At 33.2% G+C, this 65,481-nt stretch overlaps 6 protein-coding genes, 1 long non-coding RNA gene and 2 pseudogenes across 8 annotated transcripts in view; 4 read left to right on the top strand and 5 right to left on the bottom strand.

Annotated features, from left to right (window-relative positions):
* Positions 1-10,524: 10,524 nt before the first annotated feature.
* On the top strand, positions 10,525-21,751 carry LOC146904918 (uncharacterized; annotated as a pseudogene). Its single transcript, XR_015018035.1, has 12 exons — positions 10,525-10,745; positions 12,117-12,169; positions 12,260-12,889; positions 12,981-13,103; positions 13,202-13,811; positions 13,919-14,000; positions 14,094-14,183; positions 14,273-14,398; positions 14,968-15,099; positions 21,014-21,123; positions 21,232-21,370; positions 21,456-21,751. The product of XR_015018035.1 is annotated as an uncharacterized LOC146904918 (transcript).
* On the top strand, positions 18,910-20,987 carry LOC146904919 (protein FAR-RED IMPAIRED RESPONSE 1-like). Its single transcript, XM_085724782.1, has 2 exons — positions 18,910-20,929; positions 20,980-20,987. Exons 1-2 carry the CDS (start codon positions 18,910-18,912, stop codon positions 20,985-20,987), a joined length of 2,028 nt encoding a protein of 675 aa, XP_085580908.1.
* A 6,254-nt stretch (positions 21,752-28,005) lies between the features above and the next one.
* On the bottom strand, positions 28,006-29,221 carry LOC146904917 (uncharacterized). Its single transcript, XM_085728392.1, has 3 exons — positions 29,192-29,221; positions 28,750-28,884; positions 28,006-28,633 (listed from the first exon to the last, which is right to left on the bottom strand). The coding sequence occupies exons 1-3, from the start codon at positions 29,219-29,221 to the stop codon at positions 28,139-28,141; spliced, it is 660 nt and encodes a 219-aa protein (XP_085584518.1). The 3' UTR covers positions 28,006-28,138.
* A 152-nt stretch (positions 29,222-29,373) lies between these two features.
* LOC146904916 (uncharacterized) lies at positions 29,374-32,030 on the bottom strand. The gene is made up of 5 exons (XM_085728391.1): positions 31,778-32,030; positions 30,637-30,753; positions 30,354-30,449; positions 30,123-30,274; positions 29,374-30,012 (listed from the first exon to the last, which is right to left on the bottom strand). The coding sequence occupies exons 4-5, from the start codon at positions 30,135-30,137 to the stop codon at positions 29,374-29,376; spliced, it is 654 nt and encodes a 217-aa protein (XP_085584517.1). The 5' UTR covers positions 30,138-30,274; positions 30,354-30,449; positions 30,637-30,753; positions 31,778-32,030.
* Positions 32,031-35,591: 3,561 nt separating this feature from the next.
* Positions 35,592-36,309, top strand: LOC146904915 (putative glutaredoxin-C14). Its single transcript, XM_085725015.1, has one exon. It carries the CDS (start codon positions 35,636-35,638, stop codon positions 36,032-36,034), a length of 399 nt encoding a protein of 132 aa, XP_085581141.1. The 5' UTR covers positions 35,592-35,635; the 3' UTR covers positions 36,035-36,309.
* A 9,277-nt stretch (positions 36,310-45,586) lies between these two features.
* Positions 45,587-46,533, top strand: LOC146904914 (putative glutaredoxin-C14). The gene has a single exon (XM_085724613.1). The coding sequence runs from the start codon at positions 45,712-45,714 to the stop codon at positions 46,108-46,110; it is 399 nt and encodes a 132-aa protein (XP_085580739.1). The 5' UTR covers positions 45,587-45,711; the 3' UTR covers positions 46,111-46,533.
* A 2,555-nt stretch (positions 46,534-49,088) lies between these two features.
* On the bottom strand, positions 49,089-50,996 carry LOC146904913 (uncharacterized). Its single transcript, XR_015018473.1, has 2 exons — positions 50,488-50,996; positions 49,089-49,556 (listed from the first exon to the last, which is right to left on the bottom strand). It is a non-coding gene; the product is annotated as an uncharacterized LOC146904913 (long non-coding RNA).
* Positions 50,997-51,623: 627 nt separating this feature from the next.
* Positions 51,624-57,740, bottom strand: LOC146904912 (F-box/kelch-repeat protein At3g23880-like; annotated as a pseudogene).
* Positions 57,741-63,143: 5,403 nt separating this feature from the next.
* The window catches only part of LOC146904911 (uncharacterized), a 7,643-nt gene continuing 5,305 nt past the window's right edge, over positions 63,144-65,481 (bottom strand). The window contains exons 3-4 of the mRNA XM_085728390.1: positions 63,992-65,481; positions 63,144-63,589 (exon numbers count right to left, since the gene is read on the bottom strand). The exon at positions 63,992-65,481 is cut by the window's right edge and continues 23 nt beyond it. Coding sequence (XP_085584516.1) covers positions 63,144-63,589; positions 63,992-65,481 — 1,936 coding nt within the window. The remainder of the gene's footprint in view (positions 63,590-63,991) is intronic.

The following is a 65,481-nucleotide window of genomic DNA, read 5'->3' as shown; positions in this document are numbered from 1 at the left end:
TTTTTCTAATATTTTGTGGGCTACAATCAATTGTTGGTTTTGGTTTTAATAAAAACGGATTGATGTTGTGATCCATTTGATGATGCTTAGGCCCTAATAAAAGTGATCAATAAATATTGGGTTTTTGGGCACTTAATCTGATTTGTGTAGAAACATAGTGTAGGCCCAAACACTAGGCCCATGATGGGTGGTGCCTAGGGTTGCACGGTTATAAATAGAGAGGCTAGGTCCCCTATGCCATAACTCTGACTATTATGCTCATTTGTGGTTTGCCCCATCAAAAACCCTAAGTACAGAGTATGTGAAAGGCAAAGGAAGACTCTTGTCTCCCAATCTCGACTAATCTGTTCACCATGGTTTCCAAGTAAGTGTATTCTAATTTCATATAATATGTCGATCTTGATAATTAAATTGTTTATATGTGGTATGAGCCAACTATTATATGATTTGGAACCCTATTTTCACTTGTTTTGAATTCTTATTTGATTTTATTCGTCTTCATAAAATCTGTGTATAATTCGATTAATGTTGTTGATTGTAGGGTTAATTATGTTTCTAGTCCCTATAAAATAGCGACCTTGTAAATTTAGTCCTTACTTAATTTTAATAGCATTTTTAGTCCCTATAAAAAAAATTTACTTATAATTTTAGTCCCTGCTAAAACAAAGTTTGATTAATTATCATTAAACTCTTAAATTTTTGAACGATTTTTTTAAGACAAGATTAGAACACTATGAAAGGTTCGTTTACTAAAATTTAGAATTTTCTGACATGAAATGAATTAAATATGAATTTTTTAAAACGACAAAAGTTAAAGATAAAAAGTAATAAAATCTGGATGTAGAAATCAAATTTTGCGATAATTTTTTGCGGAAGAACTTTTAGTAATGTTCTAAACATGTCTGCAAAAAATTGTTCAAAAATTTAAGAGTTTAAGCATAAATTAAACAAATTTGAATTGAGTAGGGACTAATACTTAGTGCAGAAAAACAAAATTAGGGACTAAAAATGCTATTAAAATTAAGTAAGGACTAAACTCACAAGGTCGCTATTTTATAGGGACTAGAAACATAATTAACCCTTGATTGTAACGATCTGGTCATTTAATTTAAGAAATAGGCTAAAATATGGTATTGGTCCCTGCAAAATAGGTCAGTTTTGGTTTTAGTCCCTGTAAATTTTTTTTATAGTTTTTGGTCCCTGCAAAAATAGGTCAGTTTTGGTTTTAGTCCCTGCAATTTTTTTTAATAGTTTTTGGTCCTTGCAAAAATTTTTGTTTTTGGAAATAGTCCCTGACCTCAGTTATGTGATGATTTGTCACTTCTATAAATTAAAAAATAATTATTGTATCTGTTTTATTATTATTTTTTAATTAAAAAATAATAATTGTTATATAAATTATAAAAAATAATATTCTTTTTATTAAGTAAACACATATGCCACATACGCACAAAAGTGACAAATCATCACATAATTGGGGTCAGAGACTATTTCCAAAAACAAAAATTTTTGCAGGGACCAAAAACTATAAAAAAAATTGCAGGGACTAAAACCAAAACTGACTTATTTTTGCAGGGACCAAAAACTATAAAAAAAATTGCAGGTACTAAAACCAAAACTGGCCCATTTTGCAGAGACCAATACCATATTTTAGCCTAAGAAATAATATAGTTTAAGGCCTAATTTGGTTTTATCGATTCTAGTATGTCGTCGTTCCGGCCATGTTACAATCATATTGTTCAGTTAATTTTGAAATTTTGAACATGTATTTTCGGCAAGGCTAAAATATGGTTTTGATCCCTGCAAAATAGACCAGTTTTGGTTTTAGTCCCCCCAAAATTTTTTTATAGCTTTTGGTCCCTGCAAAAATAGGTCAGTTTTGGTTTTAGTCCCTGCAAAAATAGGCCAGTTTTGGTTTTAGTCCCTGCAATTTTTTTTTATAGTTTTTGGTCCCTGCAAAAATATGCCAGTTTTGCTTTTAGTCCCTGCAAATCTTTTATAATTTTTTTTATACATTAAAAAATTCTGGAAAATTGAAAAATTAATAAAAAAATTTAAAAAATTCTGGAAAAATTAAAAATTAATAAAAAATTGAAAAAAATATTAAAATATTCTGGAAAATTGAAAAATTAATTAAAAAATAAAAAAATTCTGGAAAAATTAATAAAAAATTGAAAAAAATATTAAAAAATTATGGAAAATGGAAAAATTAATAAAAAAATTAAAAAAATCTGGAAAAATTAAAAATTAATAAAAAAATTGAAAAAAATATTAAAAAATTCTGGAAAAATGAAAAATCAATAAAAAAATATTAAAAAATTCTGGAAAATTGAAAAATTAATAAAAATGAAAAAATTGAAAGAAACGGAAAAAATTAAAAAAATCTGGAAAAATTAATAAAAATAAAAAATGATTAAAAAAATAAAATAATCTAATAAAATGAAAAATAATGAAAAAATTCTGGAAAATAAAAATATTCTGATTAGTATATATGTCGAAATTTCGAAATTCTGGAAAAAATGTATTTTTCGAAATTTCTAAATTTTGATTAGTATATATGTCGAGCTTAAGTTTTTTCAGTGTATTTTTTCCCTTATTCTCGGTTTATAAATACCCAAAAGTTCCCGCTTTATAAATACACAAAAATTCCCGGAAAAAATACTGATGAAAATTTCGAAAAATACATAAAAAACCTAAGCTCGGTTTATAAATACACATATTTTTTTCCCTTATTCTCGGTTTATAAATACCCAAAAATTCCCGGAATTTTTTTGAGAAATACTAATGAAAATTTCAAAAATTTTTCATTAAAATTTCATTTTTCCAGAATTTCATTTTTACTTTCGAAAATTTAAAATTTCATTAAAATTTAAAATTTCGAAAATTTCATTTTTCCAGAATTTTAATTTTTTTAGAAAATTTTCGAAATTTTATTTTTTCCAGAATTTTTTAATCATTTTTATTTTTTCCAGATTTTTTAAATTTTTTCCTTTTTTTTCATTTTTATTAATTTTTCAATTTTCCATAATTTTTTAATATTTTTTATTATTTTTTCAGATTTTTTTATTTATTTTTCATTTTTCCAGAATTTTTTAATATTTTTTTCAATTTTTTATTAATTTTTAATTTTTCCAGAATTTTTAAAATTTTTTTATTAATTTTTGAATTTTCCAGAATTTTTTAATTTTAAAAAAAACTATAAAAAAAATTATAAAAGATTTGCAGGGACTAAAAGCAAATTTGGCATATTTTTGCAGGGACCAAAAACTATAAAAAAAAATTGCAGGGATTAAAACCAAAACTGACCTATTTTTGCAAGGACCAAAAGCTATAAAAAATTTTTGCAGGGACTAAAACCAAAACTGGCCTATTTTTGCAGGGACCAAAAGCTATAAAAAAAATTTGCAGGGACTAAAACCAAAACTGACCTATTTTGCGGGGACCAAAACCATATTTTAGCCTTTCGGCAAATATACACAGCGATATCCCTTTTGTTTGATTCAATATTTTGGATTCTCTTTTGCATATAAACAAATTGGCATAATATTTTATGGCACTGTGTCCTCTTGCTTTTGCGTATGTGATACGTAGCTTATTTGAATTTTTCGGTTTTGAGTCACTGCCTACAACATGTGTTCCTCATCTATCATGCTGGAATTTTTTTGTTTAATTATAAATTGATTTTTTTTTGGTGGTAATTATAAATTGAACTAAAAAAAAAAACTTTGTTTTTTTTGAATAAAATAAATAAAACAATCGGTAGCCTTCCGAAATTCAGAGAACAAAATTTTAATTTGATTTCTACACCCTGTAATTTGGGTTTTTGGTTGATGTTTATAGATTTCAATTCTCTTGTTTCATTTGCGCTATGCAAATCTTCTTCGATTAAAGAAATTATTATGCACCGATTTGTTTGACAATTATTTATTTATTCATTTTTTTTTCTATTAAATGGCGAATCCGTGATTCTTATTTTGAGCATACAATTTGAAGTTTTGAATTAAAAGATTTGATTGTTGATATTCAATTTGAATAATTTTCAAAATCACATGGCTGATAGAGAAATTAAATATTTCTTATTGTTGTATGTGTTCGGTGTTTGATTATTTGGCAAACAATTTCCAATCAAATTGAAGTTACTTGAACAAGAGTTTTGATTGTTTTTTTTGTGGAATTTTGGAAAATTTCATGGTTTGGGTTTAATAATTGTTTGCTCAATTATTATTATCTTTATATATGTGCCATAGATGTATTAATACATGTGAAATTGTTAGACTGATGCAATTTTAGTGTGACTCCATCTGTTAAGTTTATGGTGTTAAGTTTATGGATAGTTTCTTTTATGCATGACTATCATTTGTACTCAATTAAAATGAAGTGGATTCGAGATTTGGTTTACTCATATGTTGAATTGTTTTAAGACTATGTTTATCATGATTGAATTGCAATTGCATGTGTAGATCCAGAGACAATTTTGAGTGGTCATGTTCAAATTAAGATCATGTATTTTTGTGCTACTCCTTTTGATGTTGTTTTTGTCACTAAAAATTGATTTTATATTTGTTTCTTTTGCCATAAGGTTTGCGGTTTTTGAAACAAATTTCACATGTTGTGATTCATTGTGCATGTGCATCTAATATGAATAAATATTGGCATGATTATTATATGAATATTCCATCATGCATAATTTTATTTTATCTCAAATCCGGAAGGAAACACCATGATTAATATTTTATGGATCAAATTTTGCATTTTCAAAAGAATTTGATTTGATTTTGGTGGATTGATTTGTTTTGAAAATTTAGTAATTTGATTGGAAATAATTTCCAAACATTGTTTTCACATTTTTATTTATGGGAATAATTTTTATTTCGTGAAATATGTAAAATCTCTTTTTTATATGTGAGACATATATTCCCAAGGATGTGAGTCTAAAATATTATTTGTGAAAATCTCTTTTATAGAAGTGAATTATTCTATTAAAGTGTTGCAATTGTGAAATTACTTTAGACTCAATTTTGTCAATCATAGCACCAAATATTGAGTATATGAATTTATAATTATTGCATAAATTTCATGTTGCCTTGTTGTTGTTTATATGCTCACTTATGAAATGTCATAAAAGATAATTTTGTGCAATTCTGAAGGCAATTGAAAAACTATTATCCTTCTATTGTATTGATCTATTATCAAGAACTATCTTTTTCTTTATTGGTTGTTGTTGAATTGTGAACCAATTGAGATGACAATATGCCAAATTGTGCGGAATTTTCTCTAAGTCATCGAAGCTTAATGACTCTACATACAAGGAGAATTGATTACACCTTTTTGAGGTTAGCCATGATTTAATTAATTTAAATTCTTTTATTGAATTTGATTACACATGTTTCCTTATTATATAGGGGATGAACATATCGTGTTGGTGTAATATTGATTGACATGACCATTGTGTGATAGAGAATATAGTTGAATATTTTTTAAAATATTTTAAAAGACTTGGATTGATAATCCAACTATCATTCTCTATCAAGTGGGAGAATTTTACATGTCAATTATCTTGAAATGAGAAACAAATATCATTTGTTGATGAATACTCTTTGTTTATTATGGAGACTTACATTGAGGATATTATAGTCTTTTCTTAAATAATTTTGTGACTCTTTTGTCTTTTATTCTCAATGGTGGTAAAATTCAAGTCTCGTATATTTCCGCTGCGTAGGTAATTGATTTAAATCATTACTTGCTAATGAGATTATGAGTTTAGCGGTAATAATACTCTTCCAAAAGATAACACATAATTATATATTGATTTTCTTTTGTGTGCTTTTAACGTACTATTCTACCGCATTGTATCAAACAAAATTATGATGAATGCAAATTGAAACGATATTGACCAGTTTAGATGCATTTAAATGATGCATATTTTTTCTGTGTCGTATTTTGACAAGATTTAATGATTCCTATGCAAAAAGAATTTCATGCGTCGATATAGGCCGTTAACATCAAAGTGGGACCGCCTCTATTGATTGATTGAAGAAATTTCTTTTTGTAGCTTGAGGAATGTTTTTAATCTTAACATTTAGTTTACTGCCCAAAGGTGGTTATCGCATTTTACAATTAAAAATTGATTTGGGATAAAGTTATTAGAGAATGTTTTGAACTAAGGAACTTGCCTACCCAAAGGTGACAATTTCCCGAATTCGATACATGCTCATTGATTAACTTATCTGAGGTTTTAACTTAGGCTTTGTCTTAGTTTGTGCATTCTGCCCAAAGGTGGTTGTACAATTATATTGGCCTCATTGTGATAGCTTGTTCATTTTGAGCTATATCTTGCCATTGATATATTTTAATGCATTCATGTTTTGTCTCATATATTTCCTCAATGGGTAATTGTTATGCTTTTATTATGCATGCTCATTGATTAACTTATAATAGATGGAGTTATTGGAGTATATGTTGAACCAAAGAATTTGTTTGCCTAAAGGCGACAATTTTCCAAGTTAAATGTATCCTCATTGATTAACTCATTTGAGGTTTTGGCTTGGGTTTTGACCTTAGTTTGTGCATTCTACCCAAAGTTGATTGTACAATTATATTGGCCTCGTTATAATAGCTTGTTTATTTTGAGATAAATCTTGTCTTATGACATATTTTAAGTAAGATTTGGAGTTATCTCTAGGAGAACATGTTTGAACTAAAATAACCTTTTGGTAAGTGGGAGATGACTCACAAGTTAAAGTATCTGACCATAATGGTCTCCATGTGTCTAATGAAAAATTATTGGACGTAAAAATCAGACAATGTTGTAATTTAGGAGTAACTGTGAAGTCAGTGGGAGATGTCAACTTAATTTCAGTTTAATATGATCAAGGAGTAATTGTGAGGTCAGTGGGAGATGTCACCATAATTTAACATTCTAGTTTTGAACTTCTTTTGAAAAATATCTTTCACGTACCTTCCTTTAGGATGAATCTTGTTTGTGTTTCTTTGTTGCATGAACTTTGTTTTAGTTTTACTCTTGGAGGTATAAAACTAAGTTTTAGATTAAACTCACATAACCTTGCTTCATCTTTTATTCTGAACATTGCTCCTGAACAGTAGCGCTTCTGAACAGTGGCAGATTTTCAACCTTCACGTTTTCGCGCATAAAAATCAAACCGTTAATCCTTATTCGACGCCGTTTTCGCCTATACGCTCCTGGCACTTAGCTCTATCATAATCTACAGAAAAATTCAAGTTTCAACCATCCCAAAATCATTTCTCCCAAACCTCACATAATCATTTTTTTGCAAAAACGCTTAAACACTGACATTTCACACGAAAAAACCCGTTTTCTCCCAAACAACTCGACTAACACAAGCACAATATGAAAACAGAAATTCTACCAATTCCAATTCATCCAAAAACATCAAAAACTGAGTCAACAACCTCATATATCAAAATTTCATTTGGGTCCTTCACATGAACAACTTAACACAAACTTCACCAATTTGAACAACAACAACAAATCTCATCATAATTCATCATTTCAATGATATCCATTGCATCAATTCATCAACAACACATGTTAAAACAACAACAACAACAACATTTGAACATGAATTCATCAACAATTCAACAACCACAACTTCATTCATCATCAATTTCACACAAAAACATATAATGTTCATATCTACCCATTTTGACATACAAATTCAACAATAACAAAACAATTAACATTCAATTCATGCATATAATCATGTCAACAAAATTAAGCATGAAATTCTACAACCAAAATCAAATTAAGCACTTAACCACAATTATGCAATGAATTGGAGTAGAATTAAACTAAAGGATTATGATTAAAGCCTAACCTCCTTACCTTAATTCTTCACAATCAACACTAAGGCTTCACTTTAGCTCCAATCCTAGCTCCAATCCTTGAAGCTTGACCTCCCTCTAGCCTTCTCTAGATCCCCTCTTCAAACCCTTGTCTTCTCTCTCTCTCTCTCTCTCTCTCTCTCTCTCTCTCTCTCTCTCTCTCTCTCTCTCTCTCTCTCTCTCTATATCTATCTCTTCTCAATTGAAAATGAAAAATGTTGGCAAAAACCCTATTTCCTCTACCAACTAGAGCTTATATAGGTTCCATCTAATTGGGCTCAACTCACAACATCTAAATGGGCCTAACCCATTTCCATTCTAACCAAAAATATTACTACTCACTTAACGGTATAATGTAATACTAACGGTCACCTACCGGTAATAAAATAATTACTACACTCCCTCTAGCACTTAGTAAAATAACCACTCTCATTAAGCACTAAAAATAATTCTCAACGCAATGACTAAATTACCCCTACTCTCAAAATGACCAAAATACCCCTAAGTCTAAAATGACTAAAATACCCTTATATCACCGAATTCTACAATTCCCGACCAAAAATACACACAGAGGCAAATAATCACATATGAGCACATATAACACACTTAAAAGCAATTAAATAAATAATAAAATAAATCTAGCTAAAAATCGGGCTGTTACAGGATCACTCGAGATGATGTCGCAGAACATACCATTGCAGATGACAATTTGGCGCAAAAAGGGGATACATTTTCTCCTCGGGAAAATTTGATTACTGTCAATAAAGAGTTTGAAGCTACTTACACATTTGAGGATCAGACAGAAGTTACTATAACTCGCACCGGCCGGCTGCCTAGCACTTCTGTACATGTGTTAGAGGAGATAGATGCTGAGGAGAGCATAGTTGATCAGGGAAATGAGCAAGACTCCACTGCTGCAGATGTAGACCATGATGCCTTACAACTTCAACACGCAGCAAACAATATCACAGATGAAGCATAGGTAAGCCCACCTGTACAACAACAAGTTCACATCAGCAGGAACATACATAATGGTCTTGATTTATGGGCCAGAATCCGTGAATATGATCAACGAATGGCTGATGAAGGCTTCACTCAAGTTCTTACAAAGGCGCAGAAGCAAAATCGTAAAAAGCAAGTTATAGGCACGCCCTATCAAACCCGTGCAAAGGGTGGTCCTCCATCTTCCAAATGATTCTGTTATATTGGATTGTCCGTCGAATTTCGTGAAGGTATCAGCTGTGCGGAAAAATTGACGAATATGGGTTATGGGATTCAAAGTTCTATTTGGTTAGAAACTCTTCCGTCTTTCTATTTTTTATTTTTTTTTATTTTTTTCCTTTGTTTTCTTTTCTTTTTTGAGGGTTTTGGTCTAGTCCCCCCTCTCTTTTTGTACAGACTTTTTCCCCTTTTTTTTATTGGATTTTAGAGTTTGACAGACATAGGACGGAGGCTTCCCGATGCCAATTAGTTGGGATGTTGATGTTGTCTCCTAATGTCTGTCTATCTCCTTGCTTAGCAAAAAATAAAAAAAGTTTGTTTGAAAAAGAAATACATTCTTACTCATGTTGAGCCGATGCATTATTTATTAAATTCTTTTATTTTACTAAGATTTTTAATTCCACCATTTTCAAATTTCGAGATTTTTTTCCCTCAAAATAAAAAAAAAATCGAGATTTTTTCTGTCTCTTTCAACGTATTCATATTCCAATGGTGAATTAGTAAAAGGAATGCACTAACTGCGAATTTTTTTTTACACACGTGTCAAATTAATCAAATCTTATTATTATGTCCCGCTATTATATTACATTTGTGTTTCCTAATAATATCCTTTTATTGTATTAATTCATAAAATACCTCAACAAATGTACATGGTTATAACTTATAAGTCGTTGGATATACATAAATGAGTAAAACCTTTACATTAAATTACTGTGTAAAATTTCTTTACAATATTGGAACATATTTAATCATTAAACTCTTAAAGTAATTTAACAAACGCAAATTAGATATGTATTCTTACATATGTTTTTTATAATTTCAAAATTAATTAATCAAAATCCAAAACAAATGAAGGTTTTTTTGTTTTTTTTACGTGAGATTCCTTTTTCCATAAATGTTTGTTGCCTCACACTTTACATACCACACAAACAAACTCTGCATACGGCATGCATGCTAACAAATTGTAACATTGTGTTACAATTAAGGATTAAAATAGTACTACTTTTTATGAATGATGATGAATTGATGATAGTGATTAAACGAAGTTGGATGAAGGAAGCATGCATGTTTGACTCTGAAGATGCTGAATTCTTATTATGCAAATATTAGGAAAGGAAAAATACAGAATACATGTCACCTCTTGCAGAACAGAAAAGGATGTTTGGTTGGTGACAAGGACACACACCTCTTGCAGCCTAGCTAGCTTCTCGTAATTTCACTTTTCCTACAAAAAAAAGTTGGAAAAAGATTCATGTACACCCTTTTCCATACACCCCTTTGTACCACTGCTTATGTGGCGGGGGTAGTTTGGTAATTTCATGCGCTAGGGATGGTTTGAAAAGGAAAAAAAGAAGGAAAAATTTCAGATCTGTCTCTCTCTCTCTCTCTATTCACGGTCGAAGAACAGCAAAGCAAAGGCGCCTCTCTCCACGCGACCAGGACGGCTCCATCTCAACCCTCTCCGACGGCTCCATCTCAACCCTCTCCGACGGCTCTATCTCTCTACCCATTCATAGGCGACGGATTTCTCCATCTCTCACTCAACCTTCTGCGAAGGATCTCTCCCTCAACCCTCTGCGACGACGTCTCTCCCTAAAGCGTTCCAACAAATTCCGATCCGAATACAACGTAGGTGATTGATTCTTGCTCCAAACTCATCTGTAAGTTTGAATTTTGCCAATTAATTTTGTTATCTGAAGCCATTTTATTTTATCATTCCTCTAGTGTGGGGGTGAAAAATTGAAGTATTTTAATAGAAAACATTGTATAGATTGAAACATTGTTACAGTCTGTTGATATGTAGGGCACACTCATTTGATTTGTCGGATGAGTTGTTCAAATGGGTTAAGTTTGAATTATAATTTTTTTTTCCATTACTTGTTTTTCATCCAAACTGACTCATTATTTTTTGAGGAATGATGTCAACACACTCTTTAACACACAGTATTTCACTATTTATAATTTAAATCGGACATGAGATGAGAAATCAAACACTAGAGGGAAGATAAAAAAAAAACTCAAAAGGGCAGAATTAATGTGAGACTGGTTTGTTTGACGATGTAGCAGTTAGACAATCCAACTCCTGTTTAGGGAGTTAAGTAAGTTAATTAAAAAGATGGTGGATAAATCAAAGTGTGAGATTAAGTGGAATCGCATGACAGTATAGTATTGTTGATTGATACGTCTTATAATTGGCAATCATTTAATTTTGTCAATGTGGTGCAATAGTTATAGAGTACTGCATATGTGATACTCTTAAGAAGCATTGTTTATGGTGTGATAGTTGCTACAACATATTTTACTGACCTCAGAATGTAGCAGTGGACTTGTATTTTTGTGCAATAGAGTATTGTGGTGAAGTTATTCAGGTGCTTTGGGGTTGCTTTAACAGGCTAATTTTTGTGCAATAGAGTACTGTGGTGAAGTTATTTATGAACTGATGTGTGCATTACTTTGGGTAGGATTATTGGTTGTTAAGCAATAGTAGTGATGGACATATGTTAGTAGTGCATAACACGGCTAACTTTGATTTTTATTAATAAAATTTTGGATTATGTTGATTAATTTGGTAGGTTGTTAGATTTTGTTCAAGTGTTAGTGGATGATCTGATGGATATAAGTTTTCTCCAATTTTTGTAGTTTGACTGTGGTTGTTCCTCTAAATGATATCACGTAGAGTTAGTGTCAACATATGTCGAAAGATTTGTGGTCGCACTTTTGTTAAAAAATGGTTAAAGCTTTAGAAATTTGAAGGAAAAAAAATGTGGTTACGTATATGTTAAAATATGGTTAAGTGAATATAAAGTTTTGTAAGTATGTCTATGGTAAAAAAGATAGGAAAACATTAACTCGTCACAATATTATTTCGATAATGTTCTTCAATTTTTGTGGAAAACATGTGATTGTAAAATGTGTTTGTATTTTAGTTATAAGATGAATTTTTTTCAAATCGTTCTTGTAACGTGTGTTGAGAATAGGTGTTTGTGTGTGTTTTAATTGATGTTGATAGAAATTGTTTTTGTATACAACAGATAAAGTGAACATCATGAGGGAAAACAAACGAAAAAGGGATTGTGTTGTTGGTGTAAGTACAATTTAATTAATGAGATGTTTAATGTGTATGTAATTGTTTGTGTTTTATGCCATTAATGAATGAATACTGTTGAATTTGCAGCCACAGATAAAGACTCAAATGCCCCGTACTAATAAGTTGGTAGATATTAACCGAACATTGTCTGATGCGCAAAGAAGTAGAATTATGAAAACTCCGTTCCGATATCTTGTGGATATGAAGACCTATATAGGAATGAATGGTACTTTATTGAAGGAAATATTGCATAGGTGGGATGCAAGTAGCTTGGGATTTAGAGTAGGCGTTAGGACTGTGGCCTTTAAACATCTAGACCTTTGTTTGGCTTTAGGTTTGCCTATTGTAGGAGAGTGTTTACCGGAAACTAGTGATAGGGTTAGTCATGTTAGAACATTGTTTGATGTGAATGAAGTTATTGATATTGATAGTGTACATTCTAAGCTGAAGGTCCTTCAAGAAGGGGACAACGTAGATGATTTTTGTAGAGTTTACATCTTATTTGCCTTGTGTGTGTTATATTTTCCGAAATCACACAGTTATATTAAAAAAGATTTCTTTAAGCTTGTTGATGATTTAGACGCTCTTAGTACCTATAATTGGGGTGTTGCTGTTTACGAAGATTTAATTGAAAATCTTAGTAGTGCGGCATCAAGATACCATCAACAAAAGAATGATACAGTTATACACATTTCTGGTTGCCCAGCCGTATTGCAGGTATTGAATATTAAATGGGTTATGTTTTTTTAATTATATCTATAGTTATGTCAAATGTTGTGTACGTTAATTTTATTTGTCATTTGATTAGATATGGGCGGTTGAACATTTATCCCTAACCAGTGGTCCAATTAAGCGTTTTCCACGCATTAACAATTGGACCAAAGTGGATGGAGGTCATGTTGTAATCGCAAACCTTTTTTCAAATGCGAAGGTTAGTAATTGCCTTTAGTATATTAACTCGGTAAATGGGTTTTATAGTTTAAATTTTCGCATACAATTATGTTAATTTAACCTATTTAATGTGATTAGTTGGTTGAGGACTTGGTTCCAACACAACAAGACATGGAAAATGATGTCTTTGTTGAAGCCGTTAACCATTCTCAAGTTGGTATTGGAGATAGTGCATGCCCTTTTTTTGATGTGCAAGCTTATATGGCTGAACATCAAAGGTTGGTAGCTGAACACAAAGATTTGCTTTCCCGGGTTTCAATCCTTGAGGATGATATGAGGATATTAAAAGCAAATAAGGTTGACGGTAGGGAAAATATTCCGATGCCAAGTAGCATGGAAGTAGGAAGTGGGTCAAAACATGTAGGAGTAAAGTGTAGTAAGATTGATGCGGATAATGATGGGTTGAAAAGTGAGGCGGGAAAAGCAGAAGAAAATGATGGGATGAAGTTGGATGATGAAGATGTTGGTGAAGAGGAAAAAAAATTGGAAGAAGAAAATGATGATGGGATGAAGGTTGATGATGAAGATGTGGGTGAAGAAGAAAAAAAAAATGGAAGAAGATAAAGACAATGGGATGGAGTTGGATGATGATGATATGGCTGAAAAGGAAAAAAAAAAGGCAAATAAGTATTAAGTCATATTTGAGAAAGCTGTATTTATTCTGCACACATGAAAAGGCTAGAGATATGTAAGTATATAATTTTTTTAATGTATTTTAACTACATTTTTTCATGTCGCGGGTTTTGAATTGAAGCTTTATCATAATCGATTAACATTTTATTTTTCTTTTTTTAGTGTGTTATGTGAGGTAGATGAGTTGCGTGTTGCCGGGGAGTTTTTCCAATGCATGAAGGCGAGGAAGTGGGTGAACTCATATGTTAGTATTTTCCGTTAACCTTTTTTGTTTTAATTTAGATTTTACGATATTGTTTGTTAACCATTACTTACTTTTATTTATGTATTGCCTTAGGTTATTAATATTGCTGGCAGGACTATGATGCATGATGAAGTTCGAAAACATGGTTGTGTGAAACGCTTAATTTTGTTAGATTATTTTTCGGTACGGAATTGTATCAAGTATAAAGTCAAACAACCGTGATGTGTATTCAACCTTTATTATCTCATGCCTAACATTAATTATAATTGCAGTTTGAGGTAGTTGATGATTTAAAGGCACATCCTGAAGGACGTAAACTCCAATGGACTGAGCGGAAATTCAAGATATATATGCCTCGTTGGACCAAGACACTTGAGGCGTTGCGGTCATCTGACTTAGTAAGTTTATTTTTTAACTTGAAGTCATCATTATGATGTTGTAGGTGTAGATGATTTCTGATTGGTTTTTTTTGTCTAGAATGTTGATGAGTGGGTAATATATTTGTGCACTACTTTAGTGAAAAATTGTGCCTTCATCACTGCCTGTTTTCTTTCATTAGAGTATTGCAATGTTGTGTAGCATTGCAACATATTTGAATTGACAGAACAAGGAGTTTGCTGATTTATTTTGGTCACATGAGCATTTTCAGCTATTTTTTGAAATTCAAATATAGAGAATAATGCTGGACTCTACCTAAAATTCCCTTTAGGCAGTGGATTTGGCATTGTGGTTTTGTCTATATGGGTTTGTGTTGTATTAGTTCGGTGGGGGGTTGGTTTTGTGTGGTTTTTTGTGCGGGGTTTACGCTTATGTTTGGTGCCTATTGTAACCCCTAATTTTGCGAGTTTTGTTTTCACCTTGCGTCGACTCTGCCTAATAAATTTGATGTCAATGAAACAAAAAAATATTATGTGTCACGAATTTGTTTTATGCAACGTGGTTGAATAAATTTTATCATTAAAATTAGGTATTTGCACCAACCCAGTTCGAAGACCACTGGACATGTTACGTGTTGGACCATAGGAAGAGGACAATGTATGTGCTGGACTCGTTATACAGTGAAAGAAATGCCTCAAGGCAGCGTTTGGATAATGCAATGGTATATGTAACTCTTAAATAAATTGTTTTGGTTAATTTAGTTGTTAGTGTAATTAATGTTGATCAAATGAGAACATGTGTTTTTACAGAAAGTCCGTTTTGAAGGGGTAGTGGAATTGATGAATAAAGGAGCGAACAATAAAGGAGATATGTTGGAATCTTCTTTGGAGGTTGTAGTGGTGGATTTACCAAAGCAACAAAATTGGTTAGTGATGTCGAATAACATGCTATGACTCGTTGATATATTACTTGTGTATAGGGTTTATTTACCTAATTTGAAATTTTTAAATTTTGCAGTCATGATTGTGGGGTATATGTTCTTAAGTACTTGGAGTTGTGGGATGGTGAAGCAAAATGGGGGCAGAAGAGTATGCCCGACTATTCATTGGTAATGCTTTAAATTTCTTAAACATTGTGTTTTATTAGTTTGTTGTTGATTAATTAGTAATATGTAACTATTGATATTATGAGATTTAGTCAATTAATCATCATTGACAGCGGACTTTATTTGAAAATTTCCTCCCGCATTCCCTAAATATACAGCCTAATTGCAGTAGACATCCAATATATTGAAAACTGAAAGCAATTAGAATTGTTAAGACTCAGGTGGTATAAGTAGTTATATTGAAACCAATTTATTTTACGATTAAATATTTGAAATCAAATATGACTGAATGTTGTATCTATTGTTTGGGTTTTTAACTGGAGGAGTGTGCCGTATTTTTGGAATTATAAGGGGATGTTTTTTCATGTTATGTTAATTTGTTCCCGGGAATAACTCACTAGAATATATGGGTGCGTTTGTTTGAGGAAAATAAAAATGGTTCCCAGGAATCTAAGGTTGGAATTACATATGCCATTGTTTGGTAGATGGGAACAAAAAAAATATGCCTAGGAATAAATTATACCCAGGAAAAAAATAATGACAGTTACACCGACGTTTGACCCGCGTTTTGCCCATTTTTATTCCTGTCAAATAGGATGGGAAAGTTTTATTCCCAGGTAAATTTCTGTGAAAATCCAATTCTGCCCTTAACCAATGCTTATCACCTCCTATATGAAATTGATTGTTGAAAAGAGCATGTGATATCAATATTTCTTGGTTGTTGATTGTTTATAATTTTTGTCCTCAATTTTTTTTAAATGAAAAATAATTGAAATTATTCTTTACAAGAATTATTTTCTTTTGTCGGTGATAATTTTCTTTGTTCCATTGGAATTTTCCCCAATTGAGTTTGGACTTCTATGCATTGATTTTGGGATGATGGCCAATATGGAAAGGGATGTGTAATACAAGAAAGAGAACCTGGTTTGTCTAGCAGGGATTATGTAAATCCACACCGACTAGAACTCAGGAAGGATTAGAGTTTAGGCTCTTCATCAACAGGATTTAGAAATGTCGATGGTATTGACAGGGGTAGTTTTATAAATTTAACGTTCATGCCATAAAAAATTCCCAGGAATTATACTATTGAACAAACACTTTTTTCTACAATTTCCTGGAAATAAGATTCCAACATTTATATTCCTGGGAAAGCTAATCCCAGGTATTAATTTTGTAACCCTCAAACAAACGCACCCTAAATGTTGGGAATCCTATTCTTGGGTTTCAATTTTATTTTTTTAAAGTGTTTGGTTAACATGTGTAACATTCCCGGGACTTAGTTGTAGGAGTGTGGTATAGATACAAGTTGCACATATATTTCATTCTGATCTCACGGGAATTTTTTCCCCAACCCTCGTTTGAAAATAAAATCATGGGATGTGTAAGTTATTTGTTTCCAGGAAATGTTTTATACACAGTAACACACATTGGAATGCATATTTTCTACTAAATACTAATATATTATGGGGAATGTGTTTAGATTATATATCCAACTAACTGCATTTACTTACAGGAGGATATCCTTCGGATTCGCAGTGAAATTGTTTGTCGTCTGGTGCTTCATGAAGAAAATATCAAGACCAGATTTGTATTAGATACTGCAAAGATACCCGCGGATTTATTGATCGGTTAAACATTCATTTGTCTAACTTGATTGTGCTGGATTGTTATGAAATTATTTACGCGTTTTGTATAATATTCGTTGGTGTATCATGGTATTAGATTGCCTTTATCCTAATACCCCTTTATCTATATATGTATTTCTTTGAGGTACATTTGACGAAAACCTTTTTTTGTTTTGTTATCGAAGGTCATATATAAAGGATTATACTTGTTGAGAAGAGTGTGATAAATTAATGCGTATTGAATTTATGTACATAAATATTCTCCCTATCATAATTTATTTCATTTATATGAGAACTTGGTTGGTCATCTAGGAAAAAAATCTGGTCACATTTGAGTTCAAATGAAATGTTGTAGGAAATTTATCCAAAAATATGCTGTCTGACCACATTTTTGTTATTTACGTGACCAGTATTTTTCTCCAAATGAAATTTTATCCGTCTTTAGGCGTGAAATACAGGAAGCTTATAAAAGTTGTTGTTTATTGTTTGACAAGTTTGTAGTGCAGTAAAAAAATGTTTGATTCGCGTAAAAGGGGATTATTTATACCCGATAAAGTAAAGTTAGGCAAAAATACGCTCAGTCTGACCACATTTTGCTATTTACACGACCACTATTTTTCCAAAAAATAGATTTCGTTCGTCTTTAGGCGTAAAGTGCAGTGATAAAATGTGATTACAATGTTCTGCGATTATTATATACCCGGTAAATTAAAGTTAAGCCAAAATATGGTATGTCTGACCACATTTTTTCATTTATATGACCACTATTTTCTACAATAGGCCAAAATATGGTATGTATGACAACATTTGTTGTTCTTTAAGTTTTATAATTTCCTTATTTCATAATGAATCTGCTATTTATTACTGCTTCGATAGTTTTGGTACAGTTGGCAAATATCTATCAGCCGACGTGGCTATGCGTTAGTTTTGTGTTATTTTTAGAACATAAAGTTAACAGAGGGACCCTTACCAATAGTTTTCCAAAGTGCATGGACCAATTCCAAACAAAAAAAAAAGTGCAGGGACCAATTACACATTTAAACCTAAAAATTTTTAGGTTAATTTATACGAGGTGTCCTTTACGTTTGAGGTTTGTAACAGTTCAGTTTGTTAGTTTATTTTGGTCACACATAAGTCTTTTAAGTTTGAGGGTTGTAATATATTGGTCTTTAAGCTATTTTGGTCAGACATAACTCTTTTAAATTTGTAAACGTTTTATATGTAGTCCTGTTGTTAGCCAAACATTACGAAAACGATGATGTGACATAAGCACTAAATTGGAAACAATTTTTCCAAATTTAATATGTTATGTGTGACCAAAATAACTTAAAAGACCAATATTTTCCAAACCTCAAACCTAAAAGACTTTTGTGTGACCAAAATAAATTAACGGACCGAACTGCTACAAACCTCAAACTTAAAAGACCCATTGTTGTTTTGACGGTATAGACTTGGTATCTTAGAGTATGGTCCTCTTTAAAGTTTCAGGTTCAATTATCTCGTGTCAATTTAGATTGGCTAATTTTACCTTTTGAACTATTTATTTATTTTAATTCTAATAACTAATGAGATTAAATATATTAAAAAAATGTGAGGTTAAAATTAAGTATCCAACACAACTCAACACGTGGATTGCTTCATTAACACTAGTTTCGATCATTTTTTTTTGTTAAAGCAAAAACATATATCCATTTAAAATAAAAAAGAAGTGTACAAACACTAATTACGATCACTTCCCAGCAAAAGCCAGAAGAGTTCATTGTAATTTAAATCTTTACACTTTTCCTTTCACTTATGCTCGATGGCTGATGGTCCTCCTATATTGATCGATCATCCTTTATTACCCCCTGACGGAGAGCTAGCTGATGGTGCGGCTCGTGTTGACGTTTCGGATTCCGGGACCTTTGAAACAACAAATGCTGTCGCAACAGATAAATTCACGCCTACTATCGGTATGTCTTTTAAATCGGTTGCAGATTGTAAGTCTTTTTACCGTGAATATGCCATGAAACAAGGGTTTGCGATCAAAACTAGAAACTCTAAGAAAGGGGCCGATGACATGTTAAAATATTTCATTCTAACTTGTGCAAGAGAAGGTCACCATGAATCAAACATACCACCAACTTTGAAGACGAATCCAACGAAGAAACTTGATTGCTCAGCTAAGATAACGGTTGCTTTAAAGAAGGGTCTATGGACTATTTTGTCTTTTAATTCATGTCATAATCATGAGATAAGTCCAACTAAATCACGGTTGTTTGCTGGCAATAAGAAGATTGATATGTATGCACAGCGGACAATTTTGATAAACGATCAGGCAGGTGTACGGGTGAACAAAAGTTTCCGTTCCATGGTATGTGATGCCGGTGGTTACGAAAATCTAACATTTGTGGAGAGAGATGTCAGAAACTTTGTGGCAAAAGAAAGACACCTTCTCGGGAAGGAAGGAGATGACAGGGCACTTTTATCCTACTTTGCTAGAATGAGGGAATGCAACAAAGACTTTTTCTATGAGATTGACATGGACGAGGACTTTCATGTGCAGAATATTTTCTGGGCTGATGCACGTAGTAGGTCTGCCTATGAATACTTTGGTGATGTTGTCACATTCGATACCACGTACTTGACAAACAAGTATGACATGCCATTTGCCCCGTTTGTTGGGGTCAATCATCATGGGCAATCCATTTTACTAGGTTGCGGTCTTTTATCATCTGAAGATACCAAGTCCTTTACCTGGTTGTTCGAAACATGGCTAAGGTGTATGTCTTCGAGGCCTCCAATGGGAATTGTAACCGATCAGTGCAAGGCTATGCAGAATGCAATTCAGGTTGTGTTTCCTAATACTAGGCATAGGTGGTGTCTATGGCATATAATGAGAAAAATTGCCGAAAAATTGAAAGGATACGCACAATACAAAGGAATAAAAAATGATATGAAAAATTGTGTGTATGATTCTCTGCGGGTTGATGATTTTGTTGTTGGGTGGACAACATTCATTGAAAAATATGGTTTGGGTGAAAATGATTGGTTGAATACCATTTTCGAAGAGCGGGAAAGATGGGTGCCATGTTATTTAAAAAATGATTTCTGGGCCGGAATGTCAACAACACAGAGGAGTGAAAGTATGAATGCTTTTTTCGATGGTTACATTAATGCAAGAACTTCTCTAAGCGAATTTGTAAAGCAATACGACAACGCACTCCAAGACAAGGCTGAAAAGGAATACGAGGCAGATTTTTGGTCTTCAAGCACAATCATTCCATGCGGGTCAAATTCCACAATCGAGAGACAATTTCAAGCCGAGTACACCCATGACAAGTATATGGAGATACAAGTAGAATTTCGTGGGAAATGCAACTGTTATCTCGAAGGTGTGACTACATTGGAATTTACATCTACATACACCGTTTTAGAGGAGAGTATTGTCTGTGGTAAACCGAACGAAACTAAGTATTGTGTTGATTTCAACGGGGAAGACAATAATGTTACGTGCACTTGTTTGTTGTTTGAGTTCAGAGGCATTTTGTGTAGACATGCCCTTTTTGTACTTGGTCATCTTAGAGTGAAAGAGGTTCCGTCTAAATTTATCTTGCCACGATGGAGTAAAAATGTGAAGAGAAAATATGCACACATGAAGACAAGTTACAATGCCAAAAAACTACAACCACAAATAGAAAGATTTGAAGGTCTTTGCAAGACATTTTATGAAATTGCAGAATGTGCGGCTGAGACACCTAGTCAAACCTCTGATTTGTATGAAGAAATGATCAAATGGTCTACCAAGAAGTTGGGCAAAATGAGTTTACAGCCACATTGTGGTGTGGGAGGGGATCATAGCTTAAACACGATGGAGGACTCATTATCACAGCAACCTGATCAACCAATTCTTAATCCGTTAAAAGTACCACGTAAGGGACGTCCTCGAACTAATCGTCGGTTGTCCACCACTGAAAAGATTGTGAAAAAAAGAATCAAAATGCAAAGAAAAAAACCAATTGTTTCGGTTGTCGAAGTAAGTTGGTGTTAACCTATTATTATTGTGATTACATTTGTTTTTTTAATAATAATACAATGTTAATTATGTTAAATGTAATTAATATTTCACTCTGTAATACTACAGCCTACATTACTTCCTATGTCTGATGGGTTTCAAGCGTCCGGTGATACGCTTAACTACTTCTCATCCCAACAGTCAACTAGTGGTTTTATGTCATTACTTGCATCAATGAGCAAAGATGTGGACGCAGCTGAATTTTAAGGTGGCTATTTGACTCTAAGCATGGTTTTATGTTTGCATTTAACGTGATTTTCAGTCGTCTAATTGTTATTGATTCACTTTTGCAGGAGGTACCACATAATTAGTCATACTTCTATGTTTTGGATAAATATGGTATTTTTTGGACTGAAACTCAACCACAGCTTGTTAATATGAAAGATCTGACCCTTTTTTGTATAGTACATACAAGTAATGTAGTTTGTATAAGATAGAGATTATGTTTTCTTTTTGTAGGCCAGTTAATATAATCACGGCCATTTTCCCCTTTGAAGTATTAAGGGCATCATATTTTGAAAGGTCTGGTCGGTACTCATAGAGACGACCTATTTTGTAGTCAGGAAAAAAATGGTTAAACCTTTGACAAATTATGGTTATATTGTTGATTTTTCTGGTTAAATGTAATTCATGTTTATATGTAATTCACGTGTGTATAAAATATCGACTCTGCCGAAATTCTGAGTGGTTATATTTGCACCTTTGAATTATTAAGGTAATCATATTTTTGAAAGGCGAGGTCGATACTGTTAGAGACGACCAATTTTGAATGCAGGGAAAAAATATGGTTACACCTTTGACAGATTACGGTTATATTGTTGATTTTCCTGCTTGATTTGTTGTACATGTATGGATGATAAGGACCAATTTTGAAGACAGGAAAAAAATATGATTACACCTTTGACATATTACGGTTATATTGTTGATTTTCCTGCTTGATTTGTTGTACATGTATGGATGATGAGGACCAATTTTGAAGACAGGAAAAAAATATGGTTACACCTTTGAAATATTACGGTTATATTGTTGATTTTTCTGCTTGATTTGTTGTACATGTATGGATGATGAGGACCAATTTTGAAGACAGGAAAAAAATATGGTTACACCTTTGAAATATTACGGTTATATTGTTGATTTTCCTGCTTGATTTGTACATGTATGGATGATGAGGACCAATTTTGAAGACAGGAAAAAAATATGGTTACACCTTTGACAGATTACGGTTATATTGTTGATTTTTATGGTTAATTTGTTATGCATGTATGGTTGACAAATTCTCTGTAAGGTAATCACATAGTTGCCTGAATACCTGCACTTTGAATTTTCTATAGCATCATGTATAGATGTCGCAAATGGAATATAGAATACCTTTGTATTAATAAAACAAAATAACTAATAAACATACACACATTTACATAATTCTATCAATGATCCAAAATAGTAGTACAACATAAAATGTTACCAACATACACACATTTAGATAATTCCAACATAGTGGTCACACAAACAAGAATGGAATCATAGAGTAATATTTTACACAAGTGCAAAAGTTTTAACAAACATAACGTTAGTCATAAATTTGAAAAATTTATTCCTCATCAGTATTTGATAAATACTCATCTGTGGATAAAATGACCTCTTCCTCAACAGCGGAAAGACACTTTCTATTTGCATATAGAAAGCGTTTGCACACTGCGAGCATCCCATACCGTACCCTCCTTATAGCCATAATATTGTTCTCCAATCTTATGCGAAGCAAGGCTTTCTCCATAATGTGGAACTGAGGGGGGTGATGTTGCCACATCTGAATAGCAAGCAAATCAGGAATTGGTGCCTCTAACTCGTTAAGATCGGCCTGAAGATTAGTAGACTCTTTTGATCGAAGTCTCCATTCCTTTCTAATTGCTTTCTTTGCTAAAATTTGGTTATTTTGGTTCTCGTAGCACCATTCTAGATCACGAAGAAGGTATCTATAGTCTCTCATTGTGGTCAAATGAATAAACTACTAACAGATAGCAATAAACTGATATTGGTGAAGTATGAGATCACATGAGATTATAATGTGGACGAATAGTGGCAAACTCACTCATGCTCAGGCAAGGGGTGGATCTAGACATTTGATAGATGTGGATCCAAGAAAATCCATCAATGTATCAAAATTTTAAATTGTGTCTGATTGTGTACTTCGTAAATCAAAGTAGTCCCTAACATTAAAATAATTTATTAATGTTGGTATATTTGGCCTTCAATATATTTACTTATTGTCACTTCAGGGAATATTATGGCTAACAAAGTACAAAATCAGTGACTACTATAGTATTTTAATACATCGAGGGAGTTTTATGACTATTTATTACATTTTCAGGGACCAAAATGGCTATTACTACTATCACTCATGTTCATTATTCAATGTTTATAGGTACTGTGATATATTCCTTACTATCCTTTTACAGAGTTGCTGTCATATATTCTTTACTATCTTTTTCCTTTACAGATATATAACATGTGAACAAATAGTGGCAATAATGCAAAATAATACAACAAAGTAAAAGAGGCCCCCCTTGATAATACAATATCAGTGCTTCTCCAATTTATTCATCTTATTTCACATCTCATACAGTCAAGTGCACTCTATATCCTGTAAATTTTCCAAGAGTCCTTCCAAAGATTTACATTATTCCACATCAAACTGAAGCTAATGAGTCAAGATTCTCATGATTCCATTCAACGAGAGCAGGTGGTTATATATTGAAGGGTTAAATGTGTTTTTAGTCCGTATACAATTTTAGAATTGTAGGTTTAATCCTTACTTAATTTTAATTGCATTTTAGGGATTTGCTAAAAATATTTACATTTTTTTAATGAACCTTTGATTTTGATTAAAACTTTAAAAAACTAAATGTTTGAAAATGTGTTTGCTAAAAATTCCTAATATTTCCATTTTAGGGATTTTTAATGAACTCGGCTAGTTTGTTACATTTGTTTAATGATAAGGAAAATATATATATATATATATATATATATATATATAGTACAAATTAAGTAAGGACGAAATTTAGAAAATACAAAATTTATAGGAACCAAAAACATTTTTAACCCTAAATTGAATACGAGACTACACAACTGGACTCTTAGCATCTACCAAGATTCCCTTGATTGCCTAAGATATTCAAATGGAAATTACACAATACAACATTAATTACTACAACACAAGATGATTTAACATAAGCTACTCGACATTAATTTCACTTTCAACGAACAAGTACAACGGGTCTCCTGTGTTTGTTCTCCACCGAAACATGTGCTCCACTTCAATGTCTCTTTCAAGAGTCTTGAAATCATACCTTAACTTCCAGTCATTGTGGACATCATCCAACGAGTAGTACGGTTCTACATGTACAATACGTTTCACCCTTCGAGTAGTATCATTTGTCAAGTAGAAAAAGTAGTTAAAAACATCATTTAATTCGGATAGCGTATCAACCGGATCTAACATCCAACCGGTGAACGGTCGATTTATATGCGCAAATTTAACGCTGGAACGTATTGCATTCGGCATTGTGAAAATGAAAAAATAAGGTTAAAAGAAGATAGATGTAAGAATAGTAGATGAAATGGTGTGATAAATTGAAAGATGAAAGGAAGTATTTATAGTAGAAGAAATAATATATTTTTATTAATTATAAAATTTAAAAATAGTGCATATGGCATGTGTATAAACAGTGACCTCGAAATTAATGGAAATGAAAAAGTTAGTCAAAGAAAGATAATTATCCATCCTATGACTCATGCCATAAGTACCATACACTTGTGATATAATGGAGTATTTTTTTTTTTAAATGGCAAAATATATTATATATAAAAAAGGTTTAAATCCCAAATATTACACCAAAAAGAAAAAAATACACCAAAACACCCAAAGAAAAATCAATAACAATCAATTTTCCTACATCACCAACAGAGATCGAGTATAGTTTTCATTTTGAATACGATGGAGGAAGATTGGGTTCAGAATTGTAGGTATAATCCTTACTTAATTTTAATTGAATTTTAGGGATTTCCTAACAGTATTTACATTTTTGTAATGAAATTTTGATTTTGATTAAAACTGAAAAAAAAAACAAATGTTTCAAAATGAAACTGATCATGATTATTTATTTCAACAACACCAACTATAATACACTATTACATAAAAAATATATAATCTAAATTATTTTTTTAATGACACCAACAACAATTTTATTATAGAAAAAGTTGTTTCAAGGTATAAACACACTCAGGTAGTTTGTTACATTTGTTTAATGATAAGGAAAGAATAAGTATATAGTACAAATTAAGTAAGGACTAAATTTAGACATTCTAAAATTTTTAGGAACCAAAAACATTTTTAACCCTAAATTCAATACGAGACTACACAGCTGGACTCTTAGCATCTACCAAGATTCCCTGGATTGCCTCAATTGTAGAAATTGCACAGATAGCATGTGAATAAACAGTGAACAGGAAATTAATTGAAATGAAAAAGTTAGTCAAAGAAAGAAAATTACCCATCCTATGACTCATGCTATAAGTACCATACACTTGTGGTATAATGGAGTTTAGTAATTTATGATACGATGGACGAAGATTGGGTTGGTATTGAATGAGAGTTTCATGCTTTCTCTGGGATTAAAGGAACAATGTACACTCCAGCAGAAATGGTAGAATGTATGGGTCGAGTGTGGGCATTGGAGCGAAATATGTTTCGATATTGTCTATGCCCACAACAACGATTCTCACTCGCAAACATGAACGAATATCGTAGAGAATGGGATTACCGCATGGAAGAGTCTGCACGTCTTAGACAATCTTTACGTCAAGAAGCCCAAAGAAGACCAAAACAACGTTCATTAGAAATCCCAAGAGACAGTAATGAGTCGCTCGAACTGGCCATTAACATGATACGCAACGAGAACAATCAGATGCAAATTCGTCTCAACAGATGTCTAAATTCAAGGGAAGTTGAATTACGTGGAATAGAGCATCTCCGTCAATACTGGACAGATGGTGATTTATCCGATGAGTAATAATTTATAATTATGATTCTCAATGTTATGACTATCTCCATGTATTATTAGGACTATCTGCATTAAACCATATGTATTGTACCATTTTAACTATCCATCTATATAACTGTTGTACCTTGGTTTTCTTTCCGACGTGTAAATAATATCGTTTTAGACAAGTCAGACGCATAATCTCATTTGATCACTGCACTAAAAGCCTCACCGAACATAAAAAACTTGTTTTACAATCACCGAGTTTATCACGCCTAAAGACGGACAAGTTCTAAATTACGAAAAAAATAGTGGTTACTCATTTGTAAAATTGTGGTTTTACAGGCTATATATTTGGCTAGTTTTTCTATCCGACGTGTAAATAATATCGTTTTAGACAAGTCAGACGCATGATCTCATTTGATCACTGCACTAAAAGCCTCTCCGAACATAAAAAACTTGTTTTACAATCACAGAGTTTATCACGCCTAAAGACGGACAAGTTCTAATTTATGAAAAAAAAGTGGTTACTCATTTGTAAAATTGTGGTTGTACCGGCTATATATTTGGCTAGTTTTTCTATCCGACGTGTAAATAATATCATTTTAGACAAGTCAGACGCATGATCTCATTTGATCACTGCACTAAAAGCCTCTCCGAACATAAAAAACTTGTTTTACAATCACAGAGTTTATCACGCCTAAAGACGGACAAGTTCTAAATTATGAAAAAAACGTGGTTACTCATTTGTAAAATTGTGGTTGTACAGGCTATATATTTGGCTAGTTTTTCTATCCGACGTGTAAATAATATAGTTTTAGACAAGTCAGACGCATAATCTCATTTGATCACTGCACTAAAAGCCTCTCCGAACATAAAAAACTTGTTTTACAATCACCGAGTTTATCACGCCTAAAGACGGACAAGTTCTAAATTATGAAAAAAAAGTGGTCACGCATTTGTAAAATTGTGGTTATACAGACTATATATTTGGCTAGTTTTGCTTTACGACGTGTAAATAATATCGTTTTACGCGAGTCAAACGAATAATCTCATTTGATCACTGCACTAAAAGCCTTTCCGAACATAAAAAACTTGTTTTACAATCACCGAGTTTATCACGCCTAAAGACGGACAAGTTCTAAATTATGAAAAAAAAGTGGTTACTCATTTGTAAAATTGTGGTTGTACAGGCTATATATTTGGCTAGTTTTCCTTTACGACGTGTAAATAATATCGTTTTACGCGAGTCGAACGCATAATCTCATTTGATCACTGCACTAAAAGCCTTTCCGAACATAAAAAACTTGTTTTACAATCACCGACTTTATCACGCCTAAAGACGGACAAGTTCTAATTTATGAAAAAAAAGTGGTTGCTCATTTTTAAAATTGTGGTTATACGGACTATATATTTGGCTAGTTTTTCTTTCCGACGTGTAAATAATATCGTTTTAGACAAGTCAGACGCATGATCTCATTTCATCACTGCACTAAAAGCCTTTCCAAACATAAAAAACTTGTTTTACAATCACCGAGTTTATCACGCCTAAAGACGGACAAGTTCTAAATTATGAAAAAATAGTGGTCACGCATGTGTAAAAATTTGGTCACACGTACCATATATTTGGCTAGTTAATCTTTCCCAGGTGTAAATAATATCATTTTACGCAAAAGATTTACATGCGAAGATTTCACCTGTCAATAAAGACACGGTCTTTGTTTATATCAAACAACAAAAAATAACTAAAAACACTCCCAATAAAATTTGTTACATAACACGCATAGTGACTCGTTAGACTATAGGATAGTTCAACAATGTTAGTAACTAACATTGTTATGGTGTTTCCATTAATATTAAAGGTGCGACATTGTCTTACTAAATAAAAAATAGCAACAAAAAACATCTACATTACAATCATATAAAAACACTACATTAATTTAAATCTTCTTCTTTATGCGTCCATCCTTCACCCATGGGGAAAGCAGAACCCCACTTTTTACACGGTTTCTTGGCTTGTTCTTAATTCTAGTCAACAGATTTGATGCAGGATGTGCTTCATCATATGATACATGTGCCACCTCCCTTTCAATAACTCTTTCTATCTCATCCATGGATACATCCTCGTCGACTCCTTCACCGTTGAAGACACCTTCATCGTTAAAGACACCTTCATCGCTGAAGACACCTTCTTCCACATAACTAGTTTGTGCACTACCGTATAACTTCTTCATCTCTCTTGTTTCCGATTCAAGAAGAGATATCCTTGCGGCAAGTCCTTTGTTTGCTTCAGCCAACAGGCGATTGTTAACAATTAACTGACTAATATCAGGATCTGGTGTCCATTTAATATATCCACTTGGTGCTCGTTCTAACGCCTCCCTCACAACTTCATTTGCAACCTCTTCTTTAGTTGCACTTAACTCTTCAATAACCTGTCAAGGTAGGTACAATATAAATATTAATAAACTATTGACACTGCTTAATCTCAATATATACACAAAATACATAAAGTAAAATATAAATAATAATAATATTTATTCAACCTTACCAAATTATTATCAAGCAAGTATGATATATTTTTGCCAACCAAACTAACCCCACGCGCCTTCAGAAATTGTGGAAAAGTCAATGGTGAATCATGATAACTTCGTTCGTATCCTAGTACATGCTCTAGAGCCCATACCTATATATACATATATTATACAAATAAATAAATAAAATTAAATTGTTCCAATCACAACACTTACTTCCAATTAACAAAAATAAATGTACATTTTTGAAAAACACTCTTACATCTCCTATAAAACTTCATCCTATGTTATATAGAGTTAAGCTGATATACTCAAATTCAACAGCAATCATTTGTATTTAAAAGTGTTTACAAATTATTACTACTTTTAAATGTGAGTTACACTTGTTTCAGTCACAAGTGACAGTTACTAACAAGCTCTAAATATCAACGAATAAAAGATCAATTATAATCATGTCACAATATGGCATGAAGACAAAAGAAGCGGCATTATCAGAATACATCAACCTTACAATCTAAAAACTCAAACTCAAGAAACTCTTGTAATATATAAACTATGTTAGATTTCATACTTCACATATATATAATACTCTACACGGACATATATGATCACAAAGACTGGCCTATAAACGTATAAAAAGATCATACGATAACATACCTGTAATACAAGAGCACATCCCTTAATTTGTAACCGTGAAGTATTTTTCCTTCGCAAAAAAGAGGCGCTACTCGATTTAAACTGCAAGCAAGAGTTTCATAAACAGCGACACCCCAATTGTATCTCCCAATGGAGTTCAAGTCGTCTAACATTTTTAGGCACCAACCACTAACCTTATCAGTTGAATTTGGAAAGTAGAACTCGGCAAAACCAAGAAGTAAATAAAGTCGGCAAAAATTCTCAACATCTTCGTCTCCTTCCATATTAATAATTTTAGCATAAATTGTTTTTACATTGATGACTTCATTATCAAACATTGCTTTCGTAGTGGATGTAGGGTCTTTTTTGAAGTTCACCTTTTCACCAATTATACGAAGTCCTAATGCAAAACATACATCTAAAGGCGTAAACCGTATTATCCGACCTTGTATAGCAAACCCCCCACTCCTACCATCCCATCTTTCTACCAATTCTTCAAGCAAATTTTCGGATATTTTAAATTTCTTAGGCAAACTCAATAACCATTTAAATGGTGTTTTTTGAATTTGAGACCTTTGAAGTTCAGTAAGCTTTTCGTTCACTTTAGTAATATACATCGACTTACATTCATGTCTGAGACGTAACTGCAATAAACAAGAATTCCAAAGGCTACATATAAGGAAAGGCATTAACAAAAACACAAAAACACTAATGAAATCAAACAAACTAATTGACATTTGTCACATACACATACCATTTTGTTTGTCATGATGCTGACTGTGATGCCAATGCTGCCACAGGAGTTTTCAAGCTACCTTATAAAATTACAAAGGGATAGCTCTTTACCTTATCTGCTGAACCAGTTATGATAGATTCACCCTTACCAACAAACTTCACGCTTGTTACCTACCAAAAGCATTACAGGTCAGCTAATAGGTTTTGAAGAAAATATAAATCCTGCAATTCCACCTAAAATAAGACCAACCTTTTTAGAGTGACCGCTGAGTGTAGCTAATACCTGTCCTGATGGACGGTCAAAAATAACAGCATTTGTATCAATATTTCCAGTTGCAATTATGTCCTGTAAAACGGAATTAGTTGATCCTCAGTTATTGCACATTAGTTTTCTAATTACAAAATATGTCGTTTTTTAATATTACTTGTAGAGATTAAAAGTAATACCTTAGAATAAAGGATATCAACAGCTAAAATGCCTTAATTAAAAAATATTTCGCTTTTGAATATTACTTAGAGATTAAAAGTTATACCTTAGATGAAGGATACCAAGAGCAATAATGCCCTGTTTGCTGGTTTTGTTTAAAGGGATGGCTAGATATCTGAGTATATGTCTCTAGAGCGTCAACAGAAGCCAAAGTTACAGGAATCTGAAATAAACCATAGAACATGTCACAAACAAGTTAAATGTAAATGCCATTAATGTGTGTGCGTGTGTGTGTAATTTCAAATTTTTCAAATGATCTAAGCAAACTAAGAAAATACTAACATTGCGAAGGCTTTATACACTTCTATAATCTATACTATATAATATATTACCATAAAAAGTGTATAACAAACGGATCTCAAAGATAAGGGCATCGAGTCAAAAACCCACCATACAACAATAACCATCAAAGCTGTTTTCCACTAGGTGAGACTAATTAGATGGATCAAACAATGCTATAATGTTTTGTCATGAAACCTCATGTATAATAATAACCCATTGAACCTTAAACTTTCTCGCTAATGAATTCCTATTTTGTTCTGTGACCCACAAAACTGGCTATAGACTAACCCAATGAATGTCCATAGCCTCTATTAAACAAACTTTATCCATCAATAAACACACATAACATAAAATTCAACCCATTCTTCACTTCAGTACTGCCAAAATCTCAGATAAAAATTAAATAAAATATTGATTTTCAATATACCCATAAATGTGTATGAATAACGAGAATAGTGAATCACCGCAAAATTGAGGAACGCCGACGAGATCAATTACCAAATACCGCAAGAATAGTAAATACACACAGATCTAAATTACCTCATTTTTTTAACCCGCATATATATATATATATATATATATATATAAAATAAACACCACGCACCAGCATTGCAAAGTGGTTGCAGAGGAACAAACAAACAGGCAAACAATACAAAGGGAACCTGCTGCAAACAGAGCTAGCACAGAACCATAATAACCGCAGGAAAGGACTTAAAGGCCAAAAAACAAAATGTACAAAGACCAATCCTACAAGCTAACCAAGCATAACACATGCACTAACTAACACAAGAGCCGAATATCATTTCCAGATTCACTATTCTTCTTCAACAACCAAATCTATTTAGGCACTCTCTAGGGCTAAATTAAACAACTAAATCAAACAAAAGGGAGATGAATGAATATACCTGAGTTGAAACGCTGACGAGAGAAAGAAAAGAGAGATTGTCGGCGACGGTGCTACGATGGGTGAAAGGGGAGAATCGAAGATCGACGGCGGCGAGGGTGTAATCTCGTGAGGTGCTGCGATGGAGTAATCACGGCGGCGACGGAACGTTGAAATCACGGCGAGGGAGAAAAGGGGGAAAACGGAAATCGCATGAGTGAGAGAGAGAGATGGGCCGAGTGAGAGAGTGGTGCTACAGTTTAGTTTTTTTTGATTTTTTGATTTATCATTTTTCCATTTTTTAATGACAAGGATTGGCCATATTTTTAATTAATAAAATTGGCCAGAGTGGAAGGGTGTAGAGTGGTTTGGCAACGTTAGGATGTATGCCTATCAGTGCCCAAGAAAGTTTGCTTTTCATGTCTCCACTGCTGAATACTTAATCTTCTTTTCCCTTTCCATACCTTTTTAAAAATTTATAATATATAGTAGGCTTAGAACATTATTTGGTCACTTAACTTATTTTTGGTTTTCATTTTGCTCCCCTGAATATAAAGTGTCTCAATTTAGTTCCATAAGTTTTCATCCGTTTACCATTTTGGTCCTCTCCGTTAGTTTTTTCAAAAAACTGTTAACCTCTTGTCCACATGTCATTTAAGATTGGTGATAAAGGCTAGATTTAGAAAGCTCACAAATATACGATGAACTCACGCATATGATTATTTCTATTGAATTTTTTAAAATTAAAAATCACTGAAGTCTTCTTCTTCTTCCGTCTTCATCTCCGAACTTCATACCTAAAACAAACAAAAAATTCCAAAAACACATAATCCCGAAACAAACAAACAAACAACTTCTCTTCTTCATCATCAACAACAATAACAACCTCTTCCCTCTTCTATCATTTGTGAAATTATCTCTCCCTCTCCATATCCGCTATTTTCAACAAAAACAAACAATTTCTTCTTCATCATCAACAACAATAACAACCTTTTCAACAACCACAAACACTCATTCTCAATTTTAACAACAACAATTCCATCAACAACAACAACAATATTTTCTTCAACAACAACAACCTCAATATCATAATCTTCATCAATCCCTTACTTCTAACTTTCATCTTAGACAACAATGGAATGAGATTCGAACTTTGGCACTCAAGCACAGCCAACAACTTATAATAATCACTCAACTCATCCTGCAATGCAACACAAAAAGCTTGCCCAACCGTCTGATGGAATCGGCGACGGTGGCGGAGTCGGGGGTTGATGGAGGGGGGTTAAGTGAAAGGAGAGAATGCGGTGAGCGTAACGAAGGGAATTTTGGAATTGGGGGAGTTAGAGTTTATGGGTTGGGAATTTGGGGGGAGATTTAGGGAGAGGAGTTGGTGGAGATTAAGAAAAAAGATGAATGAGAGTTTTGATTTTGTAATTTTCTGGGTTTTTTTTAAGGAAAATGTTAACAAGACCCTTTTTTTAAATGAATACGAAGATGAATTAAGATGCATATGAAGAAGATTGGCAGGGGAAGAAGATTAAGGAAAAAAATTAGGTGGTTGTGGTTCATTATAAGTTACAATAGATCCCTCCATGATCTAACGATCTTCATTTAAAAAAAGATCAAACGGTTAAAATTTAAAAATTTAATAAAGTCTATGGCGGACTACCTATAAAGTTGGTCCACCTTATACATTTAAGGTTAAAAACTAATGGAGAGGACTAAAATGGTAAACGAAGGAAGACTTATGAGACCAAATTGAGACACTTTATATTTAGGGGACCAAAATGAAAACCAGGGATCAAATGATGTATTAAGCCTATATAGTATTAGTTACATAAATTTCAATAGTTTCTTGAAAATAAACTCTTGACTCTCATAAGCAAAAATGACATATACATATTTATATATATATATATATATATCTATATATATATATATATGTATGTATGTATGTATGTATGTATGTATGTATGTATGTATGTATGTGTCTATATATATATATATATATATATATATATATATATATATATATGTATGTATATGTATGTATGTATATATATATATACACTTTTCATACACACATTCCACATCTTATTTCTCATAATAAGATTTAATCAAGAAGATTTGTCATTTTTTGAGTATTTGTTTTTGTTTTTGGGGAAGTACGTTTTAATTTTAAAACACTCAATTTTTATCATAATATTAAAATATGATAGTCCTCGTGAACTTAACTCAGTTGATAAGGACAATGCATAAAATATGCAAGGTCTGGGGTTCAAACCCCAGCCACCATAAAAAAAAAATATGATAGTCTCCGTGAGCTTAGCTCAGTTGGTAGTGACAATGCATAATATATGTAAGGTTCGGGGTTCAAACCCTCACAAAAAAATGATAAAAATGCTATATTTGGCTTCAATTTGAAAATGGGAGATTAATCACTTTAGTCCCTGAATAGGAAAGGAGTCGTCACTTTAGTCCCTGAATGCAGATAAATTGCAAAATAGTCCCTGAATGTAGACTTTGTTAGTCAATTTAGTCCTTGAATGCATACTCTCTTAGTCAATTTAGTCCCTGAATGTAGACTACGTTGGTCACTTTAGTCCTTGAAATTGACCAACAGAGTCTAAATTCAGGGACTGTTTTGCAATTTCTTTGCATTCAGGGACTAAAGTGACTATTCATTTCTCATTCAAGGACTAAAGTGACTAATTCCCCATTTGAAAATAGTGAAACATAAAAAAATAAAGGGAGATTAGTCACTTTAGTGCCTGAATAGGAAAAAAAGTCGTCAATTTAGTCCCTGAATACAGATAAATTGCAAAATAGTCCCTGAATGTAGACTCTGTTAGTCAATTTAGTTCATGAATGCAAACTCCGTTAGTCAATTTAGTCCCTAAATGTAGACTCCTTTCGTCACTTTAGTCCTTGAAATTGAGTCTACATTCAAGGACTGTTTTGCAATTTGTTTTCATTCAGGGATTAAATTGATTACTCATTTCCCATTCAAAAACTAAAGTGACTAATTCTCCAAAAATAAATATCAATTATACACTGTTCCATCGTACTATATGTGTCAGTCAAACAGCCACCTTTCCTAAGCTCAAAAAACAGCTGTTGATCGACCTAATGCTACGTAGACTTAATATATTGAGGGATGCTAAGACAATCACTCTTTTGTTTTTTTTTTTTGCTTGTTCCGCTGTTTGAAAAACATGCATGCTTGCACCACAGCATGCATATTCTCCTATGCGGAGTGATACATGTACATCCAATTTTAAACAACTTTGGTGACAATCACTTCTCCTCTCTTTTTATTGGATAAAAAGAATAGAGAGAGAAAGAAGAAGAGAGAGAATAAAATCATATATGAGTATGAGAGAGAAAGTTGTTTCAAAAGTTATCAAAAAGTGGTTGTACAAATATCATTTCTCTTCTCCTATACACCATCCGGTCACTATTATAAGCAAAAATCCATTTCTAGGTTCATTCATTAAATGTTGTATGTGGTCTATATTTAGGTTACATACAACATTTAATGAATGAACCTAAAAAACGGATTTTTGCTTATAATAGTGACTAGATGGTGTATATCTGAAAATTAAACTGAGAGAGAGAGAGAGCATAGAGACAAGAGAAAAACAACTCTCAGAAGTCAGAACATGCTCCTCCGACAATAACAGACAAACCAAATATCCTATGGTTCCCAACATTATTCCAGACACACACACACACACACACCACATTTTGGATTTTTTTTTTCTCACACTCCATTCAAGCCCTTATAAAACCCCCCTTTTCCCTCTCCTCATTTTTCATCATCACAAACACACGAACCCTTTTGCTTGCTTTGTTAAATTCCACAGTTACTACACACAAAATGTTCAATCAAGAGAAACTGATGCATTACCAAGTGGAACCATCATGGAGCTACTACATGAGAGTAAGAACAATGGAAGAAGATCAAATGGAGAGAATAATGAGGTTAGCTACACAAAGTGCTGTTGTGATATTCAGCATAAGTAGTTGCTGTATGTGCCATGCAATGAAGAGTTTGTTCTGTGGAATGGGAGTGAATGCAATGGTTCATGAAGTTGATGAAGATCCTAAAGGGAAAGAAATGAAGAGAGCATTGATGAGGTTACTTGGAAATTCAACATCACTTCCAGTTGTTTTCATTTGTGGGAAATTAATTGGTTCTATGGATAGAGTTTTGGCTTTTCATATCAACAGTTCACTTGTTCCTCTTCTCAAAGAAGCTGGTGCTTTATGGCTTTAATTAGATTATGAATTTAGTTTCTTTGTCATTTGAGTAACAAATAATTAGTGGTCATCTTTAGATGCTTAAATAGAGAGATTAGCCAGATTTCTATTGTAATGAAATGGCAATGAAAAATATTGGATTCACTCAATTTTCTCTTGCTTTCTTAGCTAGTTTGAATTAAAAAAAAAAATATTATAAACTTGTAGTTTGTGTGATTAATATTGCACTTTTAATTTCGAAATGAATTAGTTGTACTGTAATATTTTCCCCACTTCTACTCCAAAGTTAAATCTTCATCATCTATCTATAATAGTTGTCACATTTACAAAAATAAAAAATAAAAAATGTTATAAAGTACTACTATATCACTTTCAAGTAGTATTATTTTAAGTTTTTTCAACAATGGAGTAAACAATAATGACAACCAACGACCAAACGGTTCAAGTAACAATAATAAACCAAGAGTAAATCCAGAAATCCATATGTATAGTAAATAAATAATAAAATCAAAGATTAAAGTTAAAGAGGGACAACGTAGCTCTCCGATCCACTAAGTATGAGTCTTTATGAGAGATATAAAGAGATTGTAAGAAATTAGATTCAACAATAAATCCTAATTTCTATCCCCTTTCTTAAGTCTCTCTCAACTCATAAGAGGATCCTAAGAGAAATCAAGAGAGAAAACTTAAATCCTTCCCCTAATGAGATCTCACTATCCAAATTATTTAAAACATGTTTCTCAAACCCTATAATTTTACCCAAGAGCTCTCTACAATCAAACCCTTGCTTTTTCGAGTTCCCTCTCATTAAAAATGCATATAAATTCTTTTTCAGAGACATTTTCCATTCTCATCTCTATCACTATAAAGTGGTGGATTCATAAGAGTTGTCACGATCTTTGCATCATTCATTCTGAACTTTTTGAGCAAATCCTTGACATATTTTTCTTGAATAATGAAGATGCCATTAACATGTTTGATTTGCAAGTCAACAAAAAAATATATGAGTTCTCCTACCATGCTCATCTCAAATTCAATTTGCATAAGGTCCGAAAATTCCTTACATGTGTTTTCATTAGTTGAACCAAAGATGATATATCATCAACATAGACATGCATTATCAATACAACAAATTGGCTTGATTTTCTAAAAAAGTGTTATGTCAATTTGTTCTCTATAAATAGAATTTTCTTTTAATAAAGAGTTCAATCTCTCATACCAATCCCAATGAGCTTATTTGAGACCATATAAAACTTTGGTAAGTTTGAAAACATGATTTGACCTTTCTTTGTTGATAAAACCAAGAGGTTGATGGACACAAACTTCTTTATTTTGAAACCCATTTAAAATTTCACATTTTACATCCATTTTAAAAATGTTTAATGCATTTATGAGCGGTATATATAAGTAAGATTATAATAGCTTTTATCCTTACTAGTGCAAATGTTTCATCATAGTCAATAAATTCATGTTGATTATAGCATTAAGCCACAAGTCTTGTCTTGTTTCTGATGACCTTACATTCTTCATCAACTTTGTTTCTTAATACTGATCTCTAGTTCTTGTAATGGTCTGACTTTGAGGATTATGGACAATTCAAACTTAATTATTGTCAAACTGTGATATCTCTTGCGTTGCCTCAACCCAAGATTCATATATGACATGATGACTTCATCTATGGATTTTGGTTCAATTTGAGATATCATAGCAATATTTAACTTTTCTCTAATGGATCTTCTGGTTATGACTTTATCATCAGGACTTCCTATGAATCGATCATGAGGATGGTAATCTACAAGTATCCAACTCCTTAGAAGGTTCTCATATGTTAACGTAGTCTAGTCATCATCTGTCTTTTTTTAGATTACTTGTGTGTCAAGTAACTCATCTTCTTCATCTTTTCTATGCTTCAAGAGTTCTTAAAATTCATTAAACCTTATGTGGAAACTTTCTTCCATGGTCCGTGTTCGCAAAGTGTACACTTTATAGACCTTTGAGGTAATAGAGTATCCAATGAAGATTCCCTTGTATGTCTTTGAGTCAAATCTTTGAAGGATGTCCTTATGATTAAGGATATAGCTATAACACCAAAAAATATGGAAATAATTAAGCATCTCTTATTTGAGGCCTAACATTACGTTGCAGCTTCCTTACAAATTTTATCACAACTTGATTTAAACGATACAAAATAAAAACTTCACCCCACCCATATTTACTCGAGTCTTAAATTCACTTATAGAAAATTCTTAATCCTTTCAACGAATTAAAGATCACGTCAATAAAAAATCCATAACTCCAAATATAACCAAAACAAGATAAAGGTGGTCATCGTCTTCAAAAAATAAATTTTTTAATCAAGTTTAATTTGGTTATTTTTATTTAAGAATGACAAGGAACTTAAGAAAGAATTTGAAATGCTCGTATTTGCGTTCGAGAGCAATTGTTGTATGATCATATGACCCAGTGTATAAGTATTTTTTAAATTGTACCCTCTAATTAATTCCAATTCAAATATTTAACTTTACATTTATGATAATGGTGAATGTCATAATACTTGATAAGAGTGTTAAAACCATTGTTAAGAAGATCGCGATCAAGATTGCAAAATTGTTTTGTGATTCTGCTCATCCTTTTCGATCCAAATCGATAGTAGGTTTGAAAAACGTGCAAAATCATGGTAAGATTGTAGGAAAATTGCATGAAATTGTGATATCGCTGCTAAATCGGAGGTTTTTAAACGATTTTAAAGGATTATGGGAATTTTTTGATACATGTCAATTTTGAGCTTGATTTCAATTGATTCCATTTCATTACCATCATATGTCATCGTCTTCGTCAATCTCTTATTTCGTTCAGTAAAAAAATAGACAATGAAGGTGAGAATCGAAGTGATGCAAGTGGTGGTGGTGGTGATGATGATGATGATGATGAAGATGGTGGTGGTGGTGGTCGAGGAGGAGGAAATGATGAGATTGATGAAGATGAAAGTGTTGATATGATGGAGGATAATACATAGAATTGGTTTGTGTGAATTGATGTAGCATGTTTGAACTTTAAGTCATTTTGGCAAAATCCGTCGATTTTGATTTCAATTTTATGATTTTTAATTTTGTTATCTTGTATTGATCCTGCAAAAGTTTAGTAAAATTCTCGATATCAATCACGATTTTATGATTTTCGATTTTACCATCCCCCTTTGATATGAAGCAAAATTAATTCTGATCATGACAACCTTGCTTAGAATCTTTTTTTTTTTTTTTTATCTCTTTCACTTATATATTTTTCTTAATATGTATAAAGTAATCAAGTTAGTCATTTATTATAGGACAAAGAAAGTATATATTTGATGTTGTGACCACCCAAGACATGTTATGAGTTGGATTGAGTGATCACTACTAAAAAAGGTCATTTTCGGACGAAATTTTGGACGGTTTTGAGACGGAATTTACGGAAAATTCCCACAGAATTCAGGCGGAAATGTGTTTTAGGACGGAATTTGGAGGGATAAGGTGTTGTCCGAAAAAGCCGTGTCACAAATCATAATCCTGTCCCAAATTCCGTCCCAAAAATATTTCAGACGAATTTCGCACGATTTTCACACAAATTCTAAAGTTAATGTTTGTGGGACATTGGAATAAATTTCGGACGCATTTCGAGCGAAATTAAGTTTAATTTCATACGGAGAAAAAGAACAATGATATTTATACATTAATTCTTAATTTTCACACACTCATTCAACACCTCATTTTTTCTGTATGTCTCACCTCATATCAAATTACTAATTTATCACATCTACCATTTTACTCTCTTTATTTCTTTCTCTCTTTATTACGAGATTAGACATCAGGTTTCTAAGAATTACTCTCTCCGTCTCTATATATATATAAGCACTCATTTGACTAAAAAATTGTCCTTAAATATAAATCACTTTTCAAATTTTAAGTGCATTTATTATAATTTTCCAAAACATATTTTGGAGGAAAAAAGAGTTGAAAGAGGAAAGAAAACATGTGTAATTTCCAATGTACGTGTTAGTGTATGTACATGTCAATAGACCAACCAACTAATGAAGAAAGAATAACACAAAAGACAAAAATTGTGACTACGTGAGTACAGTTCCGCCGCCTGAATCAGGAAAGTAGGCAAAGCATGCTCGCGGTTGATTGAAAAAGAATTAAGGCCACGCCATGCCTGCCTTTCAACACCAACTGTTGCTTTGTCCCTGCTTTAGGTCAACATGACATAAACATAACATAGTATCCCCTCTATGCTATCTTCCTACCCAGCAAGGATCATCTCTATTTATCAATTTAGAGGGAGATAGATACAAAAAAAAGGTACTAGTAAATTCTTTGAATAAATGGGTTCCGTCATCATTATACTCTTTTCAAGATTTGTTGTTGTCTATATCTTTTCAAATCGAGAAAATTGAGAAAATTCTAAATGGAGAGGATCTCAACTCCTTCCTACCTCTCTCTAAAATTTATTCAATCAAAAATCAAAATCTACTCTCTCCGTCCTTTATACGGAAAATGCTTCGAAACATTAGTTAAGGATATTAATATAGTAAAAAAAATTTTAAATTGTGTAATCAAATTCTTAGAAGTGTAAAGAATACTCTTTTCAATGCAAAACATTATACTTTTGTTTTTCTGAATTGTTGTTCTTAAAGTCATTATTTAGCATGACCCTTTTTATAATTATGAAAAAAAACTTTCAAATAATTACGAGGTATAAAAGAATAATTGTTGGAATAATAAATTTGTCTAAAATATAGTATATGACTATTACTAAATTATTTTTCGTATATAAATGCAATCAATGTTACTTTTATATTTTAAGATAAATTGATAGTATTAATAATGAGTATATTTAAAAACAGAGTAATAAATACATCTAATAATTTATAGTGAGTTTTATATAAATACAAACTTTATTTTTAAATGGTTTTATAATTAGTGACGGATGGAGTAAAACAAATGATAGTATTCATCGAAAATATTATGAAAATTTTGTAAATGATATTGTTCATCAAATGATAGAAAAAATTATGAAAATTTATATGATATTACTTATCCTTGTATATTAATATAAAAAATATGATCAAAATATGTCAAGTTAAGAGTACACATTATCAAATAAGTTATCAAATGACTAATATAGTACTCCCTCCGTTCCTCAATAGATGACATAGTTGACTCCGACACATGTACCAATGCATATGTTTTATCTTTGATATCTTTAATTCTCTACTAAAAAAATTATGAAAGTTTAATATTTTAAAAATATTCATCGAGATGAATCCAACAACATCTTACATGATACTCCATCCGTTTCAAAATACATGTCCAATTTTTGCAATGTGCACTATTCACATGACTTACTTTGACCATACTTTTTAACTAATGTATAAATACAAATATTAGCATGTAAGATGTTGTTTGATTTGTCTCGACAAATGTTTTCAAAATATTAAATTTTTATAATTTTTTACTTTGAATAATTAAAGATATTAACGGTCAAAATTGTGCATTGACATGTGTGAAGTGGTTGACTGGGACATGTATTTTGAAACGGAGGGAGTATTATTTATCTTTGTGAATTAATTAGTAGAAAAATATGGTTAAAGTATGTCAAGTCAATAATGTATATTGTCAAATAGGTCATCTATTGAAGGTCGGAGGAAGTATTTTGTTTTGAATATAGATTCAATTATGTGCCATAAATGTTTGTTGACTCGATCATTCTATACCACACAGACAAACTCTGCAAACGGCAAGCATGCTGCTGCCTGTTTCATTTGCATTGACAATAGCCATAGCCGTAGGAAAGCAGCTACCTGTCTTTAGAATATTGGGGTATTCAATTTTACTATTCACATTTTTCTTCATTCTTAGCTTATTGATTACGGTGATAATTGCTTTATGATTAAACGTTTATATTTGCAACAATTAATAATACTTGTAAGTGTATGTTTAATTAAAGACTGAAGTAAATATTTTATGGAGTGGTACATTTATGAATAATGATGATAGTGATTACCCTTAAAAAATGATGATAGTGATTAAACGAAGTTGGATGAAGGAAGCATCCATGTTTGACTCAGAAGATGCTGAATTAACATTTTGCAGATTATGAGTAAAGGGGAAACACAAAATAAGTGGAGTATTAACACACCTCTTGCAGATTATGGTATCATGCATGTCAGAAAAAATAGAACAAAAAAGGAGGTCTGGTTGGTCGAACACAAGGACACACATCTCTTGCAGACTAGCTTCTTTTAATTTGACTTTTAATACTTTTTGAAAATTGATGTACAGTTAGATAAATTTAATTGGTTTCATGAAAGTAAATACTCCCTCCGTCTCTAAATTATACTCCCTCCGTTCTATATTACTTGACCTAGTTGACTCTGTCACGTATGCCAATGCACAATTTTAAACTTAAGTTTCTTTAATAAACTAGTAGAAAAAATTACGAAAATTTGATATTTTGAAAATATTAATCGAGACGAATCTAACAACATCTTATATGCTATATTTTGTTTTTATATATTAGTAGAAAAATAGAGTCAAAACATGTTACATGAATAGTGCAAATATTCTAAATAGGTCAAGTAATATGGGACGGAGGGAGTAGTCGTTTAAGGTTTGTGCACGATTATTAAGGAAATGATTAGTTGGATTGATTTTGATAGTAAAATTAGTGTCATTTACTAAAACACATTTATTAATTGTAGTTAGTGGAGTAGTTAAGTTGGATGAAATTCAATAAATAATGTTATATTAATGAAAAAAAATAATAAATGGAGCAATGGTATTCTAAAGTGACAATTATTTTGAGAAAAAGAAAAAAATGGTAAAGTGACAATTATTATGAGACGGAGGGAGTTTTCTCCCATGAATATCGTTTAAGATTTTTACGCACATATTAAAAAAATGTACTCCCTCCGTCCCAAATTGTATGTCACTTTAGAAAAAATTTTTTTGTCCCAAATTATATGTCGCTTTACAATACCAATGGAACATTAATGTTAATTTTCCTATTATATTCTTAACTATTTATTACTTTTTCTTCTTTCAATTATTTCATTTATCATTCCTATATCATTTATTAAGGACAATTTTGTAAACAACTCATAATATCTCTTTCCCACACAATATTAATTACATTTCTTAATATGTGTGAAATGCCCAAAAAGTCATACAATTTGGGACGGAGGGAGTATTAATTAAAAGAAAGATGTTATTTTACCAAATTATTCTAATCAACTATTAGATTGTTTTTCATTAAAGACAAAATAATACTTTAGAAGTAGTGTATGTGATATTAATTGAAGAACACAATTGAAAAGAAAAAATTATTATTGCATTGGAAACGGAAAGTGACATTCATTTTGAAACAAATTTTTTTGGTTAAAATGACATTCGTTTTAAAACGGATGGAGTAGAAAAATGCTAATGGATAATTAAAGAATCAAATATACTCCCTCCGTCTCAAAATAATTGTCACTTTAGCATTTTTTCCTTGTCTCAAAATAATAGTCACTTTAGAATACCAATGCATCATTTATTACTTTTTTCCACTACCATACCCTTATTTATTAAATTTCATCTAACTTAACTACTCTACTAACTACAATTAATAAGGGTATATTAGTAAATAATATTGATTTTACCATTGAAATCAACACAATTAATCATTTCCTTAATTACCGCGCACAAACCTTAAACGACTATTATTGTGAGACGGAGGGAGTAGTAGTATTGTATTGGAAGTTGTTCAATCAATTCCTCAAAAGTCTAAAAGATATCATTCTTAAATTAAAACTTTTTTTGTCCTTTAACCGGTGCTTTGAGGGAACCCGTTACAATGACCCAAATAAATAAACCATTTGTTATTTTTTTAAAAGTTGACATCAGATATTGTTTCTTGTGATCGAGTCAGATCAATATGGATACACTTATTTAACAATTTGTAAAACCACCAAATTTTACTTTGTATTTTTTACGGTGAGAAACACACTAATAGTTTATAAGCCTAGTTTAGTAAAGGTATGTATTTTGACAATTTTACAATAGTGATATTTTAAGAGTAAATCACTAATTTAGTCACCTTCTTTGTACCAAATTTTCAATTGGTCTCGAACTCTATTAATAACTCAAAATGGTCTCTGTCTTTGTCAAACGTTTCTCAGATTAATCTCTGACTCTATTAGTTGTTTTGTATTTTAAGTTATTAACGTACCAAATAAGATCCAAAAGGTATTATGTCATTAACCACTAAATAATATCCAAAAGACATTGAACTATTAACACTCAAAATACAAAACAATTAATAGAGTCAGAGACGAATCTGAGAAACCTTGGACAAAGACAGGGATCATTTGAGTTATTAATAAAGTCAGGGATCAATTTAAGAATTTGGTACAAAGACAGGGACCAATTTGATAATTTACTCGATATTTTAATATGCATGTCAAATCATAAAAAATGACATTCATTTTAAAAGAGTAAATAACACATACTCCCTCCGTCCCGAATTAATTGAGCTCTTGGCTCGTTTCACACTTATTAAGAAAAAAGTATAAATAAAGGGGAAAGTGAAATATATTGAATTGGGAATGATGAAAGTAGTATTAATTAGAGTTATAAAGGGGAAAAAGTGGAATATATTGAATTGGGAATGATGAAAGTAGTATTGAAAATTAAAATGACTCAGTTATTTTGGGACACTTTTTTTTAGTAAATGGCTCAGTTAATCCGGGACGGAGGGAGTATATATTTTTTTACCGTCATTCTCCCCTATAACTTTCTTAGTTGGCCGTCGCAATCACAAATATTAATCATTGAGGCATGCATATATAAAATTTATCCATCATTCATATTTTAATAAAAAGAAAAATGAATATTCTCTTCGTCCTGTTTTGTTTTTAATTTATGCGAGTGTTTAAATGTTTTAAGGGTAGTGTTAACTTGTGTCGTTAGGCCCATGTTAAGAAACCTAAAAGAAGAAATATTCTCTAAAATTTTGTGCATTTAATTAATTAAAAAGTTAAAGATTAAATGCAATACATACATTCCAATAAATTATTTCTATATTTTTATCATTAAATTTTGCCTTGAGGGTACAAGTTATTTCTATATTTCTATGTGACCATGCAAATTTTGCTCATCTTAGACAAAAAACCACCTTAGAAAAACAGCTTCAGAAGTTCTGACATTATGCTACGTAAACTAATATATAACCATTTTTCTTCTGTTCTTTTATGTTTTTCCACTGTTTAAAAATTATTTATGCACCACAGCATGCATATTCTCCGCGAGTATAGCCATTATAGCTGCGAACTGAAGATACAGAGAGAGTATATAGACTATAGAGACATTAGACAAACAACACTTAAGAAACAAAACACGCTCTTCCGACAATAACAGACAAACCAAGTACCCTATGGTCCACAATATTCTTCCACACACTCTTTTAAAGTTTCTCTCTCACACCCCCTTCATCCCCTTATATAACCCCCTTTCCCTTCCCTCATTTTTCATCACCAAAATCACACAAACAACAAAGCCAAAAAAACAAGTTTTTTCACCTACCCTTTTGCTTACTTTATTAAATTTCTCTTAAGTTTTTTAATTTCGCATACCCTTTTGGCTTTTGCTTAATTTGTCCAATTCTACAACTACTACAATGTTCAATCAAGAGAAACTCATGCATTACCAAGTGGAGCCATCATGGAGCTACTACATGAGAGTAAGAACAATGGAAGAAGATCAAATGGAGAGAATAATGAGGATAGCTACACAAAGTGCTGTTGTGATATTCAGTATAAGTAGTTGCTGTATGTGCCATGCAATGAAGAGTTTGTTCTGTGGAATGGGAGTGAATGCAATGGTTCATGAAGTTGATGAAGATCCTAAAGGGAAAGAAATGAAGAGAGCATTGATGAGGTTACTTGGAAATTCAACATCACTTCCAGTTGTTTTCATTGGTGGGAAATTAGTTGGTTCTATGGATAGAGTTTTGGCTTTTCATATTAATGGTTCTCTTGTTCCTTTTCTCAAAGATGCTGGTGCTTTATGGCTTTAATTAGATTAGTGATTAGTGATCATAAGCACTGACTTATAGGATTGGTTTAGTTGTTGGGCTTGAAGATAGAAATTTGCAAAAAACTTACTTTAGACTTGCAGTAAATGTACCAAATCACCCATTGACTAACAGAGTGATAACTGTAGTAATATATGAGCATCCAGCTAGATTCAGTAGAAAAAATTGTCTGATAACTGTGGCTTGCAACTCTTGACTAATTTAATTTTAAGTAGAAGAATGTAGCTGTTAGTTGAAATTAGTTTATTTGATATGAGAATCATTGACCATTTGTGGCTACTTGTTTATGGCATACACTCATTACATATCAATGTGCACCAATATAAGCTTTTTTACACGAGCTTATAACTTATTCTCAAGAGTATATAGTTGTTTTTGATAAGCTAATCCAAGTAGCTTATAACTAATTTCTTTTTATCTCCAATTTACCCCTAGAATATTTTTTCTTTGTTTTGAAGCAAATGCAATTTATACTAACAAAATTGCCACAAAGTAGAAGGCATACTTTGTGGAGAAAAAGTTACAAACGATAACAGCTTTTCAAGCTCAACCAAAAGATCATAACTTGTTACTTTTTTTTATCTTGCTTTTGCGTAATATTATAATCCAAATTGTTTTATTTCAAGCTCAACCAATTCCAAGAATTTCTTTAGTAGCAACTCGACTCGTTTGCACCACAACAACCAACACACTGAATGTTGCCATGTTCGATGGCGCCTCTCCTAAATAAATTATCTTTAGTAGCAACGCTATTATGAAATAATCTCCACACTGAACATGAAACTTTTGCCCGAACCAATTTATGTCAAGCCTTCGACCAAGCTGGGTTAGACATGCCAATAGTTCCCTCTAATAGTTTCTTATACACCTCTTTAACTGAAAAAATTTGAAGTCTCCCAAACTCTTGAATCGAAGTGACAAATATCATTCCACCAATGCAACGTCCTTACTACTAACTCTAAAAGCCCCATCTCTCTCACCATACATGTTAGCTAGAGCTCTATACCAAAAACCCATTCCCTCATTTCTAATTTTCCAATCCAATTTACCAATAAGAGCAGTGTTGAATACCCTCAAATAATACTCAACCTCCTCTTCTAAAGGTCTACACACCTTCCATTTAACCCAATTAAGTTTTATATCGTCCCGCTACTTCCTCATAAGAATTGTTTAAAAACTGATTCGAGTTTAGAGATAATACTTGCCGGAGTCTTGTGAAAAGAGAAAAATAAACTATAAGAGTTTGACAGGATTGATTTTATAATAACCACGGACCCTTAATGGACAATTGTTTATGCTTCCAATTTGATAATCTATGTCTTGCCGCGTCAATCACCGGTTGTCAAGTAGTATTATATTGCTTTAGATTTGAACCAATAGGTAAGCCAAGGTACTTAAAAGGCAAGGACCCTATTTTAGAATTAAGGATACTAGCCGCTTCTTCAAGCTAACTTTGAGAAATATTAATCCCCCCAACATCAATTCAAACAACAACAGATTCACCTTCATGACTCAGACGTTCCGCCAACCGTGAGAGAAGCATTCATCACCCCCATCAAATTTGAATCTGAAAACATTCCCAACTCTACAGACCTCTTAATCAGTTGAATAAAGCCTTCAGCTTCTATCAGAAAGAAAAATGGCGATAATGGATCGCCATGTCTCAAACCGTGACAGACTGGATTGACAGCGCCGACGCCATGACTTCCATTGCTGGGTATTCATTATAACGGCGCTGATAGGAACTAAACCTAACGTGTTGTTGGAACTGAGTATTAATGTTCTTGTTATTTTTGGTTATAAAATAACAATTTTTAACAATAAATTACACATATCAAATTATCATACATTAATGTTGCATATAAAGATAAGTTTTATCATCAACAGACATCAATAAAATAACTATTCATAAAGTGTGGAGTTTTAGCTCGGGTGAAAATAGACTATAAACTGAGTACAATAACCAAACAAGGTGTAGTTCCAATAAGCTCCAATATTTTTCTTCATAGCATTCCACCGCCATGTTCCATCATTCATGCCTGATGTGTTTGAAGTTCACGTTGTAGATCTACAATTCAAAATGAACCCATTTAAACAATAGCTCGATGAAAAACGAAAAAATAGAACAGAAACACAAAGTAAATGATGTGAAGTGTTTCATTATTCTCAAGTTTATAGCATCTTATAACATGCCAACAAGTTGCACACGTTAGTGCCTGTAGAGTTTTCCCCATTCTCAAGTTTCATTAGTAACATGACCCTAAATCAGAACTGGATGCATCAGACTTTGTGACCAGATTTATAGAATATTATTGTGTTGCAACTTGCATCACTATTGTTGCTACTAAAGCAAAACTTTTCCAGATAAGTGTCAATACATCCTAAACAAACAGATTCTAACTCAGAAGATAAAATAACATCATACCAGATGCACAACTAAGATACAATAAACAATTAAAATCAATGGTTCTTTCAATAATTTCAGCTAGATAGAGAAAGAAATCCTTAAGAAAGATAAGGAATATAATTGCAACATGCAAACCTACAAAAAAAAAAACCATGTGTCATTACAAAGATATACCAAAACTGGAATATTACATTATAATTCAATAAAAAAACATAAATGTTCAATTGTGATATGAAAAGATCTATTTTAGCTCTTAGGTGGTTAATATTAGTGAATACTTGTCAATAAAAAAAAATGAGATTCTACATCCAATTGCTGAGAGTTTGGTTTGGAATCACTACAAAAAACGCGCCTGGATTGCGGCGGTTTTTAAGCCATTTTCCGGGGGTTTTTAACCTCCGCGGAATGTTTTGCGGGAGTTTTCAAAACCCCCGGTTATACTAATCCCACAAATTATCTGCGGGAGTTTTTGGCAACCGCTGGTATTCTGCCAAACAAACTGCGGCGGTTTTGTTGCGGAGGTTTAAAACCCCCGCAAAATGTTAAATTAATTAAAAAAAAAATTGGATCATTTTAATCAAATTTCATTAAAATATAGTAATACAACTCAAAATTATTGTCATCAATTTAGTCTCCTAATAATGTCAGGTTTTCTCTCCTCTTCAACTTCATCATTATACTCAAGTTCTCATTACAATTTCACAATACAACTCAAAAGTACTAATTCTTATCATTTCAGTCTGTATATTGTCAATCTTCTCTCCTCTTCAGCTTCATCTTTATCCAAGACATCATCTATGGCATCTGATTCTTTTCAGTCTGCACATAAATTACAGAGTCTAAAGCACTATAGACTTATTAACAATATCAAAACCTAAAGACTCACAATGTTTGATATTTGAAGGCCCTGACTTCTAAGCTTCAATACCTAAAGTACATTAGACCATTGATAGCTTACATAGATATTAATTGAATTCAGTATCCAACTATGTAACAACAATGATAGGCCATGAACAATCCCCTGCAAAATTTAGCAGCAGTTCAAACACAAAAGATCAATTGATAACTAGTTAACCACTTTATACAATGACAATCTTTGCAGAAAATTAGGAACCCACAACAACAAAATTAGACTAAAATCAACATATGCATCACCTTAATAAGACTCAAGTCACTCAACACCAAAAGCAAAATGTAAATCGATAAATAAAATTGTGAAATTAAATAGCTAGATTACATTGATGAGTTGAAAGTTGAGACCCATTAGTTATCATAATAATAATAATAATAATAATAATAATAATAACGCATAAAAGAAAAAGATGTTACATAGCTCCTTAGTACACAAGGTAGGCCAGATGCTCGTAATGATAAAGATGGTTCTTTTACCCTAGACTAGATTTTCATGAGATTTGGCTTTCAGTTTTGGCTTCTTAATGGTTTTTCTAAAACACTTGGAACAAAACATATTTATAAAGTATAAAATTTAAGTGTCTGACTGAGGTTATATACAACAGAAAAATCATGAACATAGTCACTCATGAATAAATTTAGGTGTAAACATAGTACAAGTAAGTTTGCACCCTCAAACACAATCGTTAAATACATAAATAGATTGCAGATAATAAAATATTTTACTCTTAATCTTAAACAGGGTATGCCATCGAATTCCAAAATACCCAAAAACATATGTCACTGTACCAGAAGAACACCATTTTTTTGAATCAAAGACTTGGCATCAAATCAAATTCAAAGCAACTCTAGAACCCAAAATCACAAATTCAAAGCAAATCAAAGGTGAAACCCTAAAACCCAAATTCACAAATTCTCAGCTAATCAGAGGTGAAGGAGCACATAAATCAAAAACCCCAAATCAGAAACCCTAACGTTCTAAATCACAAATTAGCAGCAATAAAATCAATTTAGAAAGATGGATATTGTGATTCACTAACCTTTCCAGATGGATTTTGAGTGAGAAAGTGGATTGTGGACTGAGTAAGCTAGCAAAATTCTGTATACTGAAATAGGTGGCGAGAGAGAGTGAGAGTGTGATGGACGGTTCTGATGTGGGAAAGGGTGATGGGGAGTGAGAACTGATAGAGTTTCTAGAGACACATAGGTTCTTAGATTGGGTTTTGAGAGAGAGGGAGGAGTTCAGGTTGAGTGATAAGGGTTTCAAGAGACAACATAAGGGTTTCTTCTTTTTCACCAAAAAAAGAAAAAGAGGGAAACGAAAAAAGAATGAAATAAAATCAAAAAATCAAGCGAGCCACCCTAGAAAAACAAGCGGGAGAGGAAAAAAAGGGAAGCTAGCTTGAAATTTGTGGGGGTTTTCAAAACCTCAGAAAAATAATGAGCCTTTCCGACGGTGTGGAATCCAGGCGGCACTTTTTAGATTGAATTGCGGGGGTTTTCTAAAACCTCCCCAAAAAAACCGCCGGAATGAAGCGCGTTTTTTGTAGTGAATAATTACATGGCAAGCAATATCAGTTCAAAAAACTCAAAACGAATTCAATTGCAGAATTCAAAAAGGGCAAACAAGAGGAAGATAGGATAGATTTGTAACAAAAATAGCGCAGAAAATATTTAGAAACAAGTTGTAAGGTGCTTCTAGGGTGAGGGTTCAATTAAGTCCCTCACCGGTGGAAGCCAAAAATAATACTGTTACATATATCTGATCGTCCCAATTTGTTGATAAAAATGAGAACATCTACACATTCGCACACAATTAAGTCTCTCAAGAGTGAATGCCTAATTTTCAAGAGTGAAGTCATATCCCTTTGTGAAAAAATAAAGAAATTAGACTATCATGAATGATGAAATAAAACAAATCTGAACATGCAAAATCATTATATGGTTAAGAACAAGAAGAATATTCACCATCTGTTGAATTGCAAAATCATTATATGGTTAAAATATATAGATAACTGAGTTCTAAACACGTATTCGGATCTGTCGGTAGATTCACCATATCTATGACAAAGTTTTAAAGTAAAGGAAATAATCACACAATTGAAACCAAGTCGAAACCAAGTCAAGACCAAGTACATAAATTGAAATAAATATTATGTTGGAGAAAATTTTTCTTTCAGCCGGTTGAAACGAGACTTTCGACATAATCCTTGATAGAGAACCAACATATCTTATTGTTAACTCTAGATTTCAGTACTCTATTAGTTCTCAAGTTATACAGAATTGCTTGGTTATCTTGGTAGCTTACGAATACCATTGTATCACCATCTTCACAAAGATGCAATGGCTTTAATGTCAACTGTTAGAGAATAAGGAAGATGATAGTAATATAGCTAGAGACATAGCTTGCATTGCAAGTAATAATAGTGAAGTTAATAATAACTTGATAAGCAAGTTACTTTTGCATGTACATAGAAGCTTTGTACTCCTATAAATACTTCTTGTACTCTGTTATTACATTCAAGAGAAATGAATTTCAGTTTTTCACATTTCCATAACATGGTATCTAGAGCCTTTCATTCTCTCTCATATCCATGAAGAAAGTTTGTTACAAAGTTAGTTACAACAACTTTCTTCATCATCTTCTTCGATCTGCCATGGATTCTTCATGAATCTTCCTTGATTTTCTTCAGATTCTTCGTTTTTCTTCTTGAATTCTTGCTGATTCGTACTTGAATCAACTCGTTTCCTCTTCATCTCGTCTCGTTTTGTTGCTCTATTCTTCGCCATGCCTCGTAACAATAATCAAACTGATACTGAATCCGTTTTCTATGTACATCCAAGTGAAGGACCGAATTCCGTTATCGTTACACCGCTCTTGGATGGATCCAACTACCTCGCATGGAGCCGTTCCATGATTCGAGCTTTTGGCGCGAAGAACAAATTGAAGTTTGTTGATGGTTCTATGGAAGTTCCTGATGAGGATGATTTGAATCGTAGTGCCTGGGAACGATGCAATCATCTTATTCAATCATGGATTATCAACTCCGTTTCGCCTCAAATTGCGCAAACCTTGGTTTTTCATGAAACCGCCATTGATGCTTGGCTTGACCTCAAAGAGCGTTTCTCTAAAGCTGATAGAATACGCATAGCTACTCTTCGCACAACAATCAACAACTTGAAGCAAGGATCTAAGTCTGTATTGGAGTATTTCACTGAAATGCGTGCTTTGTGGGAAGAATTGAACTCTCACAGACCTATGCCACATTGCACTTGTCCACATCCTTGCCGTTGTGCTGCTATGAGAGAAGCTTGTAATTTCAGACTTGAAGATCAAGTCATTCAGTTTCTTACTGGACTTAATGATCAGTTTGCTGTTGTTAAGACTCAAGTCTTGATGATGGATCCACTTCCATCAATTAACAAGGTGTATTCTTTGGTGGTTTAGGAAGAAAGCAACAATCACTCTATAGCTTCTTCTACAACTGAATCACTCTCCTTGGTTAATGCTTTTGATTCACGCAACAAGTCTCAAGGGAGGGGTAAAGGTATCTCTAATAGTTCAAAACCTCCCAGACATTGCAGTTTCTGTGGAAGAAGTAATCACACAGTTGATTACTGTTATGCCAAGCATGGATATCCTCCCAATTTTCAGAAGCCAGCACCTTCTGTTAATGCTTCATGTAGCAATGAAAATGTTGAAGCACCACCAGGAAATAGTAATGATGCTACTTCATCCAATGCTAGTATTTCTCAAGAGAAATATGATCAGCTTCTTAGCCTGCTTCAACAAGTGAACTTGCTTCCTTCATCATCTGTTTCTCCTTCTAGTGCTAATAATGTCATTTCCACCTCTGTTTCAGGTATATCCTCTATATTCTCATGTTCCATCAAAGTCTGATATATGGCTCTTAGATTCAGGAGCCAATGAACACATTGTTTCTTCCACACACTGGTTCACTTCATATCACAAAATCTTGCCTAAACCTGTGAATTTACCTAATGGCACATCAGTGTTAGTTGAACATGCTGGTACCATTCATTTTTCACCTCAATTTTATCTTGATAATGTCTTGTTTTCTCCTTTGTTCAATTTGAACTTGATTTCCATCTCTAAAGTTTGTGAGTCCCTGAATTGTTATGCCAACTTTCATGACAAGAAATGTTTCTTACAGGATCTTCAATCCCAGAGGATGATTGGTTTGGGTAATCAATTTGAAGGTCTCTATAGATTAGACTTAGGATTTTTTGATTCATTTTTAACCAATAAAGTCAATGTCAATAATGTTGATGTCAATCATACTATTCCTGCTTCTGCCTTATGGAACTTCAAATTAGGTCATGTTTCAAATAAGAGGCTTTCATCTATGTCTCACCTTTATCCTGGCCTTACCTTTGATTCTCATGCAACTTGTGATATATGTCAATTTTCCAAACAAAGAAAACTGCCTTTTTCCTCAAGTTTATCTGCTGCAACTAGCAAATTTCAACTTTTACACTTTGATATTTGGGGACCTTTGTCCATCACTTCTGTTAATAACCATAGATACTTTCTCACCATTTTAGATGATTATAGTAGATTTGTTTGAATTGTCCTTTTAAAATCCAAGTCTGAAGTCTCTCAACATGTCAAAAATTTCATTTGTCTCATTGAAAACCAGTTTCAAATCACTCCTAAAACCATCAGAACTGACAATGGACCTGAATTTTTGCTCTCTTCCTTTTATACTTCCAAAGGAATTGTTCATCATAGGTCATGTGTTGAAACACCACAACAAAATGGTAGGGTTGAGAGGAAACACCAACACATTCTTAATGTAGGCAAAGCCTTACTTTACCAATCCAAACTTCCTTCATGTTACTGGTCTTATGCTCTCCTGCATGCAACTTTCATCATTAATAGAGTTCCTTCTCCTAACCTACACAATAAACCATCATACCAATTACTTCATAACAAGTTACCTGATCTTGAATCCTTCAAAGTTTTTGGATCTCTTTGTTACTCTACCACTCTTCAAGCACATAGAACTAAACTGTCTCCAAGAGCCAGAAAATCCATATTTTTAGGTTACTCTGTTGGATTCAAAGGATCAACCCTTTTAGATCTCAACTCTAGAGAAATTTATGTTTCCAGAAATGTTGTTTAACGTGAACACATTTTACCATATCCTTCAAATTCCTCTTCCATTACCACCTCTTGGGACTATTTTGCCTCAGATTCTTACACCACAAGTAACCCACCTGTTCATACTTCACCTTCCCTTCCTGCCACCTTCATTGACCCTGAACCTTCCCATGATGAACCATCATCTCTTACACCACCTCCTATTCTCAGACACTCCTCTAGAATATCAAATCCTCCATCCCATTTGCAAGACTATGTCTGCAGTAATGTCTCTTCTGATTTGTCTGTCAAGTATCCCATTTCTGAGTCAGTTTCTTATAATAGTTTGTCTCCATCTCAATGTGTCTTTACTTTGTCAATTGACTCTCAATCTGAACCAACTACATATGATGAAGCAAGCAAGCACATTTGTTGGCAGCAGGCCATGCAAGCTGAACTGAAAGCTCTTGAAAATACTGGTACTTGGAAACTAGTGGATTTACCACCTGATATTAAACCTATACGGTGCAGGTGGATATACAAAATTAAGCATCATGCAGATGGCACTATTGAAAGGTACAAAGCAAGATTGGTTGCTAAGGGATATAACCAAATTGAAGGACTTGACTACTTTGACACCTATTCACCAGTTGCAAAGCTTACCACAGTGAGAACTGTTATTGCCCTAGCATCCATCAATAATTGGCACATTCATCAATTAGATGTAAACAATGCTTTCCTTCATGGTGATTTACAGGAAGATGTCTACATGATTGTACCTCCAGGTGTCACAACTTCTAAACCAAACCAGGTGTGCAAGCTCATGAAGTCACTCTATGAACTTAAACAGGCAAGCAGAAAGTGGTATGAAAAACTCACCTATCTTCTTGTTCAACATCAATACACTCAATCAAACTCTGATCATTCATTGTTTATCAAACAAAATGCTAGTTCCTTCACTGTGCTCTTAGTATGTTGATGATGTGATTATAGCTGGTACTTCTCTGCATGAGTTTCAAATGCAGCATTCAAAATCAAAGATTTAGGCCAGCTTAAATATTTTCTTGGTTTGGAAGTTGCTCATTCCTCTCAAGGAATTTCCTTATGTCAGAGGAAATATTGTTTGGATCTTCTTTCTGATACTGGTTATTTGGGATCCAAACCTGTTTCAACTCCTTCTGACCCATCATGCGAAGTTCATCAGGATTCCAGTCCTCCCTATCATGATGTTCCCTCATTCAGAAGATTAATAGGGAGATTGATCTATCTCACCAATACCAGGTCAGATATCACTTTTGCCACTCAGCTGCTCAGCCAGTTTCTTTCTTCACCAACTGAGAAGCACTTTCAAGCAGCTACTAAATTGTTAAGATACTTGAAGAAATGCCCTGGTCAAGGCCTTTTCTTTCCTAGAGATTCTTCTCTGATGCTTTCAGGCTTCTCAGATGCTGATTGGACAGGGTGCCTAGACTCTAGGAGATCAATCTCTGGTCAATGCTTTTATCTTGGAAAATCTCTCATCTCATGGAGAACCAAGAAACAATTGACTGTTTCCAGGTCTTCTTCTGAAGCAGAGTACAGAGCATTGGGAGCTGCTACTTGTGAGCTTCAATGGATCCTTTACTTGCTCAAAGATTTGCATGTGACTCTTATCAAGCCTCTTGTCCTCTATTGTGACAACCAAAGCGCCATTCACATAGCTTCCAACCCTGTCTTCCATGAACGGACAAAACATTTAGAGATTGACTGCCATTTGGTTAGAGAGAAGATGCAAGCTGGTATCATGAAGCTTCTGCCAGTATCTTCTAAGGAACAACTTGCAGATTTCTTCACAAAGCCTCTACTTCCTCAACCATTTCATACATTAATGTCCAAGCTGGGAATGCTTGACATATACCATGTCCCAGCTTGTGGGGGACTGTTAGAGAATAAGGAAGATGATAGTAATATAGCTAGAGACATAGCTTGCATTGCAAGTAATAATAGTGAAGTTAATAATAACTTGATAAGAAAGTTACTTTAGCATGTACATAAAATCTTTGTACTCCTATAAATACTTCTTGTACTCTGTTATTACATTCAAGAGAAATGAATTTCAGTTTTTCACATTTCCATAACATCAACCACGACCACGAGTAAACAACTCTTGAATTTAAATTCATTTGAAGATTGTGATAGCTAAATTTAAAGAATTGAGTCCATGACCGGTCATCTCCAAATTCTGTCATCTTCCATATAACAAAATCTGTTCCATTGAAATCTTGAGAAAAGCATAAGGAGTTCATCAACACACAAACACTTGATAAATATGTCGACTTCTCAGCACCTGGAGGGAGCATCAACTTTGTGTATGTTTAAATATCTAGATGCAGTGAAATAATCACATATTCAAGAATAATAGTAGTATTGGAAGGAATTTGATTGCGTGCCAACCAGTTAACAGTGCAATTAAATTGTACACCATCATACATTCTCCAATGAGAATAGAGAAGCTGAAGAGGCACAAGAGATAAAGTTTGTATAGTTCTCCAAAACATTATCACCCAAAGTAAAAATTCTCACCTCAACCTTGGGGTTGAGGACATTTCTATTATAATGCAAGGCCACAACCTTATAAGTGTCGTTCGAATTATCATAACAAAACACGAACCTCCAAGAATTCCATCTATAGTTGAAATCATCGAAACAACCTGATCTATCAGATATTTTCCTGGTGGCGGGGTTCCAAAAACGGAGCCACATAGAGTAAGTATCGAGGCCGACATAAGAATAACCCAACAAGCAGACCAATCCATTGCATGAACCAATAACTTCACGACAATCCTTGTCATGCAACAGATAATAAGGATCCTTAGGAAAGGTGATATCACGGTTATTTAATAAAAGACCAGCAGGAAAAGGTACGAAACGGTAATCATCATCATCACATGAGGCTTTCTGGTAAGAGATTAGCAAGAAGTGCGGGTTTCGTGCAGATCTATTGAGGTGCATTTTCACGAATTTAGGATCGGAGATAATAGTGTTCCAAGACTTACACACACACTTGATCTGCAACAATGATCTTACTGGAAGCCATGATAAGATTTCGGTGATAACCTCGTCGGGGAGAATTACTGACGGCGACAGATTGGATTGAGAGCGGAGACGCCGTGAGTTCGGTGGCTGTGTATTCATCAGAGCGAGCGGTGTTGATAGCAACGGAACGTGTGTCGGCGCAGTTGAAAGTTGACGATGCTACTCTCTCACAAAAGAGCCGAAGACTTGAGTTTGAGTTTAAGTTAGTCACCTCACCTAACCCTTCTCTATTGTTTTCACTTTCCACAATTGATATTAGTGTTAATAAAAATGACAAATATTTTTTAAAAACAAATTTTATAAATCTTTTTTTTTTGCAAGGTGGTACATCAATAAAAAAAATTGGGAGATATATTCTAAAGGAGCTAAATGTGCTAACTCATGAGCGAACGAGGACGAAGCTTTGTTTTTAGTTTTTTGCATTTGAAGACAAATAAGAGATCATATATAGGAGTTATACATGATTTGAGGAATATTTTTTTTATTGTGTTCATTTGAATTCAGTTTCATCCCTAATCATGCAATTCCATAGGTGTTTTGAGTCTTTTTAGTGAGAAATCATGTAAATCGGTAAAGCTGGCAAGACATCAAATGAAGGATCAAATTATGTGAATAACGAAGATCAAAGGTTTTTGAAGACAATACATGTTGGAAAAATTAATCCCAAGTTCCAACGCATTTCAAGATGAAAGAACGCTAAAAAAGGACGAAAAAACTGCAAAATTCGGACCCTTGAGTTTGTTCCATGCTCTTTTTTACGAATAAAAATCAATTTTTGCTTGTTTTCCAAGATGGATCGAAGGAAAAAAATCTCAATTTCCATCTCTTAACCTAGAAGTAATGGTGTATATAAATAGAGACCTTTGCACACACTTATATTCATTTAAAAAGTTGGCAGTACAAGGAAAAGTACTGGAGCTTCAAGGTAGAGGGTTTTCTCCTCCTCATGTTCTCTTTATGGTATGTTTTTGTCTTATTTTTTATGATGTTTGTTACCATGGGTAATTAAACCTCTCTTGATTATGATTCCACGATGAACCTCTTTAAGGTATGTTTTTGTCTTATTTTTAATGATGTTTATTACCATGTGTAATTAAACCTCTCTTGATTATGATTCCACAATGAAGCTCTACATATTTGTTGGATTCAATTAATAAAGTTTCTATTCAGTTTATGATTCGATTTTCTTGATTTAAATTTTGTATGTTCTATTCACTTCTAATTCTTTTCAACTAGCGGTTAACCTGATCCATATGTTGAGGTATAAGACTGAATATCATGCCTTCTCCCGAACAAGAACAATAGTAAAATTCTTGTTTTATAATTAAATTCTTTAATTAAATATTGTTGGAACAAAATGTGTTTAACAATAAACCTTTGAGAGTTTTGATGATAACAAGGTAATAAAAATTATCAATTGGACTAGCTAATATTTGTTCAAGTGTACAGGACCATAGACAAAAATTTACATTGTCATACCCCAAATTTTGACCACTTTGCTCTGTTTTTTTCCCATTTTTGTCTATATTTCAAAACGGCTTAATTTCTTTTTTTTATTCGCTTTAACCAGTTAAAATTTCTTCAGTCGTTGTTTAGTAATTTAAAGTCTTTTATCTTGCAAGTAAAATTTTGTTCGCGCTTTATCTAGTTGAAATCGCTTTATTTGTTTTTTAGACATTTTAAATTTTTACGCGTGCTTTTAAAGTCTTTTATTCATTTCTTTGATAAATAGACCTTTTTAGGTAAATTCCTTTTGTCCGTATGATTAAACTGTTTAAAAAGTTTTGTCCGTGTTTTAAAACCACCGCGAGTTTTAGTCGTCTCAGTCGAAGTTTCGACAGCTTTAAATTTTATTACATTTTTTTTATCACTTTTATATTATTTTACAATTCTATTTTATTTTATTTCATTTTAACCATTTATTCTTTTTGCTTTTAATGTCATTTTTATTTTGTTTTATTAATAACTTGTTTTGTCTTAAGTCCATGTGTCCTTTGTTAATTGGTCCAAAAAGCATCTAATTCTTTCCTTTGTCTCCAAGTTTCTTCGAGGGTAACTTGGTCTTTAGTCCATTCATCTTTCATAACCTAGTTTTTTTACTATAAGTAGTGTTGCCAATCATTGGCAAAAGGGGGGCTGCACTGAAAATGATACAAACACAAAGCTGAAAACGGCAGCCCCAAATTCCAGATCGAAACTCTCTTTCTCTCAAATTTCTCAAGAACACTTTACACAAAAATTCCAACAACATTAACACTGATTCATACACCATCTTCATTTCATCTTCAAAAATTCATCATATAACATATCTATACCCGTACATCATAAGTTTCCATCGAACCATAATTCACCGCAAGTTCACAAAATCAAATTGAAATCCACCAACATACACAAATCCGAATCCAGCTCATACCAACTTAGGCCGTAACGAGATCGACGGAAGCAAGGAGAAGAAGAACTCGATTCGTATTCTTTCAACAGCAACGAATTTGCACAACAACCACAACACACAAAGTCACGAACAGAATCAAACCGGATCCGACGAGTTCCAGTGACAACGATGAAGCAAGAGTGGTGAATCTAGATCGGGAATGATGAAGGTGTAGCATCCAGCATACTAGAAGTTTTTCCATTTCAAAACAACAATAAAAATCTCCAGATCCTAATGGATTAAAAGAGGTAATTTCTTCTCTTCTCTGCTTCCTAGATCTAGTGTCCTCAATTGTTTGTTTTCAAAAACTATTTTTAGAAAATGAGAAGAGGAGCAAATAAGTTTGTATGTGCTTGCCTTTTGAATTGTGTGTTAAGTGGGAAGAATTTTGATTCATGTGGGAATTTATTTTTTTTGAAAAGAAAACATGAAGGAAGAAGGAAAAGCAGCGGTGCTGCTATGTTTTTTAAGAAGAAGATGATTCACTAAACCGGCTTTATATCACTCTTGCTGGACCGGTTCGGTTGAACCGACCCGTTCCTGAACCGGTCCAGCTGCTTTGATCCAGTTTAGCTGACCCAGCCCACCGTCTCTTTTTGCTGAGGCCCATCTTTCTTCTTTCATGTTGCTACTGCTTGCTGTTTGTACCATCAATTCATGGCTATTTGCACCCCCTGTACATCCATATCTCTTTGGTCTTGCGTTCATTTTTATTTTCTTTGTTCTCGTTCATTTTCACTTAACATTTTTAGCATATTCCTTTTGTAAAATCATCACGTACATTTTAACTCAAATGATTTTTTTTTTCCATCATGCATTTGTTTATTGTATAGTTTGCTTAATTCTTAGTCATGCATTTTAGTCCAAATCACTCTTTATATCATGCATTTTTATCTAATTCATTTAAGGACTATATTTTCATCTCATGCATTTTTAAACTCATTTTTGGGATTTTGTCCCAAGCATTTTAAATACTTTAATCTCCATGATTGTTTTATGTGTTGCTTTAATACTTTAAAAACATCATATCATGCATTTGTTTTACTCCATAATATCTTGGCTTGATTTGGCTTTAATATTTCAATTTCTACTTTGTGTCTTGCTTTAATATTTTGACATCATACTTTCTTTTGACAATCCATGCAATGCTTTTAAGTTTCTTATCATCTTACTATGATTGCTTTATTTCTAGTATAATCTCATGCATTTTTCACTCTTGCAATTTATTTTTAATAGCAATGTTAGTGTGTATAATAGGCTTATGTAATGTCATTCATGCTTTATTTTCTTGCTTTAGAATGCCCCTAGGATGGTATGTAATAGCTTAGTAATTGCACACACCGACACTTGCACCGACACCATATCACTTTATTTATCGCTTTTATCTCGCTTTATATTTCCGCATCGTTACGCTACTTTACCGTTAGTTTAGTCAAACTTTTTTATCTCAAAAATCAAATAAGCGAAAGTCAAATTATTTTCTTAATAAACCTTGGGTCCAAATCCAAGTTGTTTTCCCTTTATTTTCTTAATCAAATTCCTAAATGAACTTTAATTAAACTTAGACAAAATTTCTCAAATAAAATGAAACAACCTCACTTCTATTTTATTCTTCTATGCCTTGAGGTCTCGCAACCCTTCTTAAAACCATTTTCAAAATCAAATTAAAATCAACTTAACCCACAAAAACATTTTTGAGAGAGAACTACGGCGGTTTTGATCCCTTTTAACGGTACGTAGGCAGAGGCTTTATTCCTTTCAAATCGATCAAATAAAAATAACCAAAACTCCAACTTCTTCTCCCTCCATTCTTTCACTTCAACTTTAAAATTTTCAAATAAAATAAAGTTAGAAAGAGGTTCTCACGGAGTACCGTGAACGACGCGGGTGCCTAACACCTTCCCGAGTCGTAACCGACCCCCGGATCCAAAAAGGGTTTTTCAATCTCTTTTTCCCTTCCCAAGAATAAAATCGAGCAAGTCCGGTAGATTGAAGGTTCAAATCCAATCAATGGATTGACACCCGAAAATCTTGGTCTACAAAAATGGCGACTTCACTGGGGATAACATTGCTGGGGATGAACCAAAACAAAAGCCGGGGTACAACCCTTCAAACAAATCAATGGCAGAAATCGACATTTCTCAACCGCGGTACCTTCTCAAATTCATGCTCTGCATAGTCATTGCTTTCTTTTGAATATTTTTCTTTCAAATCTTTTGAAATCCCTAACTTTTGCCTGGATCGCCCTTTCGGGTTTTCAATCCACCGGGAATATACTTTTTTTTTTTTTTTTTTTTTGCATTTTCTATGTCCTTAATTTTTGCCTGGACCGCCCTTTCGGGTTTTCGATCCACCCGGACGCTCATTCTTGCCTAAGTCGCCCTTTCAGGTTTTCAACTTAGCGAGCTTTTTCTTCTTCTCTTTTTTTTTAGCAATGACTATGTCCAAATGTTGTATCCACCTGCTTTTAGACCGAATGTTGACACATGCTTCTATGATACATAACTGTAAAGATAATATGTTTGTCATTTTTGTTTTGTTTTTTTTTTCCAAAGAATACATGAAAATTTTAAAAGATTTTTCAAAGTTTTTGTTTCAAGTACTAATATTAAAAATGGAAGAAATTTTGCACATAGAATAAATAAGAATTCCAAACAAAAGCACATGCTCAAATTAATGTATTAGAAATGGTAACCGGCCAAAGGCATGGCACCACGGATTACAAAATTTGGAAAATGGTAATTAAAATATGGAAGGTACATTGAACACAATAACCGCTATATTCCCTAACAACTTTGAAATCCACTGCTATGATGCTCTGATATCGGAGAACTTCTGACAGCTAAGGTGCCCCAAGTGAGTGATGCTTAGTCTGATGCAGTTACTTGTCATAAACCCTTAACTTTTGCCTAGATCGCCCTTTCGGGTTTTCAATCTATCCGGGTAAACATTCTTTTTTTTTTTTTTTTGTCTCTAACTTTTGCATGGACCGCCCTTTCGGGTTTTCAATCCATCGAGACGCTCATTTTTGGTTTAGGCCGCCCTTTCGGGTTTTCAACCTACCGAGCTGTTCTTTTATATATTTTCTAGACATAGTATTTCTTGACTGCATCAGAATTCACAGGACGAGGTAACTCTTCTCCATCCATATTTGTAAGTATTAAAGCACCACCGGAGAAAGCTCTCTTGACAACATAGGGACCTTCATAGTTAGGTGTCCATTTGCCCCTTGGGTCTGGTTGAAAGGACTTGATACTCTTGACCACAAGGTCTCCTTCTTTAAATTTGCGGGGATGCACCCTCTTGTCAAATGCCTGTTTCATTCTTGACTGATATAGCTGTCCACGACACAAAGCTGTCATACGCTTTTCTTCAATCAAATTCAACTGATCATACCTATCCTGACACCATTCAGCTTCAGACAATTCAGCTTCCTTCAAAACTCTTAAAGATGGGATTTCAACCTCCACCGGGAGTACAGCCTCCATACCATATACCAGGGAGAAAGGGGTTGCCCCTGTCGAAGTACGTACTGAGGTACGATAACCATACAAAGCATAAGGTAACATTTCATGCCAGTCCTTGTAAGTGACCACCATCTTTTGCACAATCTTCTTGATGTTCTTATTTGCAGCTTCAACTGCACCATTCATCTGTGGTCTATAAGGAGAGGAGTTATGATGTTCAATCTTGAAATCCTCGCACAATTCCTTCATCATCTTGTTATTCAGATTGGTACCATTATCTGTGATAATCTTGTTAGGGACACCATATCTGCAGATGATATTGTTCTTGATGAATCGGACCACCACTTGCTTGGTCACATTAGCATAAGATGCCGCTTCAACCCACTTGGTGAAGTAATCAATAGCCACTAGTATGAAACGATGTCCATTGGAAGCTTTTGGTTCAATCCGACCAATCATATCAATGCCCCGCATAGAGAAAGGCCACGGGGAGGAGATAACATTGAGCAAAGTTGGCGGGACATGGATCTTATCCGCATAAATCTGACACTTGTGACACTTCTTGGCATGGTGATAACAGTCAGCATGCATCGTTATCCAGTAATAGCCTGCCCTCAACGCCTTCTTAGCCATTGCATAGCCATTAGCGTGAGTCCCGAACGTGCCTTCATGTATCTCATGCATTAACAAATCTGCCTCATGCCGATCTATACATCGGAGCAAAACCTCATCGAAGTTCCTTTTGTACAACACATCTCCATTCAAGAAAAAGTTACCAGACAATCTTCTTAGAGTCCTTTTATCTTTGCGAGATGCCCCAGGCGGATACTCTTGATTTTGAAGGAAAACCTTGATATCGTGAAACCATGGTTTGTCATCAAAGACTGCTTCAGCAGCAAATACATAAGCTGGCCTGTCAAGGAACTTGACACTAATCAAAGGTACCATTTTGGGGCAATTTACCTTGATCATGGAGGATAAGGTAGCTAAAGCATCTGCCATTTGATTCTCCTCCCTAGGAATGTGGTTCAATTCCACTTTGTTGAAGAAAGTTAACAGACGTCTGGCGTAATCTCTGTAAGGTATCAAACCGTCATGATGAGTTTCCCACTTTCCCTTAATCTGGTTAATCACCAGAGCTGAATCACCATATATCTTAATCTTCTTAATTCTCAAATCGATAGCTTCCTCAATACCCATAATACAAGCCTCATACTCTGCAATGTTATTTGTACAATCAAAACGTAACCTTGCACTAAAAGGGATGTGCTCGCCATTGGGTTTGATGAGAATCGCCCCAATTCCTTTACCATAGACATTCACAGCTCCATCAAATATCAAACCCCATTCAGATTCAGGATCAGGACCTTCACCAAACAACGGTTCATCACAATCTTTCATCTTCAAATACATGATCTCTTCATCTGGGAAGTCAAACTTGATAGGCTGGTAATCTTCAATTGGTTGATGGGCCAAATGATCAGCAATGGCACTTCCTTTGATAGCTTTCTGAGTGCGGTACACAATATCATACTCGGACAATAACATCTGCCAACGAGAGATTCTTCCGTTCAGAACAGGCTTCTCGAAGAGGTATTTGATGGGATCCATTCTGGAGATCAACCAAGTAGTGTGATTAATCATGTAGTGGCGGAGACGCCGGGCAGCCCAGACTAAGGCACAACAAGTTTTCTCCAGCGCGGAGTATCGAGTCTCACAATCAGTGAACTTCTTGCTTAAGTAGTAAATTGCATGCTCTTTCTTACCAGTTTCATCATGCTGACCAAGTACACAACCCATAGAATCTTCTAATACAGTCAAATACATGATCAAAGGCCTTCCGTCTACTGGAGGGACAAGGATTGGAGGTTCTAACAAATACTCCTTGATACTATCGAAGGCTTTTTGGCATTCATCTGTCCACACAATCCCTTGATCCTTGCGAAGCAACTTGAAT

Source organism: Medicago sativa, chromosome 7 (assembly GCF_051527215.1).
Source record: "Medicago sativa cultivar Bolivia chromosome 7, Bolivia_mono, whole genome shotgun sequence".
Lineage (NCBI taxonomy): Eukaryota > Viridiplantae > Streptophyta > Magnoliopsida > Fabales > Fabaceae > Medicago > Medicago sativa.
The sequence above is the reverse complement of the archived record's forward strand: the minus strand, read 5'-3'. Positions and strand labels throughout refer to the sequence as shown.

Bases quoted from the DNA above. Each gene is read 5' to 3' on its own strand.
- LOC146904917 (XM_085728392.1), bottom strand. From the start codon at position 29,221: ATGCCGCTTCTTTTGTCTTCATGCCATATT. The intron at 28,885-29,191 runs GTGACATGATTA...ATGTATATATAG, and splicing joins TTTTGTCTTCATGCCATATT to GTATGGGCTCTAGAGCATGT. The intron at 28,634-28,749 runs GTAAGGTTGAAT...CTACCTTGACAG, and splicing joins ACTTGCTTGATAATAATTTG to GTTATTGAAGAGTTAAGTGC.
- LOC146904915 (XM_085725015.1), top strand. From the start codon at position 35,636: ATGTTCAATCAAGAGAAACTGATGCATTACCAAGTGGAACCATCATGG.
- LOC146904914 (XM_085724613.1), top strand. From the start codon at position 45,712: ATGTTCAATCAAGAGAAACTCATGCATTACCAAGTGGAGCCATCATGG.
- LOC146904919 (XM_085724782.1), top strand. From the start codon at position 18,910: ATGGCTGATGGTCCTCCTATATTGATCGATCATCCTTTATTACCCCCT.